This window comes from Octopus sinensis, linkage group LG1, assembly GCF_006345805.1.
Source record: "Octopus sinensis linkage group LG1, ASM634580v1, whole genome shotgun sequence".
Lineage (NCBI taxonomy): Eukaryota > Metazoa > Mollusca > Cephalopoda > Octopoda > Octopodidae > Octopus > Octopus sinensis.
Window position 1 is genome coordinate 22,620,243 of NC_042997.1, and position 72,089 is coordinate 22,692,331.

Sequence of the window (72,089 nt, forward strand, 5' to 3'; positions counted from 1 at the left end):
ATGATTTTACTGCAGCCACTCCTTGGGCTAATTAAATTCCTGAGACAAAAACCTATCAATTACATTTAGTGAGTAGTTTGAACAGTCCGTGGATGCCCCTGTTAACTTCTTCTGTACATCTATCGTAGAAAGCCCATCAAGTGTGTCTATTTTGATGCATATTGGTAGAAAAAAAAACAGTGCTCTTTAAAGTGCTTTACAAAAAGTCCTTTGCACCAATTTAGACACACTCCCTTATTGCATTTACTAGCAGAGGTACAGTGAACCAGCTATTAATCCATTAGAAACATAACCAATCGCGATTGTTCACCTGTTGTGGTATAAATCTGTAAAAGATTGCTTAAATATTAAATTTAAATTTGTTATATTTTGTCAAGCAGCAAATTGATTTTTTTTTGTTTTTCTCTCTACAGGAAAACCTGATGATGAATACTTTTACCAACGTATTTAATTCTCTTTCGTGTAAATATTTTAATTACTCCTGTCAGCAGTTTTCTATGCAATAAAAAATATCTAATTACACTTCTGTGGATTGGTTTCTTTATTTTTCAATCTTTCATGATTTGCAGTACTTCATTGTGGCTCTGGAGTTTAGTAGATATCAACAGTTGATTAAAACTGAAATATATCTTGGTCTTGTAGAGAGGTAAGTCTTTAGGGTGCAGCTTTTACTCTTTATGTAATATCATCCAGAGAATTAGATCTTGTAATATCTAATTTACAAACTGACTGTTATACCACTGCAAAGAATGTTTTCTTAAAATTATCAAGTGTTACTTGATGCTCAGTTTGGAAAAATTAGTTACACCTAATTTTTATCTGTAGTGTGCAAAAGCAAATACTATTGGGTCATCCCATGAATGTGTTTTTTATACTTATTTTATTTTTCAAAATTAAGATGCACAAATTTTAATGTAAAATATACTCACTTTCATTTTCCACAATGCTCTTCTATCTATCTGGTAGACTTGCAAAGCCCCTCTTCCAAAATTCACTTGTGACAAAAAAATAATCCAATACTGTTTTTACCTCATCTACAAAATTCATATTTTTTCTCTCCAAATGATTTTAAAAACTGGAATAAATGATAATCAGATGCGGCAATGTCCAGCAAATATGGTGGGTGGAGCATCATTTCCCATTCAAACTGTTTCAGCCTTTCGAATGTTATCCTTGCTGTATATGGCCAAGCATTATCCTGATGGAAGAACACTTTGCGTCTTGAAACCAAAGATGGTCGTTTTTCTTGTAGCGCTGACTTAAGCCACTCAAGCTGCTCACAGTAGATTTCCTTGTTATCATTTGGTTGGGGTTTAAAAGTTCAAATTAACTAAACTTTTCATATCTCACCAAACAGATAACATCTTACATGGGTGAAGCCTTTCTTAAGCCTGGGCTGCACGTGATTACACTTGGAAAGTGAGAGGAACCCATTGACCCACAAAGGTGTCAGTGGATGGTTGAATGATCAAATCCAGGCTTTTCTGCTAGTTTCTCAACAGTTACCATGGGGTTTTGCTCCACCAGTGTTTGCAGGACATCCTTGTCGAGCACTACAAATCTGGGACAAGGCTTGTCTTCTAGGCTAGAATTTCTGGAATCACCGTTGACACTGGTTTATGCTTAATGTCCAATCCTTGTATACTGCATTAATATTCCTCACACACCATCATCTGCATTAAGTATGAAATACAGGTTGCTATTTTGAACATACTTCTGTCACTAATAACAAATTGTTATTCAGCCTGCCAGCTAAATGTAATATCAATTACTTTTCAATCATTGTCTAACTCATACAGGTAATTTTTATTTAGAATGAGGCACCAATGGATACTTGCTACTGACAAAGCTCCAAGAAGCAGAAATACATATTTAGCAATGCCACTGGTGGACGATTTTCGTCTGCTGTTGTTATATTTTTGTGCTTTTAACATATCTACGAGAGATGTTTTCTCAAAACGAATACCACAGTTTAAGCAGTTTTTAATGATTTATCTGTTTTAAGTATAATGCACAGATTGCTATTCTGAAGTAATACTTCTTCCATTGCTAAAAACAGCTACACACACACACACACACTCACACACACACACACACACACACACACACACACACCACACACACACACACACACACACACACACACACACACACACACATATATATATATATATATGGATCAGAATCGAAATCGATCAATGGAAATTGCAGATGTGTTACCAGTGCCGGTGGCATGTAAGAGAACCTTCCGTTTCGCGACCGTTGCCAGCACCGCCTCGACTGGCCTTGTGCCGATGGCACGTAAAAAGCACCATCCGTTCGTGTCCGTTGCCAGCCTCGCTTGGCCCTTGTGCCGGTGGCACATAGAAAGCACCATCCATTCGTGGCCGTTTGCCAGCTCTGTCTGGCACCTGTGCGGGTGGCACATAAAAAGCACCCACTACACTCATGGAGTGGTTGGCGTTAGGAAGGGCATCCAGCCGTAGAAACACTGCCAGATTTGACTGGGCCTGATGAAGCCTTCTGGCTTCACAGACCCCAGTAGAACCATCCAACCCATGCTAGCATGGAAAACGGACGCTAAACGATGATGATGATATGGGATAAATTATCCTGGCATGCAGGCTGTCCACAATGGTCCAAATACATAATACTCAAGCTTAAGCCTTCATGGGCAGGCAGGATTGGAATTACACAAAAGGCCATTGGAATCCCAAGGGTCCCCCTTTTAATTTTGTGCATTTCCACACTATCCATAAGGTAATATTTGTTTATTCTTGTATATATGTGTGAGTGCATGATACAGAACAAGAAATTTAGCACTCTATAGGTATATATTTGTAATTATTAGCATTTAATGGAGGGGAATTAAAATATAATTTATTGAAGAAATCAACAATTTTTATAGTTTTATAAACTATACATATAGCACTAAATATAAAATAAAACAAAATTATTTAGTATGTCGATTAATACCTGTACAAATATGAGGAAAATTGACTTACACTTCATCAGAATACATAAAAAAAGAACAAAAAGAAATAATTTGACAGAAGGCCAATGGGGTCCAGTCTTACCCCCATTGACCATATTTTATGCTATAACATTCATATGACTGAAAATTTTAACTCAAAATTTGTACGTGCATATATAAACTATTGACAATAAAAGTCATGAGATATAAAAATTTTTAGACAAAAAATGTAAAAGGCACAGGAGTGGCTGTGTGGTAAGTAGCTTGTTAACCAACCACATGGTTCTGGGTTCAGTCCCACTGCGTGGCATCTTGGGCAAGTGTCTTCTGCTATAGCCCCGGGCCGACCAATGCCTTGTGAGTGGATTTGGTAGACGGAAACTGAAAGAAGCCTGTCGTATATATATATATATATATATATGTGTCTGTGGATATGTTATTGGCGTTAGGAAGGGCATCCAGCCGTAGAAACACTGCCAGATCTGACTGGGCCTGACGAAGCCTTCCAGCTTCACAGACCCCAGTTGACCCGTCCAACCCATGCTAGCATGGAAAGCGGACGCTAAACGATGATGATGATGTCTGTGTTGTTCCCCTAGCATTGCTTGACAACCGATGCTGGTGTGTTTACATCCCCGTCACTTAGCGGTTCAGCAAAAGAGACCGATAGAATAAGTACTGGGCTTACAAAGAATAAGTCCCGGGGTCGATTTGCTCGACTAAAGACGGTGCTCCAGCATGGCCGCAGTCAAATGACTGAAACAAGTAAAAGAGAAAGAGAAAAAGTTGTGTAACTTTTGAAATTTTGGGGGGTTCCAAGGGACCCAGCTTGCCCATGAAGAGTTAAATAGATACTGACACTTGTAAGCTTCAGTTGTCAGATGGTTCCTTGTTCCTATTCTGAATTGCAAATGATCCATAGAATATACAATTGAAAACCAAGAGGAAAGTTTGGGATGTGAATAAATCTACACTCTCCTCTTGGTTTTCAATTGTATATATTAGGTCATCCTATAAATAATGCAGTTTTTTATACTTCTTTTATTTTTCAAAATTAAGATAAAGTTTTTTAATCTATAATATACTTTCCTTCATCTTCTACAATGCTTTTCCATCTGGCAGACTTCCAAGGCCCCTCTTCCAAAATTCACTTGTCCATGACAAAAAATACTCCTTCAGTACTGTTCTTACCTTGTCTACAGAATTCATATTTTTTCTGTCCAAATTATTTTGAAGACTGCAGAATAAATGATAATCACATGGGGCAGTGTCTGGCAAATATGGTGGGTGGGGCATTGTTTCCCATTCAAACTACTCCAGCCTTTGGAATGTCATCCTTACTGTATGTGGCTGAGCAGTATCCTGATGGAAAAACACCTTTTGTCTTGAAACCAAAGATGGTCGTTTTTCTTCTAGCAATGACTTAAGCTGCTCAATCTGCTTGCAGTAGATCTCCTTTGTTATCATTTTGTTTGGGTTTAAAACTTCAAAGTGGATTAACCCTTTCATATCCCACCAACCAGATAACAACACCTTACGTGGGTGAAAACCTTCTTTAGCCTAGGGTGCAAGTGTTTCTCCTTTCCCTACCCACTGTCTTCATTGCTTGACATTTTTATAGAGAACCCATTTCTCATCACCAGTCGGTCCAAAACAAGTTCATTGGTGAGACATGACAGCAAAGAAGAGCACATATCCACTCTCTGTGCATGATTAGACTTGGAAAGTTTGTGAGGAACCTTTTGATCCAATTTGCTGACTTTTCTGGTGGCACACAGGTGTTGATAAAGGGTTGAATGACCAAAATCCAAGCTTCTCTGCTAGTTCTTCAACAGTTATGATGGAATTTTTGTTCTACCAGGGTTTGCAGGATATCCTCATCGAGCTCCACAGATCTTCCAGGACAAGGCTTAATTTCTAGGCTGTAGTTTCCAGCTCAGAATTTCTGATACAACTGTTGACACTGGCTTATGCTTATTGTCCATTCCCCATATACTGCATTTAATATTCCTCACACTTTCCATTGCATTGTTGTCCTTATTGAACTCATAAAGCAAAATATGCAGAATATGCTCCTTTGTCACTTCTGTTATAGCTTTGTAAAAATAACTGTTAAAATCGAACTGCACTCTTCAAAACTTGCACTAAGAATAAGTACAAGGTAAAATTACTACCTGCTTTTATAGCAAGTTGATGCAGGTAGTTTATCCCATCCCCCTCCAACTTTTAGATCATGCAATTGAAAAACACTGCATTATTTATGGAACAACCCAAAATATATATCTCTTATTATAAAAGGCAGATTTTATCTGCTTCCCTTTGTATCTTATAGAAATCTACAATATAGGATTTCTTCAATTACAATTTACCTAGCATTTTTAAGAGTAGAATGCATCGGGTCGTGACAGGTCCACTTTTTAAAATTTCAACCCCAATTAAGCAAAATTTAGAGAAAACTCACATTGTGGTGTATGAGTCAAATGCTTCTCTTAGTGTGGGATACAGTACACGCAAACGCACACACACAGTGTGCAACGAATAAAGTGAAACTAATTCACTTTCTGTAGTGAGTGACTATTTCACTCTACATTCCCACTTCCACTTTACACACATAGACACGCAAATATATAAATAAAATTGTAAGCTAACGTGTGTGTGTGAGTGTGTGTGTGTGTGTGCATGTGTGTGTGTGTGAGGATGCGTGCGTGTGCGTGAGTGTGTGACAGGAAAGTTTTTTACAACGAATATAAGACCTATATCCAAGTAGCAGAAAGATCGCCCAAAAGTGTATATAGATATTCAAATGTATTTATATATTCATCTATACACAGATGTATGTATAATGTGTGTGTATATATTTCCATAGCGGTAACCTTTCACTCCATACAAAGTTTTTTAGGACGAATATAAGATCTAAAGTATATACAAGTAGCAGAAAGATTGCCCAAAAGTGTATATAGATATTTAAATGTATTTATATATTCATCTATGCACACATGTATGTATAACGTGTGTGTATATATTTCCATAGAGGTAACCATTCACTCCATACAAAGTTTTTTAGGACGAAAATAAGATCTAAAGTTATCTCTAAGAAAAAGAAAGATCGCCCAAAAGTGTATATAGATATTTAAATGTATTTATATATTCATCTATACACACGTATGTATAATGTGCGTGTATATATTTCCATAGAGGTAACCATTCAATCCATACAAAGTTTTTTAGGACGAAAATATTTATATATAAAAGAAAGGTTGTGTGTCTGTCTACTCCGATTTAGATTCCTAACTACTCCCACATTTTGCAATGCAGTTTAACCAAAACCGGGTATCTTATAGTCGTGATTCATATCGAGCCCTTCTGGGTATTAGCGCGCGTCTACGATGAGTCTATGATTTTACAAATAATTTACCATCATTTTTTCCATTTTAATGCATATTTTTTTAAATAAAGGGAAGTAACTCTCAAACTTCACACCAATATGCGTGCTCATATGCGACGTAATATCACATCAGCAGCATTTCCTCACACCCTCCTTGCACTTGGCGAAGGCAAAATACCAGGGGATGAAAATGGTAATATTGCCATCGATTCCATTTGTACCATTGTTAAGACGCCTTCTGATCTCAGAGATGCAGTGTTCCCAGATCTACAAGCTAATTATCAAAATATGGATTGGATTGGCAAAAGGCTATACTGGCCCCGAGGAATAAAACTGTTCACCATATTAATGATGAAATGCTAAAACTCATTCCTGGGGAAGTCTATGTATATCAGTCTATCGATACAACTCCTGACCCAGAGGACGTCATCAACTATCCAATAGAGGTACTCAATTCCTTTGAGCACCCCGGACTACCACCACACTTTCTCAAACTTAAAGTTGGTGCCCCTATAATGCTCATCAGAAATTTGGTTCCCCCAAAACAATGCAATGGCACACGTTTTATCGCTAAGTCCTTATCTCCCACCGTAAACTTCTATAAATATTTGCCTGAATAATCATCATAATTCAGTGCAATCATTAACAGTACTTTCAAGCAATTCAGCCCTGAGCAACGCCGGGCAATTCTGCTAGTATATATATATACATACACACACATATACACATGCATGTATGTATATATATATATGTATGTATGACATGTAAAATGCACCATTCAAGTGTGGTCAATGCCAGTGCTGCCTTACTGGCTCCCATACTGGTGGCACATAAAAAGCACCCACTACACTCTCAGAGTGGTTTGCGTTAGGAAGGGCATCCAGCTGCAGAAATCTTGCCAGAACAGATTGGAGCTTGATGCTGCCTATTGGCTTGCCAGTCCTCTGTCAAACTGCCCAACCCATGCCAGCATGGAAAGCGGACATTAAACAATGTTGATGATGATATACTTTGTTTCTTCACACAGAGAGGAATAAACTTTGCATTAGTTCTTTCCTTCATAACCGCAACAAGTTCTTTTAAACAGCCAGGCTGCATTATGAGCAGCATTGTGCAGAATATGTCCTGGACATCCAACACCTTCCATCGATTCATTCATGCTTCCCTCGAATTTTGAATAGACATTATTTGTGCCTATGCACAAACGTCCACCAAAATTAGTATTTGTGTTATCTCTACCAAAAGCTGTACATTTCTTCACATCCTGTCCTAACTCGATGAGGCTCTCTCTGCAGAAGGTTGCTATTATTTCCAAGGTCTCATTTGGGAGGGATCTTATTCACAATAACTTTATCAGTAAACCCTTTTCACATGAAAAACATTGCACAATCAACGGGAAAATTTACTCAGCATTGTGGTTACTTGCATCTGTAGATATGCCTTAAGAAGAAGAGTTATTTATATTTTTAACAATCTCTGTAATAGTGTATGGAGTTACATCATTTTTTATTATTGCAGCTCATTTTGTCCTAGCACTTGAAAATTTGCATGCAATTTTAGAATCAGGAAATATTTGTAATGATATTTAATTGATTAGTAAACATTATATTTGATGATGTTGGTGGAGGCAGTGGTAATGATAATAATTTGTTATAACAGCAGGTTGTAAGATGTAAAAGATGAACAATGCATGAAGTTTTAAGAAAGTATTTATTTACCATTACATTACAGTACCTTTCCTTGACGGACAGGTTTTGATAAATCCAAAAGCATGCGAAAGTTAGATGCGGTAGAATGTTTGTGTTTGTGTCCTCTTCATTGTTTAGTAGTAATTGCGGAGAAAGATAGAATGATGTTGTAAGAGAACAGAATTAGAGCTAGAGAGAATTGTAGGGTCTTGTCTCACAGTTGCTTTCTCCCTCTGACCAAGGTTAGTCAGACTTCGTTGTCACCACAGTGACTAACTGATTTTTGCTTGGAGTATGCTTGCTTATATTACTATCCAGAAGGATAGATATATCATTGAGAACAATAGATTTAGTTGGTGGTCTTGTTATCTCTACTCTAGCTTTTGGTGAAGTAGAAGAGGATAAAAAGGGTCAAGTGATGAAGACATAATTCAGCCTAGCTAAAGGCATCTGGAAAATGTAAACACTGCTGTCAGAGAAAAACCATTGTTCCACCATGGGAACAGTTCTGTTGCAGCGTTAATTTAAATTTGGCTATGGTGGATTGAATCCACTTCATGCATGCAATATTCACTACATACTGTTGGTGGTAGTATGTTTGTACAGTCATTTGAACTGAATGACAGATGATATGAAATGCCATTGCAACTTCTGCAGCTATTATTTTATTTTCTTCATTTGAGTTTTTCTTGATCAAGAAGTTTTTTTTTATTTTACCAACTTCTTTTGAAGTAGAGGCAATACTATTTTTGAGCTTTGCTGTTTCTATGTGTTGCTTGATATCAGACTTCTCACCATGTTCAATACTGAAAGTGCAATTACATACACCACAGTTTGCTTCAAAACAGCTACTGCCTTGTTTGATAAATGTCCATTAGCTGCAATATTCATCAAGAAATTTACACTTACCTTTTGGTATATGGAGATGGATGGATTGGTTTTTAAGTTAGAAAGTGAGCCGTGGAAAGTAGTAACATCGGGATCCAAGCAAAAGCTCCCTCGGACGAAAGCCCCATAGTTAAAGTGTGAAAGTTGAGAAAAGCCCCACTGTTTCAACCAGCACATGAAGTTATGCCTAGGTCTCCCCATATGCTAGAAATAACAGCCAAATCTCTTGAAAATTTTTATAACCCCTCAGTTATATTTTTGATTATTCTTCGATTTTTTTTTATTTTCTAAAAATATTTTTACTTGTTTCAGTCATTGGACTGCGACCATGCTGGGGCACAGCCTTGAATTTTTAGTCGAATGTATCGACCCCAGAATCTTTGTTAGGTGGTCTCTGCACATGCTAGTAATAACAGCCAAATCTTTAAAAATATATATATATATAATTTCACGTAAACAAAAATGGAAATCGCACTTGTAAAGAAAAAACTTTTATTTTCCAAAATTCCAATTTTTAAGTAAACAAAATATATTCAATTGAAAAAAAAAATTACAATAGAATAACAGAACACAAGACTTTACTACTCAATGTACATATTGTCTGAATTCTAACAGAAGGGAAAGCATTTACTTCAAGAAATGTGTAGAAACATCAAAACGATAAGTACGTTTGAACGACTAGCCTTCGGCACCATAATTCTATTAGACTGGAAAAAGTTCAAAAGGTCAGCTTATTCTCATTAATCTGTAAGTGATGAGAGAAGAAAACAAAAGACTTTGAATAAAAATTTTAAAATTCTGATTTTTCTCTGACTAAAAATTCTTCAAGGTGATGTCCCAGCATGGCTGCAGTCTATTAACTGCAACAAGTAAAAAATGTTAAAAATTCTGACGTCGATACTAAAAATTCTTCAAAGCAGTGCCCCTGTATGGCCACAGTCTAATGACTGAAACAAGTAAAAGATGTTAAAACAAAAAATAAAATACCAGAAAAATAAAACCGTGATGCTTTTGTCCACTAAACTGAAACTAAACCAGAACAACCTGCCATCCTCTACACACCATCATAAACTGCAAGCAGGGTACAAATTGTTGTCCTTAAATGCTCGCAGTTTATGCAACAAAATACATTTGTTCAACTCCTACGTCAGAAGTATTGACCCTGACTTCATCACTGACACGGAAACATGGGCACATTCCTTACTCTGTGATGGGGTTTTCAACATTACTGGATACAACCTCTTCCGCAAGGACCGCCGTGGTGGTGGTGTGATGGTCTATGTTCGTTCAAATTTTTCGGTAATTCCTTGTGCTGATTTGAACGAATCACAAGAAGTTTTTTTCTGTGACATACGTATGACCATGTCAACACTCCTGCTTGGCGTTGTTTATCATCCCCCAAATTACCATCAAGACACACAGCTTTGCAATATCCTCCGAGCTGCTGCCAGGAAAACAGCCACTTATGTTTTTATTGCAGGCGATTTCAATCATCCTGAGATCAATTGAGAAACCTTCCATTGGCCACAGAGTGCAAACGATTTCGTTGAGCTTGTACTGGACTCAAACTGGTCACAAGTAGTCACCTCTCCAACAAGAGGCAACAACACCTTGGACCTGCTCTTCACCACAACTCCTGAAGCGGTTATCAATTGTACTACGGAGGAACCTCTAGGTGACTCTGATCATGCTATGATCATCGCCAATCTGGCTCTTGCGGGCAACAACAAAAACCTGAACCATCTCCAATCTGCTTCCTTCGATTGGAAGAGAGCAGATTGGAACCTGTACCACACTGAATTATAGCACCCAAACTGGCGCGAATTCTACAACTCTGGAGATGTGAATACTATACTCCAGAGTATCCTGGACTCAATATGGGCAGCATGTGCAGCATCAGTGCCACGTAAACAGAAAAAGAAGAACCGCCCCAAAAGTGCAATTTGGGAAACTTCAGCGGTCCGACTTGCCAGGAAGGAACATTGCATAAATCAGACACCAACAGGAAAAAGCGGAATAAATCTTCCAACCATCTCAAGCAAGTGACAAAAAAAGCAGTGCTTGAATTTGAACAGTGCATAGCAGCCAATCCTGACAGCAAGGTTTTCTGGAAATATGTGCATTCAAAGCAGAGACCTCACTCTCCAGTGGGCCCTCTTCGCAACCCTCACACAAACCAGATCACTGACAATCCCAAGGAATGTGCAGAACTCATTGCCAAGTGCTATGCAAACATATTCACTGTTGAAAATCAAAATGTACCATCTTCACCATCTCTAACAGCAAATTCCATAACAACTATGGAATTTACACCTGCAATGCTGCGACGTCACCTTCAAAATAAGCGCAACTATGCCTCCGCTGGTCTTGATGGAGTTACATACCTGCTTCTCAAACGTGGCAGGTACTTCCTTTTACACCAGCTTTCTATTTTTTTCCAGTACTGTCTCAACAATGGTGCTACTCCAGAGCAGTGGAAAACTGCCAGTGTCATTCCTCTGTTCAAAAAGGGCGACCGCACATCACCTGTCAACTATCGCCCAGTCAGTCTCACTAGCTGTATTGCAAAACTGATGGAATCGTGTGTCAGAGAAACACTTTGGAACTTCTGGAGCTCTCACAGTCTCATCCGACCCTCACAATATGGATTTGTTCCTAACTCCAGCTGCAGTGATCAGCTTGTCGAGTTCCTTGAGGACATTACTCAGATCACTGACAGTGGCTCATGGGTGGATGTTGTCTACCTTGACTTTGCTAAGGCTTTCAACTCTGTGCCACACAAAAGGCTTATGGTGAAACTCTCTGCAATGGGTGTGAGGGATGATCTTTTTAACTGGTTGAAATCCTTCATTCTCAGCCAAAAGGAGGTAGTCACAGTTCTAGGACAGCATTCTACACCATATGAGATGTCATCGGGTGTACCACAGGGATCTGTCCTTGGTCCTCTCTTGTTTGTGGCATACATTAATGACATAGATGCCAATTTAAAGAATGCCACAGTATTGAAATATGCAGACGACATCAAGCTGTACCTTGAAATCAAGAGGACAGATCCTGTTGTCTACAGCTCTTTCCTGCAATCAGACCTGGACACAATGCAGCAATGGATCACAGACTGGCAACTGAAACTGGCTGTGGACAAGTGTACCACCATGCATTTTGGGAGAAAAAACCCTGCGTCCACATACTCCCTCCACAACACTGATATCAAGAAATCCTTTTGCGAGCGTGACCTAGGCATCACTGTCAGCAGTGATTTGCGTTGGATAAAGCATATCTCTAAAATTGTCAAGAAGGCCGAGGGTGTCTTGGCATCACTCAGCAAGACTTTTGTTAGCCGCTCTCCAGCCATCTATTTAAAACTGTATACAGCTATGGTACGACCACACTTGGAATTCGCATCATCAGTTTGGAACCGCTATCTTGCTCAGAACATTGACCTCCTGGAATCTGTTCAGAGACGTGCAACCAAACGCATACCCTCCATCAGACACCTACCATACTCTGAGCGCCTTGTTTCCCTTGGCATGGATTCACTGAAGCTCCGGCGTCTGGCGATGGACTTGGTAAACACCCACAAAGTTATCAACCACCTCACCAACAACAACACTGAACACCTTTTTGATCTCCATGTGTCTAACACACGTGGACATGCCTACAAAATCAGAAAACAACACAGCTCCCATGACTTTCGGAAACATTTTTTCACGCTCAGAGTTACTGAAGCATGGAACAAACTGCCTGCGTCAGTTGTTGACTGCCATGACACTGCATCCTTTAAGGCCCTCATGCTTTCTGAAATCCGCCGAAACTACACCTGTTTATACATACACTTTAAATGAGTAGTAGTGCACCTGAGCACTGTACACAATGTTTTATTATTATACTTTCTCCCTTTAACTAAGTTGCTTTTGTCCGACGGGCTTTTGTCCGTGGGGGCTTTTGTCCTACACTCAATAACAACACACTTTGTTGACAGTATCAAGTTGCAAACACGTCAGTTTTGTGTAAACTACTAGCAACACTAGTTTCCTCGTTACATTTAGAGAATATGAGAAAAGAAAGCACAATTACTTACAATTAAGAACCGTAAGAAGGTAGTAAAAATATTTTTTTTATTACGAGATTTGAAAATGAACTAAATACAGGACATTTGGGGTGTCCCCGAAAGGTCAGTATGGGACAGTGGACAAAATTATCAAATGTCTGACATATCCCGTATATAAGGGACGTCTGGCAACCCTTGACAAGACATTTGCCTGACTCTCTACGGAGGTTCTACGAGTAGACTGCAATTGTTTCTTACTTCTTTTATTTTTTTTTCTCGGTACAGCTTGAAGCCGCTCTATCTAGACATTTTATTTCCTTTCATTAATTACAGCATCAAAATCATTAACCAATCTTTTACACACTCGCTTCAAGAGGTTCTTGTAGGTTATGGATCTTTATGTATGTTTCCCCGTATGTATGTTTCCAACAAATAAAATAATAAATTATTCTTTTCTACTCAAAGCACAAGGCCCGAAATTTTAGGGGAGGGGACCAGTCGATTGGATCGATCTCAGTACGCAACTGGTATTTAATTTATCGACCCCGAAAAGATACGACTTCAATCAAGGAAATATTGATCTCGAGCAAAATCACCTTTGTGTGAAGAGTGCCAAATTAGTTAACTCCCTTTACTCGATAATTGTAAATATCTCCTGTAGCAGTTTATAGTAATATATTAGCAAGTCAGGATTTTTCTTCTGGGAAATTAATCCTCTACAAAAAGTAAAATAAAGAAGCTTACGGAAAAAATATAAACTTGGCAAAAGCCAACCTATCTTCCATAATAAGATATAAATGAAGAAAGCAGTCGACAGTTTTGATTAATGTGTTGATTTTGGACTTGTCAGATTTTTTTTATTGAACCAGCGCTTAGAGACATCTAAACATGGCATCAACTGCAACGATGCTTTACCAGGAATTAGAGCAGGTAAGTGTTCTGTAAACAGTAATATAATGTTTATACGTAGCAAAACATTTTTGTTTGGCATTTATAAGATATTCGTTTACTTTTTTCCATTTACATATTTGCATTATGTTAATGACATAAAATTTCTTAGGGGTGTGGTCCATCATCCGAAACTGCCAAAACAGTCGAGGAGACTTGGATAAGTTCAAATACAGTGAGGCGTGTAGAATCGTAACACTTCTTGCTTTCCTTTCTTCAGAGAAAGTTCTAAACCCCCGAATCATTTGGGTTTACATTCCTCCCGACATTTGAACTTAGCTAACTTTTCTACTTACTAACTGTTGCCGAAGGAGACCTTCACTAGCGCCTCATCTTTAGATTCGTGATTTTACATTATTAAACATAATCTGTAGAGTAGAAATAAATAAATAAATACGTAGCATATATTAAGTTGTAAATTTTTATATCAATTCGAAAGCAAATATTGCCTTAGACTATATATATATATATATATGTACATAAATAGGGAGAAGCACAATCTAAGATGTAGAGCAATTAATATTATAGTGGGGGAGGTCGGTTTATGGGGTTCCTGGGTTTCTCGCTCATAAGAGTTTTGGAGGCCCAACGAACACTGCTGTTCTAAGATCTCTTCAAAATATGGAGGGGAAAATGCCTCGCTATAAAGGTAAACACCCAGGCATTTCCCCCTCCATATTTTGAAGAGGTCTTAGACCAGCAGTGTTTATGATCTGAATATACACCGTAAGGCCTAATCCCTTATGAGCGAAAAACTCAGGAACCCCATAAACCGGCCTCCCTCACTATAATATATATATATATATATCGTTTGGACTGAGTCTGTATTTACTCGTTCTGTAATTACTTTTTTTTATTATCCAAATGTATATCTTAACTAAAGTGATTACCGTTTTACAAAATTAAATTAAAAAAATTGGACAAAACAGAGAACACAGTTGAAAAAATTAAAGAGAAAGAAGAGATAAAGAAACAAACCAAAACAATTCACCACTTTGGGTTGAAATGTTGGGGGCACTGGGAAACCTCTCTAATGGCTATTGAGGCATGCTTTCAGTATTGCCACAGGTGATGGTGAGGCTGATACACTGGAATAGCCAAGTACCCTCCTGAGCCTCACCAGTTACCTCTGCTGGGTGAGTTGCCAGTGAAGACAGGAATCTTGCAGTTAGTGGTCCGATCCCACCAAATGTCTCAAATGCTACAGAATGGAAAATGTAGTTGGCTAACAGATCGCAGTATTTCAGGATTTCCACTCAGTCGCAGAAGTTGTGGATCTCGCCCTGACTGCAGCATCCAGGATGTGAGAAGAAGCAAAGGAGTCTCTAACTGTGACATCCCAGACAAGGTATCTACCTCACAACAGAGTGAGGCCATCAGTTCTTTTCCCATCACATCTAGACAATCCAGATGTTTCCAAGATTGAGGGAATGTTTGCCCAAACCAAGCTCCTCTTGAGTATCAGGTTCAACTCCATATGATGTGCAAAGCGACCAGCATTCAGGTGGCAAAAAAGACCATGGTGGCCTATGGAGTCAAGCCTGCCACAACAACAGATCAAACTCTTGCATACATTAGCTCCCACTCTGAGGATAATGGAGACACAAAGTTCATCCAAGCTCAGTAGGCAACCAACATTAGCTACAGGGATGGCACCAATCCAGTTACCTGAGTATTTGGCACTACTAGACAGTAAGTGACACCTTGAAAACTGGTCTGACTGGATAAAGAGGGAGACAAACTATTATTTGTACCGAGAGATTTTGAGATAATAATTTCTGCATTTTAGTGATAGAGGTAAATTGTTAAATTTCTAATTCAAAAGGCTACACCACATCTTAGTTGCTAACAGCTGAGGGATTTGCACCAAATACTGACTTTTTAATGCTCAAGAGAGAAAGTTTATATTTGTGAAACAATTGTATAGGCTGGGAAGTTAGTTGATTTTAAGTAGGAAGGCTGTCAAATCACAACCCCCTTCAGGTAGATGGCCCTGCTTGATCTGTAGAAAAGACATGGGTAGAAACTCCATATGATGTACCTGGTGTAAGCTATGGACACACAAAAGGTCAGCAATATCAAAGGAAGGTTAACCGGGAATATAGTTTTTGTGTGTGGTAGATGCACTGGGGCAATAAACACTGAAGACATACAGAAAATAGATTCTATCACATGCCAGGGGAAGAAACTAGAAGTAGTTAATAGCTTCTACTACCTAGGTGACCAAGTCTGTAGTAGGGGTGGTTGCTCTGAGAGTGTAGCAACTAGAATAAGAATAGCCTGGGCAAAGTTCAAGGAGCTCCTACCTTTGCTGGCAACTATGGGCCTCTCGCTCAGGGTGAAAGTTAGACTGTATGATGCATGTGTGCAAACTGCCATGCTACACGGCAGTGAAACATGAGCCATGAACGCTGAGGAAATGTATAGGCTTGAAAGAAATGAAGCTAGTATGATCCGCTGGATGTGTAATGTCAGTGTGCATACATGACAGAGTGTAAGTGCCCTGAGAGAAAAGTTGGGCATAAGAAGCATCAAATGTGGTGTGCAAGAAAGGCGACTGTACTGGTATGGTCATGTATTATTTATGGATGAGGACAGCTGTATGAGGAAGTGCCACTCCTTAATTGTGGAAGGAACCTGTGGAAGTGGTGGCGAAGCATGACTTTTGAACATTGGGTTTCACAGAAGCAATGACAGGAGATCAGGACTTTTGGAGATATGCTATGATTGAGAAGACCTGGCAACTAAAGTGAGATCGCAACCACGCATGTCCAGCCCTGTTAAGAATACCCCTGATGTGTCAGGTGATATGATATGCTTAAGAAGACCATCGTGACCAGTGCCCCCTGACTGGCTCCCATGCCAGTGGGATGTAAAAAGCACTATCCGAATGTGGTCAATGCCAGGCCCACCTGACTGGGTCCCATGCTGGTGGCACATAAAAAGCACTATCTGAATATGGTTGATGCCAGGGCCGCCTGACTGGCTCCCATGCTGGTGGCATGTAAAAAGCTACAACCAAACATGACCAATGCCAGTACCCACTGACTAGCTCTCGTGACAGTGGCACGTAAAAAGCACCAAATAAACATGGTCGATGCCAGGCCCGCCTGACTGGCTCCTGTGCTGGTGGCACATATAAGGCACCCACTGCACTCTTGGAGTGGTTGGCATTAGGAAGGGCATCCAGCTGTAAAAACATTGCCAGATCATATTGGAGCCTGGTGCAGCTGCTGGCTTTCAAGGCCTCAGTCAAACTGTCCGATCCCTGCCAGCATGGAAAACGGATGTTAAACGACGATGATGATGAACATAGTTCACAAGATGGACAAGATGTATCTGAAAAAACAAATACTTCACATCAAATCATGCTTACAAATTAAAAGAATGGGTTTCTACTGTCAGTAGATGAATAAAAACAAGAGTACTGCTATGCCGTATTGACAGAGATAACCAAATTTCTGGTAAATCACATCTTACCATCTTAAAAGTTTAAATTGGATGATATAGTACTACATACTCAGACCTGGTTGAAACCGAAACGGTAATGATTTTCGATTACAGGCCTGCTCATACAAAGCTATAGTATAGCTAAATAACAGCATAGTGTTATAGAATATATAATAAAAACTGATTAAATTGTAGCTTATTTGTTGTGTAAATACTGATATTTAATATAGGAAGAATGCATGTAAAATAACATATATTTGATGTAGAAATTGTGATCAATGCAGAGACTAGTTTAGTCTGTGGCAAGGAAATGTTTTCATGAAATCAAACTTTTAAATTACCGTATTTTAACATATATAAGGAACCCCTTAATTTTGGGGGCTTAAAATTTGGGAAAAAGGTTTTGTAAGGGATTATCATTCAACCACGGTAGTGGTTGAATATATTCTTAAGTCTACCATTTTGTCAATCACAGTAGCTTCCAAGCTTCACCACTAATTCAGTTCCCAACTAAATTGCAAACTGTTAATTGTTTCAATGAGGACACCTCCCCAGCTCCCCAGCTACATTTTGACATAAATAGTTTGAGATTTGGTTCAGTAGAAAGAAAGTTACGTCAAAATATCTGCAATTTCAAGGTGGGGAGTAAGGCAGATATTCATCTTCAATTAACATAAATTTTTTAGTTTTAAATTAAAAGTATACCTATTTCTTTACTACCCACAAGGGGCTAAACACAGAGAGGACAAACAAGGACAGACAAACGGATTAAGTCGATTATATCGACCCCAGTGTGTAACTGGTACTTATTTAATCGACCCTGAAAGGATAGATGGCAAACTCGACCTCTGCGGAATTTGAACTCAGAACGTAGCAGCAGACGAAATACCGCTAAGTATTTCGCCTGGTGTGCTAATGTTTCTGCCAGCTCACCACCTATTAAAATTAAAAGTATACCTTTCTTAGACTTAAATGATAGAAAAATGCATGAGGAATTCAGAATCACTAGTCGCATTAAACAAAAATTAGTAGAAAAAAAAAGTTATGAGGTAAAATGTTACGAAATTTCGTGTTAGGGAGTAACGCTTAAGCAATAAGAATAAAGAATATATTTCTAAAATGAATGTTTTCTTTCTAAGATGGTGAGCTGGCAGAAACATTAGTGCGCCGGGTGAAATGCTTAATGGCATCTCATCTGCCGCTACGTTCTGAGTTCAAATTCCGCTGAGGTCGACTTTGCCTTTCATCCTTTCGAGATCGATTAAATAAGTACCAGTTAAGCACTGGGGTCGATATAATCGACTTAATCCGTTTGTCTGTCCTTGTTTGTCCTCTCTGTGTTTAGCCCCTTGTGGGTAGTAAAGGAATAGGTATTTCATCTGTCTTCATGTTTTTTAGTTCAAATTTCACCGAGGTCAACTTTGACGTGCAGATTATTTAAATAATTTTTTTTAACTTCCAATACTGGTAGAATATGTCACATAGAACAGGGTTTATTCTCAATGTTTTTGACAAAATTTTATATTTTAGAAGTGGTATTTTGTCTGTCTTTATGTTCTGAGTTCAAATTCCGTCAAGGTCGACTTTGCCTTTCATCCATTTCGGATCTACTTAATTAGACATACAGATTATTTAAATAATTTTTTTTAACTAAAGACTTTCAAACTTCCGATACTGGTAGAATGTGTCGGATTGAACAGGGTTTACTCTTAACGTTTTTGACAAAATTTTGTATTTTAGAAGTTATTTCATCACAAGTTACAGCGTGACAATGGACAAATTCGTGTTTGATAAGTGCCAATACACGAAACTCTCAGCTTTTGACTTATTCTCTAACTTCTGCCAATGATATATATACATATTAACATATATGTGTAAAAAAAATATCATCACACAATCAAATCAATGAAAGAACCTCTACCTGGTCGCACGTCATGCTAAAAATAGCAGCCAAAGTATCCCCCTACCTAAATCACACCCCCATTGTATGTTATGTCCTAGATTATCCCTAAAAAGACAGTTTGCTGAAGGCTGGAATGTCTTTGATGATATATTTGCAGTATCAGGGTTTATTTGAGGCTATATTATGGTCAATTTCTATATTAACACCCGCACGATTTTCACTAAGGAAAAAATTTGATTTTTTTTTTTTTTTTGAGTTTCAATTCCGCTGTGGTCAGCTTTGCTTTTCATCCTTTTGGGTCGATAAAATAAGTACCAGTTGGACACTGAGGTCAATGTAATTGATGTGGACCCACCCTCAAAATTGCTGGCCTTGTGCCAAAATTTGAAACCAATCTTATTGTTCATGAATATTTGTGCATTAATGTTTACATGTGGCTAATGGTGTTGTGTTTACAGGAGCCCTTCAACCCACATGAATTTGTGGAACGTTTGGCTTGGCGTACTATGGGAACCCGAGCACAGACTAACTGTGATGAGTTTGATCCAATGACACTGCATGCAGCATTTGAAAGAATGATTACTGACTTGAAAGAGAAAAATTTACAAGTTCACAAAAAGGTTGAAAAATTAGAAAATGCCTGCAAAGAAGAAGAGAAACGTCATTGGCAGCGTGTTGCTGAATTACAAAGAAAGAACCAAGTATGATTATATTCCTCTTTTCTCACTATATTCTTTCAACAGCTTTTGTAAATTATAAATGGTATGTGTGTAAATTTGTCATTTAAGAAATTATACTAAGTTTATTACAATTGAAATTATGTAATTATACACTGAAGATAAGCCAACAAGCGAACTATTGTGGTTTCTTAACCTGCTAGAGACAACAGCCAAATTTCCCACAATATAGGAAGGATGCATTAAGTAATATAGTCCTTGATGCCTGATGACGGGGAAAAATAAACGGGCAGAGCTGGACTATTTTTCTATCACATGTCTACTCAGGCTGACCCAGAGTCAAACAACATTGTATACATATTGAAATATTGTGTTTTGCCTCTGTTTTTGAAGTATCTGCTACAGATTCAGGTATATTGTAACCTGGCATGTCATCGGTGGTGTAATAATAATAATGAAATTATTGTATACAGTGCTCAGGTGCACCACAACTTGTCAAAAAGTGCATATAAAGTATATGCAATAATATACAAATGTCTGGAATGCGAAGTGTATGAGTCAGATACATGCTTGCGTGTGTATGGGGGGGAGAAAATCAGGTGTAGTGTTGGCAAATCTCAGGAAGCATAGAAGTTTTGAAGGATGCAGTGCTCCAACAACTAACAACTGATGCCGGCAGTTTGTTCCATGCTTCAGCAACTCTCAGCGTGAAAAAATGTTTCCGAAAGTCATGGGAGCTGTGCTGTTTTCTGACTTTGTAAATATGTCCACAGGTGTTAGACAGGTGGAGTTTGAAAAGGTGCTCAGAGCTATTGTTTGTAAGATGGTTAATAATTTTATGGGTGTCTGCCAAGTCAGCTGCCAGACGTCAGAGTTTCAATGTGTCCATGCCCAGGGAAGTAAGGTGTATGTAAAAGGGTTGACATGAGGAAGTGTATCCAGTCATAAAACACTGTCTTAAAAGCTTTGTCTAATCTATGCTAACATAGGAAAAATGAATGCAAAAACAATAATATTGGTATATCTGTACTGTTCACTTACTTTGTTTTATTTTCTTGTTTTAGAGTTCTTATTCCAAGTTTCAAGAATTAGATGAACGAATCAATTTTGTAGCTACAAAAGTTGTCCACCTTGGAGACCAACTTGAAGGAGTAAACACCCCACGAGCTTGTGCTGTTGAAGCACAGAGATTAATGAATTATTTTTCAGAGTTTTTATCAGATGAAGATTTGAAATCTACTGTATTTACTGATCCTTTCCAGGTAAATTATTTCTTTTGCTAGGGTTTATTTTAGGTCTTTGTGAAAACATTTTAAAATCAAAATATTATCTTCCTTTGTGAAATTGGGAACAATTGATGGTTATTTCTAAAAACTGAAAGATTTTCTAAATGAACAAATTTATCATTAATGGTCTGTTTAAATGACATAATTATCCTCTAAATCTGCTTGTATATATGACCATGTGTGTGTGTGTGTGTGCTTACACACACATTTAAAAACTAGTCAAATATGATAATCCTTTTATAAATTGTTTTATTAAGTACATTGTGGTTGAGCCATTTAGTCATTATTAGTGCACAGACACTGTTAATAATAATAATGATAATCCTTTCTACTAAAGGCACAAGGCCTGGAATTTGTGGTGGTGGGGATTAGTCGATTACATTGATCCCCAGTTTTTCACTGGTACTTAATTTATTGACGTCCAAAAGGATGAAAGGCAAAGTCGACCTCAGCAGAATTTAAACTCAGAATGTAGTGACAGGTGAAATACTGTTAGGTATTTCTACCGGTGTGCTAATGATTCTTCCAGCTTGCCATCTTAATAATAATAATAATAATTTTGAGGGAAGAAGGTTGGTTGCTTGGTTGCATGAATCCTAGTACTTGACTGGAACTTTATTTTATTAACACCAAAAGGACAAAAGGCAAAGTTGGCAACAACAAGATTTGACTGCTGAAATCTGCTGGATCAGAAGGAAAATGATGAAGATTTTGTCCAATGCACTAACAACTCAACCACTTTATCATCCCTGATTGTTTGTAATTTAGGCACTAAGCCAGTAATTTTGATGAGAGGTAGCTAGTCAATACCATTGACTTCAGAAATTGACTAATATCTTATTGTATTAACACTAGAATGAAGAAAGGCACATTTGACCTCAGCAGGGTTTGAACTCAGAATGTAAAGAACTGGCACAAATACTGCAAGACATTTTCTCCAGTGCTCTAACAATTCAGCCACTATGATGATAATAATGTGTGTGTGTGTGTGTGTGTGTGTTTAAAGGCTACTATGACTCTATTATGATGCAGTGTCCTAGCACATTAAATATTTAACCATTTACCAAGTAAGTGCAACTCAAGAAGATTTATCAAATATTTACTATGTATCTTAACTGAAATCATACATTTCATGAAAATAGTGTTACAGTACATAATAACATTGTTGTTTGTCACTGTAGACACAATGTAGCTATGTCATTAGTTCTTATTTTATCAGCCTAGGGGAATAAAACATTATCAACCCAATTAAGGGACTCAAATTCATATTAGAATAATTCAATACATCTAATATCAAGCCATTCCATTCCCTGAGTTCTATGCAATTTTGTAGCGACTGATTTGTTTTCTATAGAAGAGTTCAGAGTATTACTATCCTGCCTCTATACTTTTGGTTTTTCTTTTTTTTTGTCGTTTGAGATATCTTTATTCATGATGTGATATTTTTAAAGAACTATATAATAAAAAAATATCTATCTGTTCCTTCCTTAGCTCCAGTTAGCAGCAGACATTATTCAGAAGTTACATCTTATTGCACAAGAACTACCAAATGGTGAAAAGTATGTTTGTTGAATTTTTATTTAATTTTAGTTGATTACATGTTTTGCATTTATGTTTCTTGGGGTTTTTTTTTCATTCAGTATAATAATACATGCAATTGTGATTGTGTAATTAAGAAGCTTACTTCCCAAACATCCAGTGTAGTCTTCAGTTCCGTCTCATCACATGACACCTTGTCTTCTACTATAGCTCCAGGCTAACCAAACCCATGTGAGTGGAATTGGTAGACACACACTGAAAGAGGCCCCTTGTGTGTGCGTGTGTGTACATTTTTTCATTATGTAGATAATCATTTGATGGTTGTAAATGAGCATCATCATCATCATCCTCATACAAATGAGGTTGTTTGTTTCCAGTCTTTCATGGATAACATGCCTACCCATTGGAAAATATTACCTTGCTTGGAACCAGGTGAGAGTTGACAACAGAAAGGGCATCCAGCCATAGAAAATCTGCCATAACAAATTCCATCTGACCCATGCAAGCATGGAAAGTGGAAGTTAAACTATTATATTAATATTAAATTTGCTATGATGATTCGGTGTCTGACTGAAGATTGAAGGCTTCGAATGATTTGTCTGTGTTCCGTGTTCGTCCCTTCCTGTATTTCACATTCATTATATATAAAAACATTCATTCTTATATTATTGCGGCGTTACGTGCACCCCCCCGTTTGTTTGTCCAATTTTAAACCCTGCACGACTTCTATAACACACTGTCTTTTACTACCCGCCATTGCTTCTTCACCAAACTTTTGGCGCCCTCCGATTCTTCCCCTCTCTTCCTCCATCCTCTTAATCCCTTCTTTCTCCTCCTCTCTTGGTCACTGATTCTGTCCCCTGCCTTCCACCCTCTTTGATTCCCTCTCTCTCTGTCTCTCTTTCTCTCTCTCCTGCGACTTGCTGCTTCTTCAACCATTCTGTTGGCCTTCGTATCTCGACCAACATGTGTCCCCGCTACCGAAACGGTAATTATTTCTCTACGCCAGCTGCTATGTTGTCGTTTTGTCTCATTTGGTCTAAAGTCGTATGACAACCACCGTTATATATGTTTTGTTTTTTCATTACTGTTTTCAATTTCGTTTTCGTCTCTTGTATTCACATCCGTCTTGTGCGTTCACATTCCTGTCTTCTACCAAGAAATCTAATGCTTACAGCTTAGTTTTTTTTCTGGGGGCTGGCCGAGTTGGAGCAAATATCAGAATTGAACAGCCGAAATTTGCTATGATGATTCGGTGTCTGACTGAAGATTGAAGGCTTCGAATGATTTGTCTGTGTTCCGTGTTCGTCCCTTCCTGTATTTCACATTCATTATATATAAAAACATTCATTCTTATATTATATTAATAGTTGAATACTGAAAAAAAAAACTATAAATAAGCTGACAAATAATTCATTAGCTTGCAGTTTAGTGTTCTAATTATCTTACTATGGATGTTGTTGATCCTGCTAAAAATCAAATCGTCCATCTAACATCCACATCTCTCTAAAATTACACTCTGTTCCCTTAAAAACAAAAAGAATGAGCCCTGGCAGGAATGCCTTTTATATGCGATTTTCTCAGTCAGGGCTAACCTAACGTTAAAAACATGTAGACAGGAATTCCAGTCTAGAGAATGCATTATTTCTCAGGTATGTTGTGTTGTGAAAACTGGAATAGACTGTTATACACCTTGTAGATCACTTCTGAAAGGTTGGTGACATACTCAAAATAATCTGTGAGGAAAATTTATACTTTGTTCTCAAAATCACACATTACTTCATCAACATACCTTAGGTCTATTCCTCTCAATTCCATGAGAAATTAGCAATTATTGTTAGGCTAAATCATCAACCATTATTAACATCAGAAATGGTTATTACACTTCTGCATTGTCTTTATTCATATGTGGCCATACTGGTGCAATACTTCCTAGGGTTTTAGTCAGACCTATCTACTCCAGTTATCATTATCATCATTTGTTTGTTTTTCTGAGCTTGTGTGGATTACATCTCACCACTTGTTGTGTTCCTTAACCACAGATGTATGTGTATACCTTTATGATAATTTCTAGAAATGTTCAGTAGTTTATTCAGATATATCATAATTCAAGGAAATTATTATTGTTATGCCAATCTATGCACTTTGACTTTTTAAGAAGAGTTAATGTACTTTAAAACTGAATTGTCTACAAAATATCGATATTTTAAAACAGTTTTCATTTCCATTTTTTTTAAGGTTCTTAAATGTTGATAATTAAATAAAATATTTTTGGTCTAAAAGTGTTGTGTCCATTCTTGTTATCTGCAGTTGATATAGTGAATATTGTGCCTTAAGACTAAGAAAAGTTATTTACTTTTTAATATTTTGATTTAATTTCAGATTTGTGAAAGCAAGACAAAGAATATCAGGTTTGTATTTATAAACATTTAATTTCCAACAAGGTTTAAATAGTTTTGTCTAGTCATAGTAAAAACAAAAATCTGAAATTATAAAAGTTAATATTGAACCAACTTGGAATATGTTTTTCTTTTTTTTTTAAATACTATAGTCTTACTGCTCTTCATTTCTAACACACTCTCCCTCCCCCTCTCTTTCTCTCATGCACACACAAATCTCTCTCAAATTATGCCTCCCGATAACATAAGTGAAAGCCACATTGGATCATGGTGTCCTAGATTTACTTTATGTAAAAATGTGATGGTATGGCCATAGCTTGGATGTTTTTGACCTTAGGTTTGCTTACTCAGAGCTTTCTCTGCCTAAATTCCAATATATCATCATCCCTTGAATCTCTACATTAGGACAAACACCTCAGTGGTGCCCCACAAATTTAATAAGTTCTATGAAAGTTTATTTAGCTTGTGCCAGTATTAACGAAATTGTAAAGGAACATAGGTACCACAGTTCTTCCTCTTTTTTTTTAATGTTAACATTGCTTTCTAAATTGAATTCTGTATATTTTTGTGCGTGTATGGTATATAATTTGAGTATCTCCATCTTAAGCTTTAATGGTTGTAATTGGCAGTTAACTATTTTACTTTCATTCTGTTCTAACTATATTGTTGGTTTATAGATAAATATAACCAGGTGGAAAATGAGTTGATTGAAGAATTCAGAATTGCACATCATGAAGGGGACACTCGCAAAATGAGAAGAGTTGCTGCCGTGCTACAAAATTTCAAGGTATTCATTGATTATGTGATCACCTGTATTTACAAATTCAATAGCCCCTTACCCGGCAAAGACAAGTTAACTCGTCTTCACCTAACTTATCTTTTTCAAAGTGCGACAAGTAAACTCATCCAAAACATGTAATTTCAAAAACAGCCACAGATGAGTTTATACATCAATTTTCAGCATTTCTTTTTTTATTATTTATTTATTTTTTACAAATTACACCTAGATGTCAAGCTCAGAAAAATATATGTATAAAAAAAAAAGATTTTTGAGAAAACATGCTAAAAAGGAGTAAAATAAATGTGTATTCTCCTTTACCTTTGATGATAAAGTTAGAAAAAAAAGCAATACATAAAAAAATATTTAAAATGTATGGGAAGATGAGCTATCTCATTTTTGCTGAAAATAGTATCTTCAAAATAAAATTTCAAGTAAAATATTGGAAATAGATAAAAACAAAAGTTATTTCCATAATCAGCATTAAAAAGACTATAAAAAAAGCAATAAAAAATTTGTCTGAAAATGAAATGTTTTCTCAAAAAAAAGTTGCTGGGGAAGGGCTTAGTAAGAAGTAAATGGTATTCCCATATAAAATTGTGGAAGCAATTTAATTGTTGAATAATGTTGTGAGAAAATGCACCTTGTATTCTCTGTAAAGCAATCAGCAATAGGTAGACATCAAGACATAGAAATCAAGCCAAACTTGACATGTTCAAGCACCAGGCTGTTAAAGCAGTGGTTCCCAAGAAACAATACTCAAATCATGACAGCCCATCCAACCCATACCAGCATAGAAAACAAAGGTAAAAATGCTAGTCATGATGATGACTGCCCTTTATGTAGTAATTGTGAAACGAGTTATTTTTACTGAGGTTGATTCCAGACGCTCATAAAACATACATATATAAGGGGATATCTAGAATTGAACTGCTGACTTGGCTGTTAATATACAGAATCAGTTGAATTTTGAAAATTAGTTCAGTTTATCATTTTAGTTTTTTTTTTAATATTATATTTTGACTGTTGTAATTTAAAAGAAATCATCAATATAAATGATGAATTTTACTTTTATGATTTTATATTACAACTAGCAGCATAGCCCGGCATTGCCCGGGTATGTAAGAGCCCCTAGTAGGCAGCGACTAATCCCAATCTAGTCCTTTCCCTCTAGGGAACGAAGGCGCATGTGTAGGTTGCAATGTCTTCTCTTCACTCCCAAATAACTATCAAACAGCTATCGATAATTCAACCCAACCAATTCCTACCAGGAAGAAATTACATTCGAGACTTTACCCCCACTTCTGCTAATAGCTGCTGCAGCCGCAAGTTATTTGAATACTTTTTTTGTTTACACATTCTTTATAACTACCACCCCAAACGTTTTACCTTAAATTTTTGACATACCCTAAGGGTCTTCGGGCGCTACTTGCAAACTCTTGGTTTATTATAAACCACTTTTGTCGTGTGCACCAAAAAAACCTTTTCCATTCGTTTGTTCAGTTTGGTCACTTTTGACTTTTTCGTTGTTGTCACTCACATTGCTGCCTGCTTTTTTGCCGTTTTTGTACATTTTTATACATTTTGGGATACTTACCCCACATGTTCCGAGAGTTAAAAAGGTCGAGTTGCGTCCCCTAGACAGTCTGTAGAAAATGTGTTGCATGTAAAAAGCTTAGATTCTCGACCCATGTCGAATTTATCGATTTTTTTTCAGAACTGGGGGAACTTTTCAAAATTTTCACTGCATTAGTTTTGAATTATGACATTGGGCTATGTGTGTGTCAAGTTTCATCAGAATCGGTCGAAAGCCGTGGTCAGGGTGAGGGTACAACCTGACAGACACACAGACAGACAAACTGACGTTTATATATAGAGAGATAAATATCTCATAATCATTTAATGTTTGCCATTTGACATTAATGTTTTTTGGTTTCTTTTCAGAGTTACAGTCAATGTATTGAATCTTTTATAGAAGAAACACAAAAGGTAACTATAATTCTTACTAACGAAATATTTTAGTTATTATTGTGGATGTTTTTATTATAAAAGCAAGAACCCCAAGCAAAAATCAGATAGTCACTTGGTGACAACTGAGTTAGTTGGCTCATGACAACTCAATCAGTTAGTTAATGAATGACAAACGTGCGTCAGAGACAGCTACCATCAGTTAGGGAGCAGAATGCTAGAATCATGATCCAAAACAAGGTAGCTACTAAAGACAATGGTCAAATGGAGAAATGAAATTTACTGTCAGCATCTATGAGACCCACCTTCCCACATTCTCTCAATTTCACTAACTCATTTTGTCTTCTCTGCACATTACCATATCTCTCTCTATGGTTTACTACTACAATACAAATACACTGGCCGAAATTAAATTTTTCACTTTGCACACTCCAGGATTTTATCACCTGCCCGTCGAGGCAAGATATATTCAATGTAATGGTAAATAAATATTTTCTTCACAACTTCAATCACTGATATTTCATCTTTATGTAATGGCAATCAACTGAGAACCAATCCTTACAAACAGATTACATCCATCCTTCTGTGTATCAACTATCGTTTATCATTTCTCCATTTACTAATTAATTTCATCCATTACATATATATATATATATACACACACATACACATCAGGCTTCTTTCAGTTTCCATCTACCAAATCCACTCACAAGGTTTTGGATAGTCCAAGGCAATAGTAGAAGACATTTTCCCAGGGTCAGTAATGTTACAAGCTAGAAAAAGAATATTTACATAAAATTCCTTATTAGTAACAGAAGCAGTAGTATTCCAAAATACCATTCCATACATCTTTTTAGCTCTATATGTCTATGTGAGAAGCTTTTTCAAGATGAATACCGCAGTTGTGTGGCTCTTCTAAACTATATCCATATTAAGTAAGATTCACACAACATCCTCCACTTGACATTTTTGCCAAAAGAATTTCATTATATAATTGAATTTTCTAACATTTCAATCCATTTTTACTTATTTTGATTCAAGTTAATGGTCTCTTATTTATATTTCAGGGATGCTTCACATCAGATGATATCTTTGATGAGATTCTGCCATTGTGTACCAAAACAAATGAATTAATCAACAGCGTTTTTGCCAATCCTGAAATTGTAATGGGGAAATTAGTACAAAAAATCTATCTTGGTAAACTTCAGGTAATGTAAATAATCTCATTAATATATAAAGCAGCTACATTTTTTATTATATCATCATAATCATTTTCATTTTATGTTCACTCTCCATGCTGGAATGGGTTGGACTTTTGTCATGCCTGTGCCAGCAAAGTCAAAACAGATGTAAAATTATGATTATCATCATTTTGTGTGGTGTATGTATATATGTGTGTATATATGTATATATATATATTTTATATATATATATATATATATATATATATATATATGTAAGTATTTATGTATGTGTATATATATGTAAATATGTGCATATATATGTATATGTATGTATGTAAGTATGTATGTGTGTATATATATGTAAATATGTGCATATATATGTATATGTATGTATGTAAGTATGTATGTGTGTATATATATGTAAATATGTGCATATATATGTATATGTATGTATGTATGTAAGTATGTATGTGTGTATATATATGTAAATATGTGCATATATATGTATATGTATGTATGTAAGTATGTATGTATGTGTATATATATGTAAATATGTGCATATATATGTATATGTATGTGTGTATATATATGTGTATGTATATATATATATTTGTATATATATGTATGTATCACCATCATCTACACATGCACACACACATGCGCACCTTTGTTTTGGGCTCACCGCTACTTTATTATCTCCTCTTCTTCCTAGCTCTCCTGTGTGACCCCTCTGTCCAGTATTCGCCACAATAGATCACTAGCCACTACACGTTCTTAATTTTCTCTCCTTGTTTCTTTCTGTGGAAGAGCGTAGGCTCGAAACGTTAAAGACTTTTTCACTTCCCAAGTGTTAAACTAATACATCTATTTATTGTCTACACCACCTGATTTCGTCTTTTGTTATTTTGTGAATTATCCCTATATGTTTATATATATGTATGTAAATATATATATATATCTGTGTGTGTGTATACATATATGTGTGTGTGTGTATGTATGTGTGTATATATATATGTGTATATATATGTATATATATATATGTGTGTGTGTGTGTATATATGTATGTATGTATACATATATACTTTGGTAAGTTTTGGCCAGTATTGGCCCAGGTTATGTCTAATTTAGTAGCACCACCTAATGAAGTCATTCAAACCAGGATTCAGACAACATGGCCCACTCAGTTAGAGAGTTATTGTTTATGAAGACATATCTGAGTGTAGGGCATTTATCCAGAGTTTCTTGAAGGAATTTGTCCAAAGACTTTTTGAACTTTATGAGGTCTGTTTCTGCTTTAATGTGTTTTGGTTTAATGTTAAAGAAAGTGGGGCTAATTGAGGTGAAATAATTGTGCCGTATTGTTGTTATGAGATGCAAGTGTGGTTTATGTTGTGGGTGAATAGCACGGGGCCCAAGCCTTGGGTGTATATTAAAGGTGATGCCAACATTATTTGAGCAATGTTGATGGAATATTTTCCACATCATGCAGATGATGTAGCGCTCACTGCGAAGTTGGAAAGAATAAAGTTTGAGCTTTTCTAGTCAATCTCAATAGTCAAAGCCTGTCATGCCATCTATCTTTTTTTTGCAATTGACCTTTGAAGTGCTTCAACTTTCATGATACTTTGTTTTGTGTGGGGACAAAGTGGAGAAGAGAAGGATAATTGTGTGGATATCTCTCAATTGGAAAGTTCTGAGAATCCAGGAACATATTCTGCAGGCCATGTCAACTTTACATTTTATATGAGCAGCCCAGCTTATGTTGTATGTATATATATATATATATATATATATATGTGTGTGTGTGTGTGTGTGTGTGTATCATCATCATCATTTAATGCCCGTTGTCCATGCTGGCATGGGCTGGACAGTTTGACTGGGCTGGCATGCTGGAAAGCTGCTCCAGTCTGATTTGGCATAGTTTTCTATGACTGGATGCCCTTCCTAACTCCAACCACTCCAAGAGTGTAATGAGTGCTTTTACATGCTACCGGCACGGGTGCCAATTGCATGACACCGGGGTGCATGTACATGCCACCAGCACAGATGCCAATTTGCGTGACACCAGTATCTACCACAACTGCACTTTTACTTGACTTAATGGATCTTCTTCTCTAGCACAACATAATGCCAAATGTCTTGATCATTGCCTCCATGAGGCCCAACACTCGAAAGGAACTCAGCCACTTTGCCTCTGTGAAGCCCAACATTCAAAAGATGTTCTTTATGTGCCACCAGCACAGGTGCACTTGGCTTGACAGGTACTCTCAAGCACAGCACATTACCAAACGTCTCAGTCCCCAGTCATTGCCTCTGTGAGGCTCAAAGTTCAAAGATCCTGCTTCACCACCTCATCCCATGCCTTCCTGGGTCTACCTCTACCACAGGTTCCCTCCACAGTCAGAGATCGGCAATTCTTTACACAATGTGTGTGTGTGCGTATGAATATATGAATATGTGTATGTATGTATATACATATGTATATACGTGTATATGTATATAAGCTGAGCTTCACAGAGGAGATGACAAAAGACTGAGACAATCAGCAATTTGCTGTACTTGAGGTAACCTATCCAGCTAAGTAAAATTGAAGCCCTAAAAGCATGTCTTTTATGCTCGTGCCCCATACACATTCTATCCCTGCCAAAACTTTCCCCCATGTCCCATCTTCCTGACACTCTCCTTCCTTCCACCTGTGCTCACCATCAGCTGTATTCCTCCACTTCATATCTCAGTCTTTCCAGTCAAATCTCTTCCCCACAACATATCCTCCTAACAACCCTGCCACTCCACCTTCCAATCTCCTTTTGCAGTCTTATGAACTAACCCACTCACTCACCCTATTCAATCCTTGGTCCCACTTCACTTATGTACACCCCCTTAACTTTAGTGTACCCCTGCCACCATCACATCTTCACCATATTCTCTCTCCCCACTCCCCCTCATCTCGAGGCAGCTATGTATCTTCTTTACTGCAAGGCACTTATTTCTACTCACACCCTAGTCTGTCATCTGGCACAAAGCTACCTTCCTCAAGACTACTTACCGCCTTATCAGTCGAGGGGTCTTGATTATAAATTATTTGATGACTTCATGGCTGTTGGTGCCATGTCAAACATATCCAGTTCACTCTCTGGAGTGATTGACATTAGGAAGGGCATCCAAGCAGAGAGTAGAGCTTGGTACAGTCTTCTGACTTGCCAGCTCTTGTCCAGACTGTTCAACCCATGTCAGCATGGAAATCAGATGTTAAATAATGATGATGATGATGATGATGATATATACGCATACACACACACACTCCATATGCAAAAATGCATGTTGGTAACACTTGAATGTCAAATAAAATATTCTCTCACACATACATCAATTTAAAAAATTGCTCCTATTTAGATTTTTCATTCCTGCTTTGTTTAATATCTTTCCTTCTGTTTTTAACATTAACATTAAATAAATTGTGAAAAAAAACACCTGTTGGCCCTTTAATGAGTTGGAGGGTCAACTACTAAAAGCTTTAGAGAGTATTGTGATCAAGACAGCCTCTTGGAGCCAGGCTATTATTATCTACAGCTGGAAATGACAAGTAAATAGAATGATTCAACCAAAAATCAAACCAGCATTACAAACATTGGCTATAACCATGCCTGTGCCTATAGCCACAGCTGGGCCTGATAATAGAAATGAGTTTTATGCTAAAATTTATTTCCTCTAGTTGTTACATTTCAATGATTGAAATTCATTTGATTTTTCAGGAAAGTGTGTTAGAAAAATTATGAGCACTTAGCTAAATGCCTTACTGAATTTAGCCTTATCCTTCAGCAACACATTGAGTTGAAATCCTACTTCACCATTCAACCTTTCTGGAACAATAAAATATGTAGGAGAATATACTAGAATCAATTTAATCTTCTCCATAAAAGGATTGGCTACACACTTACTCAAGAGAAATCAATAATATATTTCATGCTATTCTAGAATAATTGAGAGATGATGTACTTGGCTATTATCAAAAAACTTTTCAAAAACCCACTTAAGATTTTAAAAATTACAACTCAAAAACAAAATTTCTTAATCAATTATATTTTTATTAACTTCCCAGGAAACTATTTCTAAAAAGTTGGACATCCAGACTGATCCTGAGCAGTATTTAACTAATTTATATGATCTTTATACAAGGTAATCTTATTCGTTATTTTTCCTTTCTTTTCTTCAAATTATAACAAAATTATAATTTTCTGGGCTTAATTTTTGGTATATTTAGATCCACACTTTATTTTGATTGATTTCATCTCCACTCATTATCTTTGAATGTATATATAATAACCACTGTTTTGATTTGATCTGGTACACTTTATTTTTAAAACAAATGTAATAATGTTATTCTACATTATAAACATTGAATTGAAACCCAAAAGAAACCCAGCTACTTGACAGGGCACAAATTATATAGCTAATCTTTTTAGGGCAACAGCATTACATTAGACAGCATCTACCATTCTGTATCAAATTTTATATTATAATTTATTTTTGCTTTTTTAACTTTACTTTCAGTAAGGCTCTCTCTCTCTCTCCATTAAAAATATAGTTAATTCATATGAATAATAACATTTTCATTGACTAAGCCACTTGTTAAAGATAAAATTATATGTAACTACCTGTCAACAGATCACAAAGATGTCTGGCATCTATTTACAATTAGTGTTTAAAAGGTCAACTCTTGATACCAAGCACTGATAGCATAGAAAACACATTCTTTTTAGTTTTAAATGAAAGTTAGTACTGTTTATAAAAAAGATACTTCCAGCAATAATTAGTATGTAACACAAAGTAGATAACTAGTTACATTTGGTCCTCTTGTAACATGTTGCCACCAGTGATCTTCATCATTTTCACTTAGTTATAAGGAAGCTGCTGTAAAGCAAATCTTACACCAAAAGTTCTGTGCATCTGAATAAAACAGTTTTTCTACTACTCTTATTTTTGCTATATTAAACTGATTCTTTTGTTTGTTATTTTTCAGGACAGCTAAGTTATCAAATGACCTATCCAAGTTCAAATTAAGTAATGACAGTTCTTTTCTAAATAAACAGACAAAAAGTATTTTTCACAAACATCTTGAAGCATATATAAGGTAAGGCTTTAGAATTATTATTCAATTCTCTCTATTTATCCTACCCTACCATTGTTCTTGTTGTTGTCATTGTGTGGGAGAGCAGTGCATGCCATCAAAGTGAAACTGGGGTAAAATATACGAAGCCCAGTATACCCATCATGGCTACCCACCTGATAAGAGTACACTAGGCACATGCATCACAACCGTATGTGCGCAACATGGTGATCTCATATCAAGATAAACAGCACATGTCCTTGCAGGTGGGGCCCAGTTAGAATTTTCTTCTGGTTGAGTAACCCATCCCACTCAAAAGCTCCCTGAATAAAAGTTGTTTAAGGATGTTGAACAAAACACCCATCTTTCCAGAGGTGAATTATTCAAACCCCAAAGAATTCCTCTCAACACATGGCTATGATGCTCCCCCACTACTTCTGCTCGTGATCAGAGATGCACATATCGTCAACCACTAAGGGACATGCTCAACTGGTTAAGGTCAAACAACTGACAAGCAAATCTGTGGTATTGAGCAGAATATTTGCTGTAGCCCATCTTTTATACCAAGACAAAACAATGTACATGATAATACTTCCAATCAGTTAAGATCAGGACCCACGAGAGCCACTGTCTGGTACTGCATCAGGGTATTATTATTATTATTATTATTATTACTATTACTACTACTACTACTACTACTACTATTGAATTAGATGATATGCTAATCATAGTTGGGGATATGGGTTGGTTGGGTCTGCAACAGAACATATCCTTTGAGTTAATCCATTATTCAGTTTAACACCACTTCCTGGTCATGGATTCTTCTCTGTCGCAAGCATTTGAGGCCAGCTCTCTGCTTTAAGTACAACTTCTACCTCCCTTCTCACCATTTTCAAAGACCCTGGAAAGATCATAAGCTCACCCCTTTCTCTTGTAATTAGGTTATGAAAATTATTTTTAAAATCCTGCATCATTATATCATTGGGTTCATACATCCTGAGATCTGTTTCACCATTTCCAGCATTTTCCTCAGTTCTTAGATAATTGTTTAAACTAAATATTGAAACATAGATATAACTTTACAGTACACAAGGTCAAATTGATGTAATGATTTTTATTTTTTATTTCAGCCATGAAATTAAATTTCTGCATGAACGCTGTTCATTATTATTGCAAAGATATTATAATAGTAAAAACCATCAAAAAAAGAAAATTCAGTCTGGTGGGTAAGTTTTCCATCAATTGTCACGGGTTTTTATCTAAGTTTACATTTGTTCTTGTATAGAATGTGCAGCTTTCTTTCCATTGATTTCTAACACTGGTACAAAGCAAGAAGTTTTGGGAGAGGGGACAGTCAAATGAAATCCAGTAATTAACTGATATTTATTTGTTGGTCCCCACAAGGATGAAAGGTAAGGTCAGCTTTGGTATGATTTGAACTAAACAAAGGAATGTAACTAAATGTCACAAGGCATTTAACCCAACTCCTCACTACTTGTGCTTTTGTTTATTAGATAGTCCGAGGGGAAGAGAAGTGATCATTGCCTTTTCAATTCCTCAAAGACTAAAAGAGAAGTAAGAAACTGAGATTAACACTGTTAGCATTTGGTGCCCTCAATTGGCATTCATCTTTTTCTTGCTTATTATGCACAGAAAGAGCATAAATGTGAAAATACTCCCTCCCAGATGTGTGAGCAGTTACCATTCTTATAGAAACATCCTTATGTTCTAGAGAGGATTCCCAAAACATCATCATTTTTATCACTCATGGGTCACTGCTGAAGTCTGAATCAAGCATGTTGTGGTACTTCAACCACTCAATCAGTAGGTTGCAATGAAATTTTAAAAAGAAATATAGTTGGTGGCATGGCTTTGCAGTAAGAAATTTACTTCCTAACCAATGGTTTTGAGTTCAACTCCATTGTATGACACCTTGGGCAAGTGTCTTCAGCTATAGCTTCAGGCCAACCAAATATGAGAAGATATTACTTTGCATGGGAATAGATGAAGCGTGGTGACAGGAAGGGCTTCATCATCATCATCATTTAATGTCTGCTTTCCATGTTAGCAGGGTTGGACAGTTTAACAGGAGCCTACACCAAACTTTTGTGTCTGTTTTGGCAGGGTTTTTATGGTTGGATGCCCTTCCTAACACCCACTGCCCCGCAGAGTGGACTCTGTGCTTTTTACGTGGCACAAGCACAAGGAAGGTCAGTTTTGGCAAGGTGTTTACAGTTGGATGCCCTTCCAAATGCCAACCACTTTACAGTGTGGACTGGATGCTTTTGTGGCATCAGCCTCAAATTCCATCTAGCTCACACAAGCATGAAAAAGTAGACACTATATGATAATGATGTATATATATTTACAGCCATTCTTCTATGTTAGCATGGGTTACACAAATACATATTATGGAGGTATTGTTTTACGGCCAAATGCCCTTCCTTCCTTGTCACTAACTTATTCCTGTTTTTCAAGTAACAGAGCTCTCACGCTTCTTTGAAAGTAGAGACACCAGATGATTTGTTGTTAACAACAAACTTTCAAAAAACGTCAACTGTAACTCAGCACTTTTCCATGCAGAACACAGAATGTAAAGATTCACACCTAACAAACACATGCACACACACACACACACACACACACACATATATATATATATATAGAAATGGCTTTGTAAAGTTTCCATCTATCAAAGGCATTGATTGACTCTAGGATAGTGTAGCAAACACTTTGAGCTGCTTAAACTACACTGCCATGCCTGCCCCTTCAAATATACACACTGACTCACTCACTCCCTCCCTCCACAGAAACAAAATATACTCAGGAAAGATGTGGTTAACAGCCAGATTTCTTTCTTTCTTTCTTTCTTTTTTTTTTTTCTTTGTGTTTGCCTGAAAATAAAGACATTTGTTTTGTAGTAAATATATTTTTAGCATCAATTGTGATGTTGCTCTATTTTTTCCTTCTAGCTTCCGGAGAGAATTTCAGGCTGTGATTAATACTGTAAATATCAATATTGGGCCAACCATTGAAAATTACGGAGGTGAAATATTTCTCTCGCAAGAATTAGCAATGAATATTTTACAGGAAACGAAGTTAGCTTTTAAGCGCTGCAAAGTTGTAAGTACATTTTTACATTAATTTATTTTGATTTATCTTTTACCACAATGAAAGCACTGGTTCTCATCCAATCACCTAAGTTAAGCAACGTTGAGCCTAATTAGTACTTAGATGGGTGACCGCTTGGGAAACCTAGGTGCTGTAAGCGTCACACATTGTTTGTTCAACCCATGCTAGCATGGAAAGTGGATGTTAAACGATGATGATGATGATGATTGTTTCATTCATTAGATTGCAACCATGCAGGGGCACTGCCTTGAAGAATTTTAGTCAAACAAATCAACTTCAGTACTTATTCCTTTTTTGAAGCCTTACTATTAATTCTGTTGATCTCTTTTGCTAAACATCTTGGCTACAGTGACATAAACACACTGACACCAGCTGTCAAGTGGTGGTGAGGGACAAACAGACACAACGATACATACACACATGATGGACTTCTTTTAGTTGTGTCTACCAAATCCACTTACAAGGCTTTAGTTGGCCTTAGGCTACAATTGAAGCCACTTGCCGAAAGTACCACACAATGGAATTGAACCCGAAACCATGTGGTTGGGAAGTAAACTTTTTACTGAAAAGCCATGCCTGAAACTATATTTCTTTTTAAAATCTCATTGCAACCTACTAACTGACTGGGTGAAGTACCACAACATGCTTGCTCTAAAGTTCAGATATCAAAATCTTGCCAGAGGTATTATACTGCGTACAAGGCACTATCCACTGTTGCATATCTATCGACCTTAACAGAAAACGTATGTCTGGCTCTTTAGCATTCAAATTAACTACCATGTGTTCAATCAATGTCATTCGTTCACTGATATATCTGACTGCGTTGCTTAATAAATTATTACAAAGAACACAACCACTTCATCACTCAGGAAACGCTGCTTTTATTTGTTTCATTATTTGTTCATGAATAATATCATCATACTTAACTCCTATTATGAATGCTAAAAGTTTCAGCTAGTAAACCAGTTCCTGTGTAGTCACTTAAACATATCTATGAAAGAATCAAATACCTTTCAACAAGATATTGTCATTGCAGGTCTAGTAATGCATAAAGGTTTCTTTATTGCATTATTCCAAACTTGGTAGTATTTAAAGATATGTAAGTGTTGGGTTGGCCCCTTGTCTGCTCATACTCCAAAAGTCAGTTTTTCTCTTTAAAATGTTATTTTTGCATATTGTTTTGTTGTTTATTTATGTGTGCATGTGAGTAAGGGAATATGCTTATGTTTCATTATGTTGATATATTTACTTTCAGATTTCCAGTTCGTCAGACCTACCTTCAAATGCTGTCAAAATTCTAGAAACACTCATACAATATCTTGTAATGGAACATATAGATTATGCAGTTGAATTAGGTCTACAAGGTAATGTTTTAAAGAAATTTCACCTATAAGAAATTTTAAAGGAATTTCACTTAACAAGAAATCATAGCACAAACAGATTCCATGCAATAAATTCTAAAAACTCATCAGTAGTAAAAATCGTTTACATTATATAATTCCAGAAACTTTGTTACACCTTCATTTATTAAGACAGGTAGATACAGAAAATAATCTTTTCTACTCTAAGCACAAGGCCCGAAATTTAGGAGGAGGAGGGGGACAGTTGATTAGATTGACCCCAGTACACAACTGGTACTTAATTTATTGACCCTGAAAGGATGAAAGGCAAAGTCGGCCTCGGCGGAATTTGAACTCAGAATGTAAAGACAGATGAAATACCGCTAAGCATTTTAGTTACAGAAAATAATAAAGAAAGAAAGCATGAGGAATCATACAACAAAAAAAGCAACATTTTTCTAATCTCCTTGAAAAAATATATTTAGTATCTAAGATGGTCAGATGCTAAGTTTAAATTTGTGAATGTAGATAATTCATTAACTGTCTCATCATCATCATCATCATCATTGTCACAGATGTTAAACGACAAAGATGATGATGATGAGATAGTTAATGAATTAATATATTTCTTTTGGTGTTCCTCACTCTTTCTTTCTTTATAAATTTTTTCATTTATGCCTGTTATTTATCAGTCTGTCTGTCCATCCATTCTTTGACTTGTATGTTGTCATAAACACAGGGTTTGGCTGTGTAGTAAAGAAGGTTACTTTGCAACCAGATGTTTTCGGGTTCAGTTCCACTGTGCAGCACCTTGAGCAGGTGCCATCATCTAATATTGCACCAAGCCAACCAATATCTTGTGAGCAAACTTGGTAGATGGAAACTGTGTGGAATTCCATCATATATATATATATATATGCCAGATGCTCCTGTACTGGTTTTTGTGTGTCCCACAAGAGGAGTTGATGCTGGATGTGTCAAAACCATTGTTGTGATTAATAATTTATTCTCATATATTCCATCTTCTGTCTTTTATTTGTTATTTATATGTATACTGCGACTGTTCATGCTGCATATCAACCATATTAATATCATCAACCTGTGATGGCTTGCAAAGATTATAACTTATCCAAAAACTTTCCAGTGTCTTAGATGAAATCATGAACATTGCTACTTCCTATTTACTTTCCTCTGAAACATTTCAAGTTTTGCCTGTAAATTAGTCTAGGATCAAAAGCTTCAGAAGTTTTTTTTTTTTTTTTACCTTATTGTTCTAATAGATCAGTGAATTACAGAATGTTACATTTTTTTCTGCCATTTGTACCAACAGCACTAAATATGCTCTAGTAACATTATTAATCATTAGTAATCAGTAAGATTATTATTTCCTGAACTATTCAAAGTAACAGTCATATTCTTATTGGCATCACACCACCTTCATTAAATACTTTCATTTAATCAAAATCCTTAACCTAGAGATGCTATAGGTGCACAGCAAGAGTACATGCGTTCCTTGATAATTTTCTATTACAGCTATTCCATTGGCTGAGGCAAGGACCCTTCCTGAAATATATTTCTTCGATGTCACTGGTCAAGCAAACACTCTTTTCCATCTTTTTGAAAAGCAATTTATGGACAGTTTAGTACCATTGGTTCTGTAAGTATTAATCAAATATAACTGAACCTTTCTTATGAATTGTATTTTATTGTATTTTACAAATAATATCCAGGTTCATTAAGTGACTTCTCATATTTTTTTAAGTATTAGTTTTAAAATATTTGGCTATATTTTGTTTAATTAAATTAACATATAAAAAAGCTATAACTTTTTTGCCCATTTATCAGTATGATTTCCCTTTAGTCATAACTAAATGATAGAACAGTTACTGCTGTGTTCTGACCGAGTACACCATGTCATGTACTCACAAGCAGAATCTAATGGCTTATTGCTGAGACTGTCTTGCATTCAACCACTACATATTAGAATATGAAGCATGATTGTCAACTAAAGAGATGCATAGTATATTTGTAGATTGCTCTGACTAGTCAACTACCCATTTTCCATAGGTTTGGTCTGTCAAAGCTGATCTGCAACTACACAGTATCTCTGGTAACAGTAACTGGATAATAAGGGCAATTCTATGCAGTTGCTTAATATGCAACCACATAGAGCCTGTTATTACATTAACAGTATACCTGAGTTAACAATTATAGCAGATCATCTCACTTTGCTTTGCATCACCTCAGTTGATAAAACAATAAAAGTAGGCACAGACATGGCTGTGTGGTTAAGAAACTCACTTTGCAAAGTGATTTCTTCTATAGCCCAGGGCAAACCAACGACTTTTGAATAAATTTCATAGATAGAGACTGTGTAGAAGTTCATCTATATATTGATGTGTGAGTGTTTTTGCGTCTATGTTTGTTTCCCTATCATCGCCTGGCATCCCTGTAACTTAGTGGTTTGACAAAAGAGACCGATATAATATGCACCAGACTTTACTGTGGGTCAGTTTAACTAAAACTTTTCAAGGTAGTGTACCAGCATAGCCACAGTCCAATAACTGAAACAAGTAAAAAATTAAAGATAAAAGTGTTCTAGATTCCAATTCAGTATAGCCTTCCCTACAAGTTTCCACCCTTTCATTTGTATCCTGCAGAGCAGTATTGCTATTATTGAGGCAGTGGATCAATTAAAGTAATTAAGTGCAAGGCTACCATATTTACTTGTGTATAAGTCACACTTCTAATTTAGTGTTAAATCTTGATAAAAAATTTTTCGATTTATAGGTTTAGCTTTGTCCCATGTATAAGTCATATCCCAGCTTTTTTCATTTAATATCAAGTATAAAACAGGGTGACTTGTACATAAGTAAATATGGTCATTGCTAACAGATTGAACTACTATTTGTACTCAAATCTTATGAGGGTCAAATTTATCTTTTAATTCTTCTCTGGATCTCAGCTGGTTTATGGAGTAGCAGAACTGTTATAACAGACAAAATATTTTATATTCTGTATTCAAATCCCATTGAAGTCAGCTTTATCTTTCATCCCTTCTCATTCAATGAAATAAGTACCACTCAAATACTGGGATTGAGTATATTGACAAAGCACAGACTCCCCTCAAAATTGCTGGTCTCATGTGTATAATTTTTCTGTATAGTAAATTCAAAAGACTATGAGTATTTTTCTGAAAATTCATGTCTTTTACTAATATAAGAATTTGTTAATATTTTACAGCTCTTCACCTAAGCATAGTACTTGTTTACAAAGGAAAAGGGAACTTCGTGATCAGCTAGAAACTAAAATTGATCTTGGTTTAGACAGGTAAATACACTTTACAGTACTAATAATGTGACAAAAATTACTGCTGTGTAAATATATATCGTTGCTATTATGCAAAAGTGTTGTAAGTCCAAAATGTTACTTTTTCAGAAAACATAAAAATAGTTTTACCATTCCATTTTCTTTTTACATTAGCAACAGTTTCAGCCTAACAATAATATTTTGTTGGGTGCATAAGTCATAACTCCATGCATGTATGATACTTTCAATCAAAAATACTTTTGCAAAACTGTTGTATGTGGGACTTACTACACTTTTGAAAAATGCTAAACCATTGTACTACACTTTGACAATTTTCATATCTTGACATCTGAAGCAGCTAGAGGTATGATAGTTTGAGCAAAAGAACTGGCTATTGCATCATCATCATCATCGTTTAACATCCTCTTTCCATGCTGGCATGGATTGGATGATTTGATTGAGGGCTGGCAAGCCAGAAGGCTGCACCAGGTTCCAATCTGATCTGGCAAAGTTTCTACAGCTGGATGCCCTTCCTAATGCCAACCACTCCGAGAGTGTACTGGGTGCTTTTTACATCCCACCGGTATGATGGCCAGTCAGGCGGTACTGGTAATGACCACGCTCAAACAGTGCTTTTTACGTGCCACCGGCACGGGTGCCAGTCAGGCAGCACTGACAACAACCACACTCAAATGGTGCTAGCGAAATTAAATATTGAAACAAATGCATTTGGCCAAATTTGGACATACAACAGTTTAACATAATAGCAATGATATGATCTTATAAAAATCATTCATCATCATCGTCATCATTTTAATTTCACTTTTCCATGCTTGCATGAGTTAAATGAAATTCATTGAAACAAATTTTCTGGGTGCCTTCCTGTTGCCCTAACCTCACTAGATTTCAAAGAAGATATTTCCCTGTGGCTTAATATGTTTTCAGGGAAGATTAGAAATAATCAATACCAATTGTATGTTAGTGACACTCATTTACAACTGTTATGATGCAATATCAAGACAAAGACACACACACACACAAGGATGTATGATGGGCTTAGCCTTGTTGGGCAGTTTCAATTCAGTAGCAAAACTCACATAGCACATTTTCTGCATGCATATCCTATACAGTAAACTTCCTAATAGACAACACAGCTCGCACAACACATACTCTGCTGAATTACATCACTGAACAATGTAGTTAAATGCTTCATACCCGACACAACAACGTGTGTGTGTGTGTGTGTGATTTAATCTTTGATATTTCTTTTCTAGATCAATCTCTGCAATTATTGGAGCTATTCGCCATATACTTGTAGCAGAACAGAAGAAATCTGATTTCAAACCAGACTTGGAAGCAAATATGCAAATGCGTTCTGAGGTAACTGCTTACAAATGACAAAAACGTTTTTCTCTCTCTCTCTCTCTCCCTCTCTCTCTCTATCTATCTATCTCTATCTCTCTGATGGTTGTTGAAGATTAAGAGAGAGATACTTATGGTGATAGTCTATACATATTTTCATCATCTTTGAGATGCTCTCTGAATTGTATTATATTATGTTTGACACTGTAAAGTATTAGATCAAGTATTTTATTACCAAGTTAGTATTGTGCTTTGTATGTACATACTGCATTTTATTTGAGCATTCCACCTCAAATACATGTGCTCCTATCAGTATAGGTGCAGGCAAAGCTGTGTATTTAAGTTCATTTTTAAACCATGTAGTCTGGATTTCAGCCAATTGAGCAGCACTTTTGACAAACCTCAGTAAAAATAAGTCTTTGAGTAAAATTTGGTAGCAAAAGTTGTGTGGAAACCCTTTGGAAAAGCCATACTTTCTCCTGGTTTGTAAATTAAATGTGCCACTCAGTTTAACCCAGTGTTCCTTGGATGCCTTTAGGAGAGTTCATTCTCTTCTGAGCATTTGGCCCTGATCCCTAGATCCCCTGGACCAAGACTGTTCAAATCATCACCACCAGTCCTATAAGGGGCTAGTGTGACTTCAAAAGATGTCAATAGTTTGGTTTTACTTTAGACATTGATAACCAGAACAGAGTGGGAAACATAGAGAATTATGCTGGAGATTAACTCCCATACCTCTACCCTTTGTTATCTTAAGAATCTTTAGAACAAGCCATTTACATATATATATATAAAAACACATACACACTCACACACATGCACATAATTTATAAAAGTGATGACTAATACTTTCCAAGTGTTAATATTTTATCTGATTACTTTTCTTTTCCTTTTGTAGGCATGTGCAAGGACTGTAATTTTCCTACACAGTCAGATTGAAAATATCCGGCTAAGTTTAGATGGTAAAAATGTTGATGTCGTCCTCACTGAACTTGGTACGCGATTCCATCGTCTAATATTTGAACATTTCCAGCAGTTTCAATACAACTCCTTAGGTAAGTTTGAATTCACCCTTAAATTCAGTGGGGTAGAAGAGAATGTGATAGGAAGAAGACAGGGTGATGGGAGAGTGTCAGAAGTGGGAGTAATGTCTGTGAGAGAAAGAATGCTGCTGAACAGCAACAAGGAATATAACAGAGTAAGCCTAAACATTTGCTTGCACTATTGACAAAATAAGGTATTGTGGTGAAGAATGAATTGAAACTTTTAGCATCATCAGTTCAATTAATGTCTGTTTTACATACTGTATGGGTTAGACAGTTCAACAGGAGCTGGTAAGCCAGAGAATTGTATCAGGCTCTAATGTCTGCTTTGACAGGATTGCCACAGCTGGATGCCTTTCCTATCACCAACCACTTTACAGAGTGTAAAGTGATGATAAATAATATTGATGTAACTAATTATATGTTGATATAAAAATAGTAAAATTAAGGAAGAAGAGGACTTCTTTTAGGACTTGTGGGGAAACTTTCTGCTACAAAAGTCAATATGCTGATGTTATTGTTAAGCCCCTTGGTCAACCCTGAACAAGTAGATATTTGATCAAAGGTATTTAAACCATGAACATAGGAGTATCTAGATATAAATTAGATGTTATTTCCTTAGATTAATCAGTGTTGATTTTCTATGTAATATATGAATGATTGATTTTTGTGTTTGATTCTGTTTCAGGTGGAATGTTGGTTATCTGTGATGTCAATGAATATAGAAAAGCTGTCAAAGAATTTAAGATCCCTCTCATCAATCAGTTATTCGATAAATTACATGCTTTGTGCAACTTGCTAATGGTTGTACCAGAGACGCTGCAGCAAGTTTGTACTGAAGAGCCATTGGTAAAACAAGAAAAATTTCTTTTTTCTATGTTCCGGTTTACTGTACTGTAATTTTCTATTTATGCCTAATTTGTTTGAAGCTATCCAACTGCTATTAATATCAGTGCATGTGAAGACAGAGAGCAAATATCATCATCATCATCATTTAACGTCTGCTTTCCATGCTAGCATGGGTTGGACGATTTTGACTGAGGGCTGGCAAACCAGATGGCTGCACCAGGCTCCAATCTTGACCTTGCAGAGCTTCTACAGCTGGATGCCCTTCCTAACGCCAACTACTCTGAGAGTGTAGTGGGTGCGTTTTACATGCCACCGGCACGGGGCCAGTCAGGCGGTACTGTCAATGACCTCGCTCAAATCTTTTTACACATGCCACCAGCACAAGTGCCAGTAAGGCGACGCTGGTAACAATCACGCTTGAATGGTGCCTTTTATGTGCCACCGACACAGAAGCCAGTTAGCCGCTCTGGTAACGATCATGCTCATATGGTGCTCTTGGCACCCCACTAGCACAGGCACAAGTGCCAGTAAGGTGATGCTGGTAATGATCACACTCGAATGGTGCCTTTTATGTGCCACTGGCACGGAAGCCAGTTAACCGCTCTGTCAACGATCACACTCGTATGGTGCCCTTTGCACCCTGCTAGCATGGATGCCAGTACCTTTCATAGTAGCTGTACATCTATAACAAAACCAGGGCTGCATCCTCAAAGAACCATTCAATTAATATACAAATCAATATGCTACAAACCACTTGTCAACCAATACTTTATACCTTGCCTGTTTCTCCAACCATTGTATCAATCTGTAAAATTTCAAACTAAACTCTGATTGTATTGATTTGACTATCTGTAATGTGTCTGCCAGAATTGCTTGATATTAACTGTTCATCAACTGTGTTTGTATCAGTGGACCATTTTTGATTCCTATTTTACTTGGGTGGATCCCCATAGCCATTCAATGTTTAAAAAATCCTATTGTATTTTTATGATTAAATATTATTAGGACTTACTCGTTTTTTTTTTACTCTTTTACTTGTTTCAGTCATTTGACTGCGGCCATGCTGGAGCACCGCATTTAGTCGAGCAAATCGACCCCAGGACTTATTCTTTAGGAGCCTAGTACTTATTCTATCGGTCTCTTTTGCCGAACCGCTAAGTTACAAGAACGTAAACACACCACCATTGGTTGTCAAGTGATGTTGGCAGAGATAAACACAGACACACAAACATACACACACACACACACACCACACATATATATATATATATATATATGCATACATATATACGACGGGCTTCTCTCAGTTTCTGTCTACCAAATCCACTCACAAGGCTTTGGTCAGCCTGAGGCTATAGTACAAGACACTTGCCTAAGGTACCACGCAGTGGGAATGAACCCGGAACCATGTGGTTGGGAAGCAAGCTACTTACTACACAGCCACTCCTGCACCTGTGTAAAAATTGTTAAAATGTTTTGTGTATTGTAGACGTATAAAGAATTTATTGCATATAAACTTTACTGGTCTGAAGCACAATTTTTTTTATGGTTGCTGAAAAATTACCATGGACCCCCCCCACACACACACACACACACACAATTTACTATATTGCATCTGTGATTCCCTCAAAATCTTACATGGACCCTGGTTGAGAACCATTGGTCTTGATTAAGCATGCCAGGATTAATAAACATCAACTGTACTGACTTCACTGGAAATTAGTTGTCTGCCAGAATTGGTACCAATTGTGTTGACTTCATTGGTCTAGAAGGTGTCTGCCAGAATTAATAAACATCATGTTTTGACTTCTCTTTTCTGAAAGTTGTCAACCAGAAATACTAAGGAAGGGCATGAAACCATAGAAACCATACCAAAGCAAACAGTAAACCTTAGCACAATCCTCTGGTTCACCAGTTCCTATCAAACCATCCAACCCATGCCAGTGTGGAAAACAAGCATCAAATAGTGATGTCAATATACTGACTTCCCTAGGCTGGAAGGTATCTGCCAGAATCACTTGCTCTACCCTTCTTTCTGATATATTCTTTTACTAGTCTCATTTGTATATTCTATACTGGATCTCCACCTTCTAGGATATAGTCAATTATGTCGATGCCCATTGCTTATTTTATCAAAAGATAAATGGCAAAGTGTACCTGGGTAAAATTGAATTTAGAACATAAAGCAACATAATCAACTACCACAAGGTACGTTGTATGATGCTCTGTTGTTTGATAAGAACTGCTGTTAGTTTAATCTGTATGAGATTTTCAGAACATGTTTTGTTTATAGTAGAGAGGTTGCTGCACTACAGTTTTCACATTCTTTCTTTCTTCTTCTTCCTCCTCCTTTTTCCTATGGCCTTGGTAATAAGCATGGCAAAAAAAACAAACAAAGAGATTTAGATGCAAACAGATAATGCATTTAATATCAATACAACATAAAGTGATAGTACATAAATACAATGGGATTGCAGTACATATGGCAAGACAATTTCAGACATTACACTCTGTGTCAAAGGTGACATACTGGAGTGAGAGAGAGAGTGTGTGTGTGTGTGCATGCGCAGGTATGCTCTCTCTCCCTCTCTCACACTCACACATGCATGCACACAATTTTCCTCTTGCACATACACATACATTCACATTCTCCCTCTCACATACACACACACACACACACACTCTGTCTCGCCCCATTTTTGTTTCTCTTTGTAGACTGAAATTACTCATGAAATACTTTGAAAATTTAAATCTTTGGTGAATAGGAGAGGAAAAATGATAAAAGTACTTTAAATAAAGTTTTAATGAACTATGTAACTGCCTACAAATAATCTAGGTTAAAACAGATAAATTTATGCAAATTATTACACTGATAGTGAACATAATAAAATTTCTGACAAAACTAGTTATTTTTCAGTTACACATCAAGCATATTATTAAGATTTCAATATGTTCTTCATGTACTAACCCATTTTTCTTTCTATTTCAGGCTGGACTTGACAAATCTGTTATTTTGGCTTTTGTACAACTTCGTGTTGATTTCCGATCATCTAAATTGGCATCACTACTTAAATAATTTCTGTTATATACACGTGCTGTTATATACACATGCAATCTTACTATTTAATTCTCTACTATAATATTCTTTCAGCAATATATATATTTGCATGTACAAACTTCAAGAGATTATAGTGAATCTAAGTTTGAAACAAAAAAATGTCCAGCTTTTAAACATGTGTTGTAGATATTTAACATTTGTGAGAGCCTGTGTGTATTTCATGCGTACCAATTGTACACTTTTTAAGAAAAGTTACCAATAAAATCAATAAAGAAATATTTTAAAAATAAAGAGTTTTTAAACAAAATATTTCAATTTACAGCAGTACATTCTACTCATTATTTTGTAAGGAAACATTTGCTTATTGTTAAAAAAAATGTTGATTTCTTATACTGTTAAAACTTTATTTAAATTTAAAACCATCCATTATGACATTTTATTAAAGTTTCTCTATTGTGTATTTTACACCATAAATACCACTGTATATTGGCTTATTTATTCATATTAAAGTGTTCAATAATTATACATTTTATCTATTCTTTTTAACTTTTATCAAGATGAAAGATTATGAGTTGACAAATTATGTACAAGACTTAATGCCATATTAATAGATTAGTTTCATTCGTTTAAGTTTGAGCATAGGCCCAACATTGCTTTACATCTTCTTGTTGATAAACTACCACATGCTTATCTTCATGTTAGCCATGATTGAAGACATTCTGACTTTGACCATCCCATTTTTTTTATTAATCAAATTCTGTGGCATAAGTAGCCCTTAAGTGCATAAGGGTTAATTGGAGTGTATGAGCAAGTTGTTTCACCCTAAGATCAAATGTCTTTCAGTTATCCCCATCCTATTTTTTTTTTATCTGTATCAGTGATTATGTTGTCCAATGTATTATTTTTTATTTTTGTTGTTTTTATAACCCCAAATCAGATTTGGCTGCTATTTCTAGTAGGACAAGCAATCAACCTGGAGTTCCTTTGGCTTACTCTTTACTCTTTTACTTGTTTCGGTCATTTGACTGCGGCCATGCTGGAGCACCGCCTTTAGTCGAGCAAATCGACCCCAGGACTTATTCTTTGTAAGCCCAGTACTTATTCTATCGGTCTCTTTTGCCGAACCGCTAAGTGACGGGGACGTAAACACACCAGCATCGGTTGTCAAGCAATGCTAGGGGGACAAACACAGACACACAAACACATATACACACACATATATATATATACATATATACAACAGGCTTCTTTCAGTTTCCGTCTACCAAATCCACTCACAAGGCATTGGTCGGCCCGGGGCTATAGCAGAAGACACTTGCCCAAGATGCCACGCAGTGGGACTGAACCCGGAACCATGTGGTTGGTTAGCAAGCTACTTACCACACAGCCACTCCTGCACCTGTTAGTGTATTATTTAAGATAGTTGGGTGTGATTCAAATCAGACTTAGCTGTTATTTCTTGGCCAAGCACCCACATAGTGCCCTTGTTAATTAGCACTTGTATATCCCCACGTCAGCTATGTCCAAACAGAAGCAGATCTATAGCATCATACAGGTACTAGACATGATATGTCACCTTCTGATCTGCTTTTCCTATTTACATCATGCTTGTATCTAGCAGAAGACCATAGTGCACATTCTGAAATGCAGTGATTAATCAATGAATTATAGTCTGGACATATCTCCACTGTCCAATCTATTTCTATATATTAGCAGATGCTGATGGTCACCAGATTATGAACTGGTAAGTTCAATTTATTCAGAATATAATAATTGCTGGTCCTCTGCACTGATTCTTAATGCATCCCAGCTTAGTCTTTGGTGGTTACATTCAAAGATGTTACTTCTGTAGTATTCTGATTGCATCTACATGCACAGAAAATATTCCTCTTCACATCATTCAAGCTATGATCTGATTTCTCTTGGTAGATTATATTTAGAATTACTGTATCTCCTATATTCATCAATTTTTAAGATAGCATGGTAGAATTGAAAGATCTGACTGGAATTATGGCAGATTTGTAACTGGTGAAGTTTTCACACTTGGTGTCAGTGTATATGAGGTGGAATAGTTAAGGAATACTTGAGAAATGTTGATGTGTGTCAGTTTGAGTTCATTGTAATCTGGAAGCAGCTTGGTTGAATGGCTAAGAATCACAAGGCCCTGCCAGATTCTATCCCACTATGTAGCATCTAATCGGCTTAAGTATAGTCAGTGAACCTGTGGAAGCCTATCAGAGGGATTGTAGCTATAATTTAGAGGTCCAGTCATGTCACAGTGATTTTTACCTGAGAATTACATTGATACACATGTCTGTGGAGTGCTCAACCAGTCAATTTCATGCTAAATTAATGAGCAGGTTGTTCAGTCGATCAACTGAATACTGATGTGGAAACCATCAAAGATCCATTGACAATGAATACAATCTGAAATAAATGTAGTTAATGATGTTGATCATCAGAAATGGTATTTGCAGAACTATCTTCATCGAGTGATGAGCAAAAGAAATTCTACATAGTCAGTAGAAACCCTTTTGGCAAGAAACTAGGTTCAGTTGCTGTTTGAAAGGTAAGAGAGTTTTCAAGTTAAGGACAATGTGTGTGTATATATATATATTTTAATATATTATTATTAATATTAGGAAATCAATATCAAAACTCCTCAGAAAGATATACATGTGTGAAAAATAATTGTTGTATTAAAAATATTTAGATAAATAAATATAAATATGTATAAAAAATATATGTAAATATGTATAAGTATAAATATATAATGTATATGACAGTTTAAAAGTTTTGAATGAATTATTTAAAGCATCTTACCTTATATTGATATGCATATCAATGCTTCTGCTCTTCAGAGATATAAAATTGAATTCTGTATAACATATCGAATGGTAGTTTTTTTTTTAAATTTGAAGTAAAACTATAAAATGGTGTTTGTTTGAAAGATAAATTAAAATTTAAAAAAAATATATATATATATACACACACACATGCATGCACCAAAAGGTTATATGTTACAAAGGAAATTATTAGTAAATTAACAAGCCACCTTCCTCTTTCTCCCTATATATAATGGACTAACTAATAGCAGATCATTTAAATAATTAATTAATTTATACATTGACCTATTTATATTTGCAGCAGTAATGCTTATATTTACAATGCTACCCACTACCTACAGGGACAACAATTTTAACATGTTTGAGTGATGGTAGGTTAAATTAAGACCAACTGATGTGACACATCTGTTACCAAACAATCACTGAAACCTTCTTTTCAGGTGCCCAATACCATCTCTTTTGCCCATGTTCCCTCTTGTGCCCCTTACCCAGTTCTCAGGGTTGGCACTGTTAATGTAGGCACATTGAAAAGTAGGTCTAACGAGATTGTTGAGCTGCTTGAACGGAGGCATGTTGATGTGTGCTGCATCCAAGAGGTAAGGTGAAGAGTTCTGTGATGCAAATAACCTATTGATCTGCAACACCAACTTCAGGGAGCTGACCAGTCACCTGATAACCTACCAATCAGGTGGCTATTCTTGCCAGATTGACTACATTCTAATCTGGCAGTGGGATGCATGGTTGCTCTTAAAGACAAAGACCCTCCCTGGTGAAGAATGTATCCCCCAGCATAAACTAGTTGTTAGTGATTTTAGACTCCAGGCCAGAAGGATACCAACAAGAAGCTTGCTAATCTGGAAAAGAAAGATTTGGAAGCTTTAAAGGTCCTTCATGTGCTCAGAAATTTTGGGACATCCTAATTGAGAAATTTGATGAGAGAGAGGAGGAGCTACAAACTTGTGACATAGAGCAACTGGAAATTCCTGCAGGGCAGCTTGCTGAGTGCCACAGACCAAGTCTGTGGGTGGTGTGAAGTCCCCAACAAGACCTAGGATAACGTGGTGGTGGAACGATGCAGTAGACAGGGCCATTAGAGCAAAGAAGTGAGGCTACTGGGGAACTGTATCAGATTGCCAGGAGGAAAGCTAGGAGGCAGGTATATCTAGCCAAGGGAGAAGCAGAAAAGAAGTTTGCCTATGTTCAGCAATGTCAGGACCAAAGAAATTAAGTGTTTCAGATTGCAGGACAGTGTGTGAGAGAAAATCGTGATGTCACAGGAGAGAAATGTGCCCACATGGGTGATGGTGCACTTGCGTTTAATGATTCTGCAAAGAAAGAGACTTGGAAATGCCATTATGAAAGAATGCTGAATATGGAGAATGAATGAGAGGAGAATAGTTTGATAAATTTTGACCCAATTGAGGTACCAACTACCCGAATCAACTGCTACAAAGGTAAAGGTGATGCCTTAGATACAAATAATTACAGAGATGTCACATTGTTGGATCAGGTGATGCCTTAGATACAAATAATTACAGAGATGTCACATTGTTGGATCAGGTGATGGAAGTTATGGAGAGAGTCATAGCCCAACTGATTAGGGAGAGAGTTAGCCTAGATGAGACACAATTTGGTTCTGTGCCAGGGAGAAGCACCACTGATGCTATATTTCTGGTAAGACAGCTGCAGGAGAAATACCTAGCCAAAGATAAACCTCTGTACTTGGCCTTTGCTGACTTAGGGAAAGCTTTTGACAGGGTCCCCCGATCCCTTATCTGGTGGTCAGTATGGACACTAGGGATAGACGAGTAGTTGGTGAGAGCTGTACAAGTCATGTACAGGGATGCTACCTGTAAGGTGAGAGTTGGCAATGAGTACAGCAAAGAATTCAGGGTATAAGTAGGGTTCACCAAGGACTGGTGCTCAGCCCCCCTCTTGTTCATCATAGTCCTCCAGGCAATAACAGAGGAATTTAAGACAGGCTGCCCCTGGGAGCTTTTCTATGCTGATGACCTTGCTCTTACAGCTGAATCACTATCAGAACTAGAGAAGTTCCAGGTATGGAAGTAATGTCTAGAATCAAAGGGCCTTAGTGTTAACCTAGCAAAAACCAAAGTTTTAGTAAGTAGGAAGGCAGACAAACCACAAATCTCTTCAGGTAGATGACCCTGCTCAATCTATATCCGTAAGATGCACCCAGTGTAAGCTTTGGACACGTAAAAGTAGTAATATCAGAGGAAGATTAACAGGGAAACTAACTTTTGTATGTGGAAGATGCACAGGTGCAATAAATGCTGAAAATGCACAGAAAATAGACTCCATGAACTGCCAGGGGGGCAAGCTAGAGGTAGTAGATAGCTTCTGTTATCTAGATGACGAAGTTAGTAGTGGAGTGGGATGCTCCGAGAGCATAGCTGTGAGAATAAGATTAGGCTGGGCAAAGTTCAGAGAGCTCCTACATCTGCTGGCGACAAAGGGCCTCTCTCTTAGAGTGAAAGGCAGATTGTTTGATGCCTGTGTGCGAACAGCCATGCTACATGGCAGTGAAACATGGGCCATGACAGCCAAGGACATGCATAGGCTTGAAAAAAATGAAGCCAGTATGCTTCACTGGATGTGCAATGTCAGTGTGCATGTTCAACAGAGTGTAAGCATCTTGAGAGAAAAGTTGGGCATAAGAGGCATCAGATGGGGTGTGCAAGAAAAACGACTGCACTGGTCTGGTCATGTGATACATATGGATGAGAACATCTGTGTAAAGAAGTGCCAGTCTCTGTAGGAGGAACCTGTGATAGAGGTAGAGCCAGGAAGACATGGGACGAAATGGTGAAGCATCATCTTTGAACTTTGAACCTTACAGAGGCAATGACTAGTAACTGAGATCTTTGGCAATATGCTGTGCTTGAGAAAACCCATCAAGCCAAGTGAAATCGCAGTCATGGCTGATGTTGGTGTCACATAACTGGCACCCATACCAGTGGCACGTAAAAAGCACCATTAGAGTATTGGGCCTCACAGAGACAAAGTGACTGAGTTGCTTTTGAGCACTGAGGTGCTTATGGAGGCAAAGTGGCCGAGTTCTTTTCTAGCAATGGGCCTCACAGAAGCAAAGTGTCTGAGTTCCTTTCAAGTGTGGCACCTCATAGAGGCAAAGTGGTTGAGTTCCTTTCAAGTATTGGGCCTCACAGAGGCAATGACTGAGACTTTTGACATTATGTTGTGCTTGAGAAGAAGACCTATCAAGCCAAGCAAAATCACAGTTAAGACAGATACCAGTGTCATGCAAATGGCACCCATGCCGGTGGCACATAAAAGCACTCATTACACTCTCCGAGTGGTTAACATTAGGAAGGGCATCCAACCATAGAAAACCATGCCAAATCAAACTGGAATCTGGTACAGCCTTCCAGCTTATCAGCCCTGATCAAACCGTCCAACTCATGCCAGAATGGACAACGGAGGTTAGATGATGATGATGAATGTGCATTATTGGGCCCCTCACTCAATACATGATGTAAAGTGACTGGCATTTAGTAGGGCCTCCAGCTGTAGAAACCATGCCAAAGCAGACATTGGAGCACAATGTAGTCCTCAAACCTATCTAATCCTGTCAAATCATCCAACCCATGCCAGTATAGAAGATGGCCATTAAAAGATGATAATTATTATAATGATAACTATTGCAATTTAGCTGTGAGTGAACCATTAGAGCTTTCATGATTGTTGGGTACAGTTCAACATTATTTAGGAGAGGGATTTTTTACTTAGCTGTCTCATTTAGATCCCTGATAAAGCATATTTGAGACTAAGTGTAGTCAGAATAGAACTGGTAGAGATGTGACCAGTTAATTAACATGAAATACCCAAGGGTTCAGACATCAGGGATTGTTGTAAAGCAAACACACTTGGTTTAAGCTTAGACATGAGAGGTATGTTGCCTAACTTTAAATCCTAATCTTGGATTTAATTGTGCTGTCTTTTCCATTATGTGCAAAAGTACCATCCTTGATCATCAAAGAAAGTACCTCAAAAAATTGTATTGGTATTCTTTATAGAAGATTGTATTCCTATTTTTAGGTTTAAATGTTTTGTTTCCCCCACCCCACCCCACCCACAACAAATCTACTTAGATTTAATGATGATGATGATGATGATGATGATGATCATCATCATCATCGTTTAACGTCCGTTTTCCGCGCTAGCACGGGTTGGACGGTTTCGACCGGGGTCTGGGGAGCTAGGGACTGCCCCAGGCTCCAGTCTGGTCAGGCAGTGTTTCTACAGCTGGATGCCCTTCCTAACGCCAACCACTCCGCGAGTGTAGTGGGTGCTTTTTACGTGCCACCTGCACAGGTGCCAGAGGGGTCTGGCATCGGCCACGTTCGGATGGTGCTTTTTATGTGGGGGGGTTGCAGGAATATAGGGGAGCACCAGTGGGGAGGGGTGGTTCAGAGAAATGATGACAGGTTGTAGGCAAGTAGAACGTAGGATATCAAGAGAGGGGTAATGCATGGTGAAATAGCGTATTGAAGAGGGGGGTTCGAAGAGTAGACACCTATAATGGTGGTGGGAGAAGCGACATCCGGTATAGATGGAGCAAAAATCTGATTAGCTATTCAGTTCATGTTTTTAAAATGTCCTTTGTGAGATATATTTTATACATTAAAGTCATGCATGACCTATGTAATTAATCAGTTTACAGTAAATAACAAAGAAGGTAATTTCATTACTATTGTTCACACAAATATACTTTTGTCCTTTCTTTTCTCCAGGGTTATAAAAGTTTGATGTCTCTTACGAAGTTATTTAATCCCTGTGGAAAATTAAAAATCTATAACTAAAATTAATGACTTGCTCAGCATTTAATTAAACATTTTTTTACTATCAAATCTATTAGTATAAAGTTCACTTTATTTACTTTCTTTTTTTTTTATGTTTCATGAAGAGAGATCTGATGATAATAGCAAATCCCACTAAGATAACCCTGGCAGAGAAAATGTTTTAATGTCCTTTAAAAAAACCATTAATTATTCTAAGAATGAAGGGTATTTTTTTTTTTTTTTGTAATGTTTTTCAATCCCTACCATACTTTGGTGAAATAGTGAGGGGATAACATAGTGACATTAAAGCTGGATGATGATAGTTGGCAGAGATACATGAACAGTAAAGCGGGTTCAGTAAATGTATTTTTGAAGAAGAAGAAGAAGAAGAAGAAGAAGAAGAAGAAGAAGAAGAAGAAGAAGAAGAATCTGGTGATAGAACAACATAGAAATGATGGAAAAAGAGAAACAATTGCATAAATAGAAAATCTAAGACCATTGCACTAATAAAAGACATAAAACGAGCTTGATAAATATCAAAGACGGTAGTGTTGCTCATGGGAAGATTGTCAGAGCCTAGTAGCTGTGAGAATAAAAAAAAAAGTATATTTTCAAATATACATTGAATGGAACATGTTGTTACCAATTAGGAATTCAGAGACAGTAAGTTAGTTGAGATCTGGAAGCATTTTTTGTTTACACAGGTTAATTTATCAATTCTCTGATTGCTTTTTCTAATTCGCACAAAATACAAATATTACCAATTAAGTAGCGACAACCCCCTCTTCTTCATCATAGTCCTCCGGGCAATAATAGAAGAATTCAAGACAGGCTGCTGCTGGAAGCTCCTCTATACTGATGACCTTGTTCTTATAGCTGGATCACTATCAGAGGCCTGACTCAACATTAAGATCATTGAAAGGCCAGGAAGCTCCATCAGATCACAACTATGTAGGATGTACCCGTTTGAGAATACCACATGCACCAATGATAACTGCATGGTATGTAAGATTAATCCTGGAATTAACTATAGAACTAGAAATGTAGTCTACAACATAAGGTGCATAGTGGGTGCTTGTAAAGACAAGAATATGATATACCTAGTTGGGACATCTAGAAGCATCGCAGAGAGACTAAATGAACATTTGAGACAATATGACAACAAAAAACAGTCCTCCATATGCTATCAACATGCCAAAGGCCAACATGGAGGCACACTGGATCGACTTGACATCTGCATTATCCAAGCAATTACATAGTCACTCAAACAGGCACGCACACGGAGACAGAGGTACACACACACACATGTGCGCATGCACACACACACACACACACAAACACATGAATATGCAGAATACATACATACAAACGTACACACATGCATACATATATATATGCATACACATACATGCATACATGCATGCATGCATGCATACATACATATACATATACACATGCACACTGACGCACACACATGCACACAAACAAACAAAAAGAATGCTGCTTTGATAACGGACAGAGTCAATGACTATTGAAAAGGTTGCAAGACACAACAAAAATTTTAGAAAAAAAAAGTAAATGAGTGGAAATTGAACTGGTGAGTGTATTAAATGATAAGGCACTGAAAGAAAATGCCTCTACCCAGATACAATAAAATATGCTTCAACACACAAATTCACATGAAGAATCTTGCAAACCAAATACAAAAAGGAAATAGATAAAGTTCTTTTTTAATCTAAAATATACTCTCCTTCATTTTCTACAATGCTCTTCCATCTATCTGGTAGACTTGCAAGGCCCCTTCTCCAAAATTCACTTGTCCATGACAAAAAATACTCCTCCAGTACTATTCTGACTTTGTCTACAGAATTCATATATTTTCTGTCCAAACGATTTTGAAGACTGCGGAATAAATGATAATCAGATGGGGCAATGTCGACAAATATGGTGGATGGAGCATCGTTTCCTATTCAAACTGCTCCAGCCTTTGGAATGTTATCCTCATTGTGTTTGGCTGAGCATTAGATTCAGAAAGTTTGTGAGGGACCCATTGACCCAATTTGCTGACATTTCCAATGGCACACAGGTCTCATTGAATGGTTGAATGACCAAATCCATGCATCTCTGCTAGTTCCTCAACAGATGCGATGGGATTTTGTTGCACCAGGGTTTGCAGGACATCCTCATTGAGCTCCACAGATCTTCCAGGATGAGACTCATCTTCTAGGCTGTAGTTTCTGGCTTGGAATTTCTGGAACCACCGTTGACTCTGGCTTACACTTATTGTCCGATCCCCATATACTGCATTAGTATTCCTCACACTTTCTGTTGCATTGTTGCCTTAAATGAACTCATAAAGCAAAATATGCCGAATATGCACCTTTGAAAAAATAATTGTTAAAATCAAATGGCACTCTTCAAAAGGAAAAGGTAAAATCACTACCTGCATTTATAGCAAGTTGATGCAGGTAGTTTATCCCATCCCCCTCCGACTTTTATTTCTTGCAAGTGAAAAAACTGCATTAATTATGGGATGCCCCAATATATATGTATATATGAATGTGTGTGTGTGTGTGTGTGTGTGTAATGTTTCATATATATACATACATGTATGATGATTTTATATAAACATATGTTAGAAAGATAGATAGATAGATAGATAGATAGATAGATAGATAGATAGATAGATAGATAGATAGATAGATAGATAGATAGATAGATAGACAGACAGACAGATAGATGCCAGCATGGAAGGCAGATGTTAGGCAATGATGATGAGATTATATATATATATATATATATATATATGTATACATACATACATGTATGTATGTTAGTCATTATTCAATTTTATTTCAAGATTTCTTGTCAATAGAGAAGGAGCTGGTTTCTAACCTAGATCCAAGGCTCCTTCATTGGAATTTCAATATCAACAACAGGATATGTATGTATGTATGTATGTATGTATGTATGTATGTATGTATGTATGTATGTATGTATGTGTACAGATGTGTATGTTTTATATATGTATTCTCAAGCATATAGTTGTATGGAAAGTTTTACATATTTTTACAGTTCCAGTGATGGATTGGATTTGTAGTCTTCGAAGTGGTTTTCTCCTTTCTGGTTTTGAGAAGCCAATTTTCTTAAGATTGGTATATAGACATGGTGTTACATATCCCAGTGCCCTAATAATTACAGGTATAAACCTGAACTTGTAATCTGGATAGAGTAACTGCAGATTTCTTAATAGTTCAGTGTAGATATTCACTTTTTCACAGATCTTCAGCTTTATGTTAGCATCCACCGGTTTCCACAACTATAAAGTTTCTCTTCTCTATCCCAAATCATTATATCAGGTCTATTGTGTTTACATTTTATTGAAGTTTTCACTGAGACATTCCAGCAGTCCTTCTTATTATGAGTGTTTGTGGCTTCCACCATACTGTGGGTTCTTATTTCTTTGTCCTTGGGTTATCCTTTTGGCAGATCTCGTTATACAGTGTCCTAGCAACAACATCATGTCTCATCGGTAGATAATACAGTGATGACATTTTTGGACAACTTGAGATATCTTTGGTGTTAACTCCACAAAGTCTGCATCAGTTGTCACATTTTACTGCTTGTCCTGCATCTTTGTACATCAGGTATTTGGTTGATATTTCTTGTTCTTGGATTGCAAACGCATTCCCTTCAACGTGGGATGTAGTAATCTGGTTGTTGATTCATGATATACTGCTTTGGTGATCAATGTTACTATCATCTCTGAGCTTTCTATTAACATGGTGACTTCAATGGTCACGTTGGACGACATGCTGGGGGCTTCCATGGCGTACATGGAGGCTATGGCTATGGCTCCCGCAACGAGGAGGGAACCAGGCTGCTGGAGTTCTGCGATGCAAATAATCTTATGATTTGCAACACTAACTTCAGGAAACCTACCAGCCACCTAGTCACTTACCAATCGGGCCAACATACCAGCCAAATTGACTACATCCTTACAAGGCAAAGGGAGAGATGGCTGCTTATAAATGCCAAAACCTTCCCAGGTGAAGAATGTACCCCACAACATAGACTGGTAGTTAGTAACTTTAGGATCAGGACTAGGAGGACAACCAGAAGACGACAAATATGGAGAAGAAGGATCTGGAAGCTTAAAGATCCTGCAAATGGACAGAGATTTAGGGACATATTACTTGAAGCCTCTGACGAAGTAGAAGGGGATAGAGCATCACAGGGGGTAGAAGACAGCTGGACGTTTCTAAGGGACAACCTGCTGAGAGCCACTGACCAGATCTGTGGCTGGTGCAAAGTCCCCTCTCGACCTAGAATAACGTGGTGGTGGAACAATATTGTAGACAGGGCTATTAGAGAAAAGAGACAGGCTTGGAAGGTCTGGAAAAATGGGGGTAGCAGGGAATTGTATCAGACTGCCAAAAGAGAAGCTAGGAGACAGGTTTATTTAGCCAGAGGGGAAGCAGATAAGAAAAAATTTGCCAATGTTCTGCGCCGTGAGGACCAAAGACTGGAGGTGTTTCGTGTTGCAAGACAGTGTGTGAGAGAGAATCGTGATGTGGTAGGAGAGAAGTGTGTTCGCATGGAAGATGGTTCACTTGCGCTAAATGAGGATGCAAAGAGAGAGGTTTGGAGATGCCACTATGAAAGGTTGCTGAATGAAGAAAATGAATGGGATAAAGAGAGTCTGCCGAATGTTGACCCAACAGAGGGACCAGCTATCCGAGTTGATAGTTCTGTGGTAGCTAAGGCAATTAGAAGCATGAAGACAGGGAAAGCCCCAGGCCCATCAGGAATCACTGCAGAGATGCTCAAAATGTCTGGTAGTGTCGGCTATAGCCTAGTCACCCATATAGTTAATCAGGTGATACACAAAGGAGTCATACCCAATGACTGGTGTAGCAGTATAATAGTCAACTGCTACAAAGGTAAAGGTGATGCCCTAGATACAAATAACTACAGAGGTATCAAGCTGTTGGACCAGGTGATGAAGGTTACGGAGAGGGTCATAGCCCAACTAATTAGAGAGAGAGTTAGTTTAGATGAGATGCAGTTTGGGTTTGTGCCAGGGAAAAGTACTACTGATGCTATATTCCTGGTAAGGCAGCTGCAGGAGAAATACCTAGCCAAAGATAAGCCCCTGTATCTGGCTTTTGTTGACATGGAGAAAGCCTTCGACAGGGTCCCCCGATCCCTTATCTGGTGAGCAATGAGAAAACTAGGGATAGATGAATGGTTAGTGAGAGCTGTGCGGGCCATGTATAGGGACGCCGCTAGTAGGGTGAGGGTTGGAAATGAGTACAGTGAAGAATTCCGGGTAGAGGTAGGGGTCCACCAAGGCTCAGTACTCAGCCCCCTCCTATTTATCATAGTCCTCCAGGCAATAACGGAGGAATTCAAGACAGGATGCCCTTGGGAGCTCCTCTATGCTGATGACCTTGCTCTAATTGCTGAGTCGCTATCAGAACTGGAGGAGAAGTTCCAGGTGTGGAAACAAGGATTAGAATCGAAGGGCCTCAGAGTCAATCTAGCTAAAACCAAAGTCGTAATCAGTAGGAAGGTAGACAAATCACAAACACCTTCAGGTAGATGGCCCTGCTCGATCTGTAGAAAAGGTGTAGGTAGAAACTCTATAAGATGCACCAAGTGTAAGCTATGGACACATAAGAGATGCAGCAATGTCAAAGGAAGGCTAACTAGGAAGATGGTTTTTGTATGTGGCAGATGCTCAGGAACAATAAACACTGAAAATGCTCTGAGACCAACTTCCGTCACTTTCCAGGGAGAAAAACTAGAAATAGTTGATAGTTTCCGTTACCTAGGTGACCAAGTCAGCAGCGGGGGCGGGTGTGCTGAAAGTGTAACTGCTAGAGTAAGAATAGCTTGGGCAAAGTTCAGAGAGCTCTTACCTCTGCTGGTGACAAAAGGCCTCTCGCACAGAGTGAAAGGCAGACTGTATGATGCGTGTGTACGAACAGCCATGCTACATGGCAGTGAAACATGGGCCGTGACTGCTGAGGAAATGCGTAAGCTCACTAGAAATGAAGCCAGTATGCTCCGATGGATGTGTAATGCCGGTACTCACACTCGGCAGAGTGTAAGTACCTTGAGAGAAAAGCTGGACCTAAGAAGCATCAGTTGTGGTGTGCAAGAGAGACGTTTGCGCTGGTATGGTCATGTGGCGAGAATGGATGAAGATAGTTGTGTGAAAAAGTGCCACACCCTAGCGGTTGAGGGAACCTGTGGAAGAGGCAGACCCAGGAAAACCTGGGACGAGGTGGTGAAGCACGACCTTCGAACTTTAGGTCTCACTGAGGAAATGACTAGAGACCGAGACCTCTGGAAGTGTGCTGTGTGCGAGAAGACCCGGCAGGACAAGTGAGTCCACAACCCGTGGCCTTCTACATGGGATGGAGCCAGCCTACGTATGCATACCTTCCCTTCTTGGGACACAAAACTCTACTTGTGAAGACGTGTTGAGGCAAGTGAGGATCAGAATCAAAATCGATCAATGGAAATTGTGGATGTGCTACCAGTGCCGGTGGCATGTCGAAACTCTGCTTGTGAAGACCCATTGAGGCAAGTGAGGATCAGAATCGAAATCGATCAATGGAAATCGATCAATGGAAATTGCAGATGTGTTACCAGTGCCGGTGGCATGTAAGAGAACTTTCCGTTTCGGGACCGTTGCCAGCACTGCCCCATTTCGTGTCCATTGCCAGCCTCACCTGGCCCTCGTGCCGGTGGCACATAAAAAGCACCATCCGTTCGTGGCCGTTTGCCAGCTCTGTCTGGCACCAGTGCGGGTGGCACGTAAAAAGCACCCACTACACTCACGGAGTGGTTGGCGTTAGGAAGGGCATCCAGCCGTAGAAACACTGCCAGATTTGACTGGGCCTGATGAAGCCTTCTGGCTTCACAGACCCCAGTAGAACCGTCCAACCCATGCTAGCATGGAAAACGGACGCTAAATGATGATGATGATGATGATGATGCATGATCTTCTACTCATATATGCTCATATATGATCTTCTGCTCATATATATCATCTGATGATATGTTGTGGTAAAGTCATACAACTTCTTGGGGCATGTATTTAAGGTTATCAGATAAGGAATGCTGCTTAAGGAGCTGCCTTCCAAGTCTTATGATGTTATCAGCCTCATGTATGCAAACTTGATCAAGGGATGCACTTCAACACTTGGTGGTTAGAAGATGCAACTGAAGGGAAATGATACAACATTTAAAGGCATTTGGGATCGATGTTAAGTTTCTACCACCTTGTTTTCATTTTAGGTAGAGGCAGTTTATATCACTCTTTATGTGGAAACAATGTGTGCTTGTTAGTATTTTCCAGCTTTTCACATCAATAGCTCAGATCTCATCAAGCGTCCAATCAAGCAGCCCAAATATTGGTATGAGAACTGGCACTGAAAACACATTGTGGGCCACTGTTTTACTGAATGCAGAGTGTTCCAAGGTCCAAATTTTCCTATCTCAATTAGAAGTTCAACATCTTTTTACAATGATTATGTTCAACTGATATGAATTATTTATTGAACAGACATTGTTTGGCATCACCAATCTATGTATTTGATGGCAAGATATATGTCATAAATATAAACTAGAAAAAGAACTAGCTCAAAAAATTGAGCCATGTGTCTGTTACACTAAGATTCACAGATTTTTTAACTGAGAAAATAACAGACAAAAATACACTCTGAAAAGGAAATATATAAGATTTATATATGGGTTTAAAAGTTCACATAAGTTATAATGATAGAATTTAATTATGAAGGGTGTATGGTCAACAGTATAAAATTCCTTGCTAGATTAACACTGATTCCATGTACATGCTTAGAGGGTTTCCAATTATTTTACATAAAGTTATATGTACAGACAAATGGCTCTTTTGGAAACCAAACATTATAGAATACAGTTATTGGAACTTTTCAAAAAATCAGTGGCATGAGAGTATTTTATTCTCAAGAATATTTTCAAGAAGTGAAGTAGAATAGATTAAAGATCTGGGTTAGAGGTTTGTATAAGCCCTAGTTAAAATCTACAAGGTTTTTGGATAGACATGCCTACAAGAGAATCACACAAATAACTATATCTAAAAGTAGAGAAAATTAACAGGACAATTAAAATGTGTTATCCAAAGTATTTAGAACACCAAGTTCATGATACTTTTGAATTCAGCTCCACAAACTACTGGTTTAGTTACAGAAAATTAAACTGATAAAGCATGAAAATGAGATTGTTCATTTAACCTATATTAATATAATTTCCATCTAATTAACCAAAGATTATAATTTGCTTATTTAGTCAACTACAGTTTGATAAGAACATTTACCAATATACCTTGTTTTGCTCATACTGTAGTCTCTGCTTAATCTCCAGGTATCTTAGACATGGCTACTACACTGAAAGAGATATGTGGGGGTCTTCCCCAAGATTTGCTTCCAGAAAACCGTCCCAGAGATTTATCTGTTCCACATGCTCCAGTTCGAACACCCAAACTATCTAACGAAGAAAAGAAAGTCAGTTATTAGTTTATTTATTTATTTATTTATTTATTTATTTGTCTTTTATATAATTCACTAAGAACTTATAGCCAATTTGTATTTGGTTAAGACATTTCTCTTTCTCTCTCTCTCTCTCTCTCTCTCTCTCTCTCTCTCTCTCTCTCTCTCTCTCTCTCTCTCTCTCTCTCTCTCTCTCTCTCTCTTTGTCTCTTTTATATATATATATATATATATATATATATAATCTTAAAATAAAAAACCTATAAATCTTGCGATTATAGTTCCTGAGTTTCCTGATTGAAATAATAATTCATTCTGCCATTCATCCAGCTAAAATCAAAACTGTTTCTTATATATATGCAGTCACACACACACACACACACACACACACACACACACACCACACACACACACACACATACACACACACACACACATATATATGAATGCATATATATATATATATATATATATATATATGCATTCACACATACGCACATATATATATATGAATGCATATATATATATATATATATATATATATATATATATATATATATACCAACAAAAAATACATACAATGAAAATTATATCTTTATTTTAGATCACACCTTATAAATCTGACCAACTTGTTTCAATTGTATTAACATATGTATATTGAATTGAATTGGACTAGTTTCAGCTCACAAGATGTGGGGGCACCACCACTTAAAATGCGTGAGATGCTTACACCTATCTAAGTACTCACTAGGCTTGACATTGCTTAACTTTAATGATCAGACGAGAACCAGTGCATTCAATGTGATATGGCTGTAATATATTTTCTTTTTGTCATCTGTGATTTTATCTTTGATCTTCTATATAAATGAAGATATTTCCTCCATTTGGCTGCTTTTTTTCTACAAAAGGGGAACTTACAGTGCAGAACAGTTATTTTAAGGAGTAGTATTTATTTATCACCTGACAAGATACATCTGCACCACCAAATTGCTCCTGAAGCAGTTGTTGAGTGTCTCGCTCATGAGGAATTGATGCTAGATGTCATGATTAATAATAAATTCTTGTATCTTCCATCTTCCATCTTTCATTTGCCATATGTGTGTGTGTGTGTGTATATATGTGTATATTTCTTATATAATAAACAGATAAAGATTCTCACTTTGTGTAAAAATATAACTTGTTAGTATCTGGACAGATTTTTTATCTAAGATATCTGATGAGCCTACACTGCAGTAGGGGCCACAAAGAAAAGCAGCTCCATCGAACTCATAACTTCACCAGGTGCCCCAGCATGGCCACGGCCTTCAGGCTAAAACATTTTAAAGTATTTTAAGGATTTATATATATATATATATATAAAATACCATTAAAATTAAATAATAATATCCTCAAAAATATATGTTAATACAACATTATCAAGGTTATCCAAAATTAGTGAAATTGCAACTGAACATCTGAAAAAAATTTACCAATTAATAAACACTAACAAAAGAAATGCCTAAATTGAATCCAGCTAGTAGTATTCAGTGCTCTAACCATACATCCATGTTAAGTTGGGTACAAAGATTACCTTTTGGTATTAATATTATTTCTGTCACTAATAATTATATATATAAATATACAAATATACCGTAAATCCTCAAGTATAGTCTGTCCTTGAGTATAATATGCAGAGGATTTTTAGGGAGTTGTACCTCTGAAAACCCTAAACCTTGTGTATAATACGCACCCCTTCTCAAACTTGAGTCAAGGAGTTCTATATAACGTCCATGGTTTGTAAAAATGTATACAGTAACGTCCTTTATTATTATTGAATATATAACACAATGCAAATGTGTAGCTTTTTTGTGCATTTTGTTTGCAGAAAATAAAGAAATAGCAGTAATAACGTTTAATAAATGTTGCTAACTGCAAGTTATGAATGATTTAAGGTATTTTTGCACCCGACATCACAAAACGCATCTGAATAAACATTGCCGGACAGCAAATAGAGACTCGGACATAGCTTAGAAAATAATTTTCATTTTTAACCTCGTATATAGTATGCACTAGGGATTTTAACCTTTAAATTTTGGGGAAAAAATGCAGATTATACTCGTGGATTTACAGTATTTGTGTATGTGTTTGTGTATCTCCTTCTAGTTTTCTGTTGTTTCATTGTAGAAGACTAAACTGGGAATACAGCCCAAATCTGAAATTGCAGTGTATTTCAGCAAAGATTTGAAAATATACAAGTTTCTTTGTCCTAACACTGTTAGAGCCACCTCCTGAAGTACTGCCTTGATGTTCTCAGTCAGGGGATTTATATCATCTTCTGGGGAGTTAAGGGCTGCAAACCTACCACCTACTTTTGCCAAAAGTAGGCGGTAGGTTTACACAGCCAAAGTAAGCTCTGTCATCATCTGTATGCCAGTATCCAGCAGGTTCATCACCATATGTGTGGCTGCAAGGCCACAGAATACTGATTTCAAATATTGGCATAAGGCCTGAAACTTGGCAGGTGGAGATAAGTCAATTACACCAACCTCAGTGTTTGACTAGTACTTATTTTATCCCCAGTGTTCAACTGATACTTATTTTATTGACCCTGAAAGGATAAAAGATAAAGTTGGCCTCAGCAGAATTTGCGAGGTTGATTATAAGCAGCAATCATTTGCAAAGGTTGATGAAATTGACATATTCCTCTGCCTAAATTTGTTGTCCTTGTACCAAAAATTAGAAAGAATTATTATTGTTATTTTTAGAATTTTTGCAGTGCTAAAAACTGAATTTCTGGATTCGCTTGTTAAAACTAGTTCTTCCTTAACTACATTTAAAACTTCTTGGGTAAAAAGATGCTTTTTTTTCTATGAGAATATGAAGACATCATAATGAAGAAATGTCTGCTGTATCAGTTAACTTCATTAATCATAATATAAATCTTGAACTTGCCAAATTATACTTCAAAAATAAAATTTCAGTATGCTGATATTTTGTTAGATTGTACCTGTTTTTGTTTAATAACATTTCTATATTTAATTAACCCTTGAAATTTCCTCAAAATTTAACTTATGCATATACATTATGTATTTTATATATTATAATTATTTCTACTAGCTAGCGTTGCAGAATGCTTTACGATACTTTCCACCAAAATTTCACCAAGTTTTAGCACCAGAGTTTGCAGCAGAACTTCAAGACTATGGCCACATCTATATGTACCGCTTTCGTCCCATCTTGAATATGAAGTAATCATTACTTTTATTAATTTCTTTTCTTTTATTATATTTTTAATGTGAAACAATTATTGTAATTAGGATACTGGATTACTAACAAAAAATACACAAAAGCTATTAAAATATATTTAAAAATAAATATATGTGCCCATAAACACACATATATATATTGATATCAGAAAGGTAGTGATAAGTAAATATAGTTTAGTTAATCATCTTAATTTCAGCCACTTAAAATTGATTGCAAAATGCATTGATCATGATTTTAGTCACAAACTAAATAAAAACAAATCATAATTATAAAGTTTATATTAATTATATAAATTATAAAATCATCATCATCATTATTTAACGGCCGTTTTCCATGCTGGCATGGGTTGGACGTTTGATGAGGATTGGTGAGCCAGAGGCTGCACCAGGCTCGTTCTCATCTGACAAAGTTTCTACAGCTGGATGCCCTTCCTAACACCAACCACTCCAAGAGTGTAGCAGGTGCTTTTTACATGCCACCAGCATGAGGGCCAGTCAGGCAGTTCTGGCAATGACCACACTCAAAAGATGTTTTTGTGTGCTATCTGCATGGGAGCAAATCCGGCAGCACTGGCAATGACCACACTCGAATGTCTCTTTTTTTCACGTGTCATTGGCACATGTGCCAGTAAGGCGATGCTGGCAACAATCACACTCAAATGGTGCTTTTCACATGTCACCGGCACAGGAGCCAATCCATGGCCCTGGCAATGATATGCTTCTTTTAATGTTCCACTGGCATGAGTGCCAATCAGGTGGTACTGACATTGGCCACATCAGCAATTTTGATTTGTATACACTTGCCTCAATAGATCTTTGCAAGCAAAGTTCATTGTCCAGTGAATGAGGGGTACTCATAAGTAGGCCGGTTACACCCCACATTCGGATGTGCTTTTAACATTCTACTGGCAACCCTACTCAGAATTCCCCTACTCCTACTAAAAATTCTTCACTGTACTCGTTGCCAACCCTCATCTTACTGACAACATCCCTGTACATGGCTTGCACAGCTCTCACTGTGTGTGACAAGCTTCTTTCAGTTTCCATCTACTAAATTCACTCACAAGGCTTTGGTTAGCTTGGGTCTATACTAGAAGACACTTGTCCAAAGTGGCATGCAATGAGATTGAACCCAAGACTACATGGTTGGGAAACAAGCCTCTTAACCACTGGGTTTGTGTGTATGTATGTTGGTGAGGGATTACCAATACATTGGTGCATTGAACAAAAATACACTGTAGTATTTTTTCTGCCTGAGTAATATTCTTTTACGCTGTCGCAGTCATAGTTATCAATTAAATAAGTATCAAAATATCACAAAAAATTTTTGAATGCACTGCTCCAGACTGACCGTCAAGCAAAGAGTCTGAAACAAATAAAAGAATAAGTGAATAAATGAATGCATATTAAATCTAAAAAAGAGATTATATAACTACTATAGTTTGTCATTTTATTTTTCTCCCCCATGCCTTCTGTATGAAGGGCATACCCAATAAGAGAATACCCTGCGAAATGTCTCCAAGCTGCTGCCATTATGCACATGATTATGAACAACCTGAATCCAGAAGTTGCACAGTTTCCTCATGAACTTGTCACTTATGGAGGTAATGGACAAGTATTTTCCAACTGGATCCAGGTGAGTATCTCTCTCTATATAAACGGCAGTTTGTCTGTGCGTGTTTCTGTGTGTCTGTTTTCTCGTACCCTCACCCTGACCACGGCTTTCAACCGATTCTGATGAAACTTGACACACACATAGCCCAATGTCATAATTCAAAACTAACGCAGCGAAAATTTTGAAAAGTTCCCCCAGTTCTGAAAAAAATCGATAAATTCGACATGGGGTCGAGAATAAAAAAAAACAAACCACAGACTGTCTAGGGGACGCAACTTTTATTACTCTCAAAAAAAAAATTTACCATCATTTTTTTTCCATTTTTTTGCTATTTTTTGGCTATAACTCTCTAAAAATGCTTTATAGTTATTTCCCTTACAAACCTGAGCAACGCCGGGCGATACTGCTAGTTTAGAATAAGTGTATAGTATTTCTCCTATTTCTTCATTTCTGTTTCACTTTCTAATCCTGCCGTTATTTATTTATTCTTGTCAAATGATTGAATGACTGGAATAATCCGTATAGAATATTACTAGTACCAAATGAAATATAATTAAAAAGACTAAAAAAAAAAATAGGATGAACAAATAAGAAATTATACGTATAGATGTTGTTGTCTTTTTCTTCTTCTTCTTCTTCTTCTTCTTCTTCTTCTTCTTCTTCTTCTTCGTCTTCTTCTTCTTCTTCTTCTTCTTCTTCTTCTTCTTCTTCTTCTTCTTCTTCGTCTTCCTCGTCCTTCTTCTTCTTCGTCTTCTTCTTCTTCTTCTCTTCTTCTTCTTCTTTTCGTCTTCTTCTTCGTCTTCTTCGTCCTCTTTTCTTCTTCTTCTTCTTATTCTTCTCTTCTTCTTTTCTTCTTCTTCGTCTTTTCTTCGTCTTCTTCTTCTCGTCTTCTTCGTCTTCTTCTTCGTCTTCTTCTTCTTCTCTTCTTCTTCTTCTTCTTCTTCTTCTTCTTCTTCTTCTTCTTCTTTCGTCTTCTTCTTCTTCTCCTTCTTCTTTTCTTCTTCTTCGTCTTCTTCTTCGTCTTCTTCTTCTTCGTCTTCTTCGTCTTCTTCTTCGTCTTATTCTTCTTCTTCTTCTCCTTCTTCTTCTTCTTCTCTATTCGTCTCCTCGTCCTTCTTCTTCGTCGTCTTTCGTCTTCTTCGTCTTCTTCTTCTTCTTATTCTTCTTCTTCTTCGTTCTTCTTCTTCTCTTTTCTCCTTCTTCTTTTCTCTTCTTCTCCTTCTTCTTCTTCTTCTTTTCTTCTTCTTCGTTCTTCTTCGTCTTCTTCTTCTTCTTCTTCTTCTTCTTCTTCTTCCTCGTCACTTCTCTTCTTCGTCTTCTTCTTCTTCTCCTTTTCTTCTTCTTCTTCTTCTTCTTCTCTTCTTCTTCTTCTTCTTCTTCTTCGTCTTCCTCGTCCTTCTTCTTCTTCGTCTTCTTGTCTTCTTCTTCTTCTTCTTCTTATCTTAGTCTTCTTCTTCTCCTTCTTCTTCTTCTTCTTCTCCTTCTTCTCCTTCTTCTTCTTCTTCTTCTTCTTCTTCTTCTTCTTCGTCTTCTTCTTCGTCTTCTTCTTCTTCTTCTTCTTCTTCTTCTTCTTCTTCTTCCTCGTCCACTTCTTCTTCTTCGTCTTCTTCTTCTTCTTCTCCTTCTCTTCTCTTCTTTTCTTCTTCTTCTTCTTCTTCTTCTTCTTCGTCTTCTTCTTCTTCGTCTTCTTCTTCGTCTTCTTCGTCTTCTTCGTCTTCTTCTTCGTCTTCTTCTTCTTCTTCTTCTTCTTCTTCTTCTTCTTCTTCTTCTCTTCTTCTTCCAATTAGGACTCACACCACTAGCCACAAAGAATAATCCCTAATTTGAGCCTACTCAAAGCTACTAAGAATGTGTGTGACAACTTGAAGATCCACCCACCACACACAATAGACTAGCAGTTGCACGGGTGCAAAAGCTATGTTGTTATCCTCATTCCGTAAATGGTGGCGTTTAGCAGGTGGAGAGCTGAACCATCCTGGGGTACAGAGGATTCAGTCTGGACTAGGGTCTGAAAGTTTACCACACCATAGTGGGTTACACCAGGGTTCCTCTGTGAGAGAAAGTTGTGGTGAAAGAGTACAGCGGGGTTCACCACCCCTCCCCACCGGAGCCTCATGGAGCTTAGGTGTGTTTGCTCAATAAATGCTCACAATGCCCAGTTTGGGAATTGAAACCTCGTTCTTACGACTGCAAGTTCACTGCCCTAACCACTGGGCCATTGCTCCTCCACACATGTTGTTGTTGCTTAGTACTTGGTTCTCAAGGTTATATTATAAAGACTAATCATCACATTTCTGTGAAATGAAACAAGGAAATATAAAGACTGTGAGAATGTTTTCTATAACTTTCTCAATGCTGTGAAAGAGTGACACTTTTTGATCTGCTGTGCTTCAATAGTTCATACCTAACAAGTCTGAAGAAGCTGCAAGATATACACCATTTTCTTATGTTTATCAGTTTTAATTAATTTAACCAATGAAACTAAAGTGTTTCTTTTCTGTTTGTAGTTTCTGTTAGTTATGTATTATTTGTCTAATATGACTGAAGAGCAAACACTCGTGATGTATTCTGGACACCCAATGGGATTGTTTCCAAGCAACAATTCAGCACCTAGAATGGTTATAACCAATGGAATGGTAAGAAATCCACAGAGATAAATTAATTTTAAAGTTTTTTTATTATTTTAAACTGAGGAACCTGAGGTT

The 72,089-nt window shown here is 37.1% G+C and overlaps 2 protein-coding genes and 1 long non-coding RNA gene across 4 annotated transcripts in view; all 3 read left to right on the forward strand.

Moving 5' to 3' along the window:
- LOC115217167 overlaps positions 1-522 on the forward strand; it is a 7,189-nt gene extending 6,667 nt beyond the window's left edge. For both annotated transcript variants that reach the window (XR_005003373.1, XR_003882159.2), the window contains exon 5: positions 414-522. This is a non-coding gene — a long non-coding RNA (uncharacterized LOC115217167). The remainder of the gene's footprint in view (positions 1-413) is intronic.
- Positions 523-13,614: 13,092 nt separating this feature from the next.
- LOC115216325 (exocyst complex component 5) lies at positions 13,615-48,634 on the forward strand. Its single transcript, XM_029785547.2, has 19 exons — positions 13,615-13,913; positions 19,743-19,985; positions 21,026-21,223; positions 22,739-22,806; positions 25,169-25,197; positions 25,863-25,972; positions 27,908-27,952; positions 28,999-29,139; positions 33,215-33,291; positions 34,136-34,246; positions 35,353-35,448; positions 37,195-37,345; positions 38,610-38,718; positions 40,228-40,351; positions 41,938-42,024; positions 43,278-43,383; positions 44,264-44,420; positions 45,097-45,257; positions 48,247-48,634. Exons 1-19 carry the CDS (start codon positions 13,872-13,874, stop codon positions 48,331-48,333), a joined length of 2,142 nt encoding a protein of 713 aa, XP_029641407.1. The 5' UTR covers positions 13,615-13,871; the 3' UTR covers positions 48,334-48,634.
- Positions 48,635-64,331: 15,697 nt separating this feature from the next.
- LOC115214045 (urocanate hydratase-like) overlaps positions 64,332-72,089 on the forward strand; it is a 49,843-nt gene continuing 42,085 nt past the window's right edge. The window contains exons 1-4 of the mRNA XM_029783087.2: positions 64,332-64,539; positions 67,621-67,751; positions 69,252-69,405; positions 71,892-72,020. Of these exons, the coding sequence (XP_029638947.1) occupies positions 64,411-64,539; positions 67,621-67,751; positions 69,252-69,405; positions 71,892-72,020 (543 nt within the window). The 5' untranslated portion in view covers positions 64,332-64,410. The remainder of the gene's footprint in view (positions 64,540-67,620; positions 67,752-69,251; positions 69,406-71,891; positions 72,021-72,089) is intronic.

Excerpts from the sequence above, each read along its gene's own strand:
- LOC115216325 (XM_029785547.2), top strand. The coding sequence starts at position 13,872 with ATGGCATCAACTGCAACGATGCTTTACCAGGAATTAGAGCAG. Across the intron at positions 25,198-25,862 it reads AGCAAGACAAAGAATATCAG|ATAAATATAACCAGGTGGAA; the intron begins GTTTGTATTTAT and ends GTTGGTTTATAG. Across the intron at positions 27,953-28,998 it reads TTATAGAAGAAACACAAAAG|GGATGCTTCACATCAGATGA; the intron begins GTAACTATAATT and ends TTTATATTTCAG.